This window comes from Stigmatopora argus, chromosome 14, assembly GCF_051989625.1.
Source record: "Stigmatopora argus isolate UIUO_Sarg chromosome 14, RoL_Sarg_1.0, whole genome shotgun sequence".
NCBI lineage: Eukaryota > Metazoa > Chordata > Actinopteri > Syngnathiformes > Syngnathidae > Stigmatopora > Stigmatopora argus.
Genome location: NC_135400.1, coordinates 14,858,393 through 14,911,079, shown reverse-complemented (window position 1 = coordinate 14,911,079; position 52,687 = coordinate 14,858,393). Strand labels below are relative to the sequence as shown.

Sequence of the window (52,687 nt, the reverse complement as noted above, 5' to 3'; positions counted from 1 at the left end):
TCACTTTACCTTGACGCATGCATGCAGACGCACCAGAGCAGTAGACAGAATGAAGAATTAAACCCCCCAAAAAGCGTTTTTTAAACATTTTTTAACAACTTTATTTTTTGTTATTACCCCCCTTCCCCCAATATTATCACTAGAAATTCCCAGCTCCCCCATTGAAGGACTTTTAAGCCGCATTTATTTCCCCAAATAGCATTTTTTTATTGTTAATTTTATATACATTTTTTTTTAAATTATATTAGTGGTGCTGTTTTACGATCGACTGTTGCGATTGGACGCCCAATGATGACTATGAGCTCCCTGGCCGAAACGTTGGTCTCCCCCGAGCCTTCCAAATCGGCTTTTTTGGAATTCGGCGGCGGCCGCAGTGGCGGTCACGGTTACCCGGGACACCAGCAGACCTCCTCGGGATTGGCCCATAGCCACTACCCGTTCCACGGCCTGCACGACGGTTCGTTCCAATCGTCGGCTCCCTCCTACGGGCGTCCGCTCGGGTACCCGTCCTATCACAGCCCGATCAGCGCGCAGCAACCCGGTTCTTATTTGGCCTACCCGCACGTGAGCCACAGCAGACCGCAAGAAAAAGGTGGGTCTACTATTCGCTCCTTTTGATGCATTAAAAATAATAAATAAATAAAATAATTTAAAAAAAACAAAAAAAGTTGCTTATAATTTGGTCCTTGCAGAAATCAGGATCGTCTAATATTGTAAATCAAATGAGATGGAGCACATGGAAAAAAACGTTGTCTTCATTTTCAGGGCTCTTATGATCATCTGTTATGGAAGTTTTCTTTCCAAAATGTTTGCAATATATTGTCATAGAAAAATAGTAAAACTGGAAATAAATTGAAATCAAGAAGAAATATCAAAATTTAAATAAGTCTGGCCAGTGTGTAGTTTGCTATGCAAATTTTTTTAAATCTCCTTTCATCATTTGATAGTTTGCCTGCCATTGACGGTGATAGGCGTCCAAAGTGGGAGGTGCTGCAAGCGATCGTTGTTTTCCCCAATATTTTTTATTATGTAGAATTGTATGTTATCTATAGTGCTATTTTCCCTCTTTTACTAACTACCACAACACACTCTGATAGTCATATTAAATTCATTTTGTCTTCTTTTAGTATTTGACTGGCTTTTGAATATTTTCCACAGACAAAAAAACAGTCAAACATAATCTGTGACTCATAATAAAATCCCACTGTTGTGACCACTTTACACTAAGTGGGTAAAATACTTGGTCAAATTTAATGCTTCACAACTCCTGCGTCAAAATGTCTCTGTCAATCAAGCATGAATTGTTACTCTGCTGTATTTAAAGTCATTTTTCCTCACCACTTCTTGGCTTTCTTCTTTCTCGGAGCAGAACAGGAGAAGCCCGCCACCATATTAGAAAATGGAGAGCTCCGACTCAACGGGAATGGCAAGAAGATCCGGAAGCCTCGGACCATTTACTCCAGTCATCAGCTGCAGGCCCTCAACCTGCGCTTCCAGGAAACCCAGTACTTGGCTCTTCCAGAGAGGGCCGACCTGGCTTCCAAACTGGGCTTGACGCAGACACAGGTAACACATGCACAGCAAAAGGACCAGACATCTATTTAACTTTAAGGTGCCTTGTCTATAATCCTTATAAAGCATGATTTATGGGTGTATGTTAAGATTCACTCGCTACGTTTGTCCAAACCGTGCAACGTAGAGAGTTGAATTTTTTTACGGTGGACAGAAACGGCTGTTGGATCCCAATAGACGAGGGGTTGAATTTCTCCACCTTCTCTAAGTGTGTAAACTCAACTTTTATTCGTTAAAGATGAAAGCAGAGTTGATGTATGAATCGTTGTTTTTACATGACTTGCCCTAAATGCATCGCGTGGCTGATTGGTCGTAACGTAGGACGCCTTTCCATGCTTAACACGCTTGATGGTCAATTTAACACACGTCCCTCACACACACAAACACACACACTCACACACACTCCACACTCTGTCTGCCTGTCTGAAATTCATGTAAAATGCTTTATTTAACCATATAAAATTGATTACCATATTTTTCTAACTATAAGTCGCACTTTTTTCATAGTTTGTATGAAAATTATACATATTAAAGTATATTATAGTCATATTTTCCTTCCCTGTCCTGAAAAAATAATTTAGAGTGAAAAGGTCATTATTAAAAACAGTTATTCTAAGAAACACATCTAGTTTTAAGGATGTTGTGTGGCTCCATTTTCATATTTGTCTTTTTTTTCATCTCCAGGTTAAAATATGGTTCCAAAACAAACGGTCAAAGTACAAAAAGATCATGAAGACAGGTCCTTGCGGATCGGACGGAGAACCGAGGTCCACCCCACTCCAGTCCCCCACCTCCCCCCGCTCCGTGTGGAACATGAGCATGCCTCCTAAAGGCACACCGGTCCAGCCCGGGGTCTATGTGAACAATTTTGCCCCCTGGTACCCAGGACACCCTCAGGAAGCCATGCCTAGGACTCAGTTGATGTGAACCAAAACGAATGAAAAAATGATTTTTGACAAAATGACTCCTTTTTTGGTCAAAATGACTCCTTTTTTGGTCAAAATGACTCCTTTTTTGGTCAAAATGACTCGTTTTTTTGGTCAAAATGACTCTTTTTTTTTGGTCAAGCAGCTGTAAAATATTCCGAGGTACAGACAGGTACTGTACATAAATTGCTTGGTGAATGGTGCATCTTTGAGTATACAACGTGCTTATGGATCCGTCATTATGAATCCAAACAATATTTATTTTGATGAAATGGTTTGTCTTATTGGGATCTTTTTTTTATACGCCGATAAACCAAAGTTGACATCATGGCTCAGATACAAGCTTAAGATATTGTTAGCCAAAGTATCAATAAATAACGTCATCAACATAGCATAATAATTTGCACTGACGTTAACCTCGTTAGCGTGTTATGAAGTATGCCAAAATGTGAGTTTTGTTCATAAAGAACTCAAATCGCCTTATTTCTATGGACCCAAAGGCTTTTTTTCTACTAAAATAGTGCAAGAAATACGTTGTAAAAACATACTGCATTTTACATGATGCGGGACACCTGAGGTTTTCTTTCTTTTTTATTTTCTTTTTAAAGAAAAAACTTTATAATATATTTTGAGTGGAATTATGTGGCACAAGCATTGGTGGAAAAGGGCTTCCTGCGAAGGGTTTTTTGTAATGTGAAATTCAGGTTTTGGTAAAGTGTGAAAAACAGATCGAGTTTAAAAACAAATTGATTTTTTTACCCACTTTAATTGCCATTGTAAAGTAATTATTTAATGAAGTGGTGTAGTATTGTGCATTGAATGGCAACATCTATGCTACAGTTCTTTACTGTAATTACCATCTTTAAAGTATTATGTTTCACCGAAGGTCGGTAATATTTAAAGAACAACACTTAAAATAAGAATGTCATTATTGACAAAAAAATTAAATATATTTTTTGGTTGGTTGTCCAGTATTTTGACATATTGGTGAAAACCGACGAGCACTTCATCATGTGGCAGGTTGGATTGTAAAAATAAATTTTCACTACTTTACAAGAATAAAGTTGCTGTTTTTTGCCATCAGAATACTTTCAACTTTCTTTTCTTTACCAATCAGAGCTCTTCATCCTTTCATTCATTTGAAATGCCTTTTGATTGGCTGCAGTCTTCCCGGCGGAACAAACCAATTAGCATAACAACACATCGTAAACATAACTTTTCATGCTCTCAAACTAAAACTATGCCGCAAATTACAATATACACGTAGATTTAGTGACAGCTAAATGTAACAACACATTATTATACATCATTCAATAACAATTGTATCTACTTAAATCAATTAAAACATCCCAATCGTTAATGCTAATTCTCTGTCATTAGCCTTCTCTATTGTCAAACTTTTTTCGTTGTTTTCAAGTTAAACTGCCATTAAAATGTTGCTCATCAATTACCCACTAACGTAACTCTTAACTTAACATCAGTTCGACGATTACGGTGACACGACGTTAACGAGAACGGAATACTAACTAATCACTCTAATTAGCCGAGGCTCAAAAGCTTGTCGCATATTATCGAAGACATTGTTGAGTCCAGCAAAATGACGGAGATTTCGGAGACGTTTATTCTCTTAAAAATATGGTATAATTTACATCTGATTCTCGATTAAGTGGCTCATTAGTCTTTAAAGTCGGCGGAAATAAACTCCAGTTAAAAGTTAAGTAAACTGTGAAAAGGAAGTAGACATTAGTAAACAATTTGTCACAGCCAAGAAAGGTGTTGTTGACCAACCGGACAAATTTAAATGAGTTTTTTTTTTAAAGGCACTTAATATACAGCATTAAAATTGACTCTCTGGGAAGCAGCTGAAAAATGTGTAGATATTATTTAAATGATTAGCCAACAATTTGCCAGTGAAATATATGTACTAATATATTGAAAAAAAATACTATTTTTTGTATCAGTGATTGGTAAAGAAAGATATGTTCTCAAATGAATCAAAATTTAGGATAAATTGCCAAAAAATAAAAACAAAAAAACCACCAAAACAGTAATTCTAGGCTGTTAACATTATTTGTGTGTGGCCATAATGCTGTGGCTGAAGATTTGGTACAATTTCAGTACAATTAAAAAAAAAAAGAAAAAAGATATATATCAACATGTGATTCCTATATATACATTTATGCTTAAATTTTGAACAATTGATAAAATATACTTTTATTTTACTGCTATTTTGTTGAATGATTGTTCTCACTTAATTATAATTCCATTAAAGACCAAAGAAGAAAAATAATGCTGCATCGCCTATTCCCATGCATAACTTAACCCTTTCCTGCATAAATTATGACTTTTTTTTAACCCTTACAGAGCTCTCATTTTATAATTTGCCTACCATTGACGTCAAATCCATTTTGAGTGGGAGGGTTGAACAAAAAAACAAAAATAATCTGCATGAAACGGTTAATGCACCCGCTTTAAAGGTCAACCTGTGGGTTTGGTTTGCTGAAACATGTCACACACAAGCCCATACCTGATCACACACCCAAGCACACCCACGCACACACACACACACACACACACACACACACCTCCCGTTTCCAAACGTGTACTACATGAAACAACACCGTTTCACTGGCGTGTTATTAGCATGCCAAGAATCCAGAGTGTCTGTTGTGCTGACACCTCCCAAAATCTGCGGTGTGAAAAGAGCACGAAACGTGAAAAAGTTGAATATTTTCTCAATTATTTCAACAAGAAAAGTTTCAAACCAAAAACCTTTCAACTGTTGTAGAAAATAGGACCCCAAATTTAAAGACAGTAACAATAAAATATCCATTCCATATCCTCACATGGGTTGAAGGGGGTGCTGGAGCCTTCCTCAGCCAACTCAGGGGACCCTGAATTGTTGGCCAGCCAATCGAAAGGCACGAAGAGACGGCCAACCAATCATAGCTAGGGGTAATTTTGAGTGTTTAACCAGTTAGCCTAGCATGTTTTGGGGATGTGGGAGAAAACCGGAGTACCCATAGAAAAGCCACTCAAGCCCATGTGTCACATACAGACTCAAACGTCGATCTCAGAACTGTGAGGCCGACATGCTAACCACTCAACCACTGTGTTACAATTAAATATCTTTGACATAATTGAATTGAATTGAATTGAATGCTTATATTGTCATTATACAAGTAGAGTGAGATTTAAACCTTCACCACAAAGTGCACAAATAAGAAATAAGGAATGAATCAATAATAAATAATAAATGAATAAATAATCAGTCAACATAATAAGTAGTCAACAACATAAATAAGTAGGGAAGTGTAAAAATAGCAACAGTAAACAGATGAACAGATAAATGAGATTAAAAACTTCACCACAAAGTGCACAAATAAGAAAAACAAACAAATAAATAATGAATCAATCAATAATAAATAATAAATGAATAAATAATCATTCAACATAATAAGTAGTCAACAACATAAATAAGTAGGGAAGTGTAAAAATAGCAACAGTAAACAAATGAACAGATAAATGAGATTAAAAACTTCACCACAAAGTGCACAAATGAGAAAAACAAACAAATAAATAATGAATCAATCAATAATAAATGAATAAATAATCAGTCAACATAATAAGTAGACAACAACATAAATAAGTCATAAATACATAACTAGTTTACATAAAAAAGTAGTCAACAACATAATTGAGTAGTCGTGAACAACATAAATAAGTAGTAGTCAACATAATAATAAGGAAGTAGTAAAATAAATAATGTAAATATAGACATTTGTCTGACTAGCATTTGCTTCGTCATGCTGGTGTTGTTGTTTTTTAGATGTTTTTAATCAGTTAGACACGAGGATTGTGCAATATTTTTTTTTATATAGTTTAAGGTTGCTTCAGAGATTTTAAAAGCATGAGCATCGAGCAGTCTGGAAGCTTTCAATAAGAAAATAAGCTATTGTGTGACTTTCATTTGAAAATGACCGCCACAAAACGAAGGATATTGTGAATGTTGTCATGGCAACTTGAAAAAAAACATTGCTAAACCATCTTTTCTCTGCAAAGTGGCATTGTGTTACCCCAAAAATTCTTGATGCTTTTCCACGAAAAGGCTTACATTCAAGTAGCATCGTTACATCGGCAATTGTGCAAGCAAATTTGAAATTGTGAGTAATAGACGACGGCGGAAAATCTAATACAATAGCACAGACGTTGGCAAAAACATGCCGCTGTGCTTAAAAGATAATTACAAAGTAAATGCATCCTCATACCTAAATGACAAAATAATTGCGCTGTGAATGACCCCGCCTACTGAAATCTTAATTGTTGGAAAAGTGAAACATTTTCAGAACTTTCTGTAAGCGCCTTGTTTGTGTTTAATGGGTGTTGACAGAGTGGTACACCCGACTTTTCGGTTTTCGACATATCTCCCAATCGGTTCCACTTTCAACGGGCGAAAAATGAATTAAATGAAAAGTGGATAGATGGCATGCCTGTCAAGTGCGCAATCACAGCTCACTGACTCATACTTTCTCACATTAATTAGTCTTAGCTTGATGAGTGCCTTGCATTCTGCGCCCATGTTGTGCTGGTATGATGACTTCGAGATGACTCAGAGTTCAACTACAAACAAAAGTAAAAAATAAAAAAATAACAGTCATCGTGATTCCTTTTACTTTGTTTCATTTTGCAAACTTTAAAGAAGAGGTGTCAAACTCAGTTGGGTTGGCGGGCCACATTAATGCCGACTAGATCTTTTAAATGGGCCGAACCGGTTTATTTTTGACCCAAAATGTTAACTTACAGTCTGCCATTGATGATTAGTTTTTTTTTCCACTTCCATTTTAGGGCACCAATAGGACACTAAATTCTGGATCATTTATACTTTTATTTTTGAGTGACTTTTCGGCATGCTTCTTCTTCGATTGTCAGTTCCTGCTGATCTTTGGGCAATTCACAGTTACTTCTTGTTAGTTTTGGGTCATTTCACGGTTCCTTATTAACAAACCTATGGGCCAGATCACAACCCTTATGGGGGCCACTTCCAGCCCATGGACCGCATGTTGACATCCACACTTTTTGGGACACTTATTGTTTTGGAAATATCTGCTTCAATCATTACTGCATTGATACCTTAAATAAATAAAGTAGGTTTGATCATGATTATCCATGCATAAATGTGCTCATTATATTTTCTGAGGCATATTAGGGTTAAATAGTACTATTATTAATACTATTGCTTCCCTATATCAAACCCACTGAAATATAAGGTATGGCTTAGAGCACAAAAACAATGAATATTAAATTCGTTTTGAGAAATTTGAGCTTGAACCTTAATGCTACTTGAACAAAATGGGGCTCAAAACCTGTGATGAAGACTGCATGCCCTCTACAGGCTAAAGTTAGCCCTACATCTAAATAGAAGGCTGTGATTTTATCAGTGCAATATAATCGCCTACGATGTTTGTATCCCAGAATGCAACTGGCAAATGTGAATTGTTTTCTCTTCTTCTCCAAATCTTGCTTAACAAGACCAAACTTACTGTACTTAGTATACAATATTTATGCCTATATTATATTTCATCTCATTTTCTGAACCGCTTTACCCTCACGGGGGTTGCGGGGGGTGCTGGAGCCCACCCCAGCTGACTTTGGGCCAGAGGCGGGGGGACATCCCTGCTAAAAAGAAATAGTTTTACTTTTGCTGCTGTTATAGTGAGGATGATGTGTTCCACCACACGTGAGTGTTCTGTCTGCTCATTGGTCACAACACAGGACGTTTGCTACTTATTCTTAAAAAGTATTAGTTCAGTCTACCAATCGGACAGCGTTTCCCAGTTTCATGGCTTTAAGAGCAATACAGGACGTGTATTTTTCTTCCCGAAAATGGGCCGATTGGCTTTTTTAAAGGGACAGTTGGCAACCCCAATGACAACCTTTTGTTGGCCCCATTTTGGCCTGTCGCCGCATTCATTCACTGGAAGGCCGTGGTCAGGCTGCCATACAAATTAGAAGTGAATGTAAAGTTTGCTTTATTCCACTTTCTTTACATTCAGTTCGCGGCGTCATGACATCGAGAGGAAGGACGATGTCATTTCAACTGAAGAAAAAACAGAAATGTGGCAGAAAACATTGCTGGTGTTGTAGAAATACACCAAATTTAAGGCATTTTTGTTTGTGTTCTTTCAGGAAATCTTGCCTGTCGTGGCGTGAGATATGCGTCCAATCCATTTGGGCCCTTTCAAATGGATTTCATGTGTATATTATATTGCACATGAAATGACTGTCCTTTACTACACATAGACGTGAGAAGTGGAGAAGGCTAAATTTAAGCTTCTTGTGCGGGCCATATTCAATGATATGCTCATACATTACTGCAGGCCAAATAAAACGCTGTACCAGAATGAGATTTAAATATAAAAATGAATCCGTAATGAGACATTTGCTTAACATTTTAGTCGCTTTGTCTCAAATTCTTCTTTGCTGAGGCCTTCCACCTGTCAAATCCCCCTTTTTTCCCTTTTGCACCCCCACCACCCACTGCACACACAGGCACACATGTGCGCACACACATGCACACACACGCACACACACACTGAAGTCAGCTGGGATGAAGGAGGCCCTTGTGTCCAAGTCGCATTGTTCCCTGCAGAGTTTGCCAGGATTGTGCAACTTGGTATTTCTCTTCGCTTCAAGCGTCAAGTGAACATGGCCAATGTGGCTTCTTTGCAGTGGATTGTGACCCTCTGCCTGTTTTGCTCAGGTAACATTTTCTTTCATTCCTTTGGTCCTCACCATAAACGTTTGCACATATTCAAAGGAGAGTGACTAATGAGCATTTTGCATATTCGCTGCCCTATATAGGCCCTTGTGGCGAGGCCATTGCTCGTAATATTGCAGCATGAATTGACTACATCGGGGGTGTTCAAACTACAGCTCGCAGGCCAACGGCAGACACGTGTTCAGCTTTTATTGGTCTGCAACAAATGATGCAAATTTTATTGAATATGGCCCGCACAAGAAGTTAAAGTTAACATGCATTCTGTTGTGCTTTTAGCTAGGCTTAGTAACTTAAATAGCGCTAACTAGATGCTAGCTCAAAGCCTGACAGGTTGAAAACATTGTAGAAAATAATGTAGGATTTTAGAATGTTGTTTTACATATATACTTTATATATATATTTGTAATTGTTTTTTGTGTATAAATATTTTTATGTATATATGTATATATATATATATATATATATATATATATATATATATATATATAATTTTATTTTTAATTTTTATATATAATATATATTTTTAAAATTTATTTTATTATTTTGTGCATTTTTTATTTTGTACTTTTTGCTGTCGCTGGCCATTTTCTCTGTTGTTTCAGTAGTGTAAATATAAATCCTGCAATATTTTTATACCTCACAATTATTTTGGGGATTTGTGGCCCTTAACTCATTCCCTGCCAATGACAGTTCTACACACTAAATCCATTTCAACTGGGAAGGCCGGCATCGAGTGATCATATTTCGCTTCAACTGATGCCAATAGACGTCCAATCCAATTTGACCGGGAGGTCTAAAAACCTGATCTTTTTTTGTTTACCCAATCCTGATTGGTTACGATTTTTGTTTCAGTGTCGGGCGACGGCTGCTCGCTCATCCTCAAGCCCGCCCGGGCGGTGGTGGGCTTCGGAGAGCCGGTGTCCGTCAGTTGCGAGGCGACCCGGCCGGTGCGCGTGCTGGGTTGGGAGTCGGCCATCAGCGCCTCGCACACCCAGCGAGGTCCCAGCGTCCAGTGGAAGGTGGACAGCCTCATCGACTGGATCGAGGAGCCCATCTGCTACGGGGTCTTCTTCACGGCGCCACGCCAATGCGAGGAGAAGCTCAATCTCGTCCTCTACAGTGAGATCGACGCCTTGCTTTTTCAGGGCCAATCGTGTGGCTCTTTTTATTCGTATGCTAATTTAATTGGGATTTTCACCAGGAGACTTCCAATCCATTTGTCCGTTTGCTGCCATCTCTCTCAGTTCAAATGGATTGGGATGTTTAAGATGTTTATGGCTGTCAATGGTGGCCAATGAGTGCACATCTATCATATCTAAGTAACCTTAGTGTTAAATATTGTCAGTATTGCAGTTGTTGCTTTTATTTATAGACATGTTTTACTCATCTCTTGAGTTATGATGAACTTTTAAAGAAGTTCATTTTGTTTTTGTTTTTTTAATTTTCATTATTTTATTACTTCATTGTTTTGACCATTTATTTAGGCAAATAAAATGTAACATCTTTTCTCTATATATATATATTTAGATATTCTCATTTGTTTACTATTTTTTTTTTAAATTATATTTCAGCTTTTTGCATATTATAATCTGTTTGCACTCTATTTTTCTACATTCAGGAATTTTAAATATATATATTTCTTGATCTTTTTAAAATTCTAATGGTTTGTACAATGTATTTATTCAATGAATTTGTCTTGTTTTGACGCTGAATTATTTATCATATTTTTAAATGATAAATTCCCAATTAAATTAGTGTATTTTTTTCGGTATTGATTTCAATCAGTTAATCCCTTTATTTGGGTGATTTTTTTTCTCTCGCTCTTCTGTGTCGTCTGTTTGTTTCCTATAGAACGGCCAGACAGCGTCACCATCAAGGTGGCGAACCACACCGGGCCAATGTTGGCAGGAAGGGAGTACCATCTGCTATGTGAGGTCCAGAACATAGCTCCCGTTCAGTACCTCAACTTGAGGTGGTACAGGGGACGCAGCGAGGTGTACAACCGCTCCTTCACCGACCTGACTTCTCCCTCCCCCGTCCAAATCTCGTCCATCCTCGTCATCACGCCATCCGGAGACGACGACGGCGCCCAGTACAGCTGCGTGGCTGAGCTGGAACTCGGACCGGAGGGGCCGCAGCCCTCCCCGACCGTGACCTCTGACCCATTGAAATCATCCGTTTATTGTGAGTCATTTCTCCATTCGATTTTTGTCACCTGATTTTAAAGTATTTAATAATTAATTACATTTGTCCATAACCATGTCCATTTTTTGTTGTTTTGTAATCAGTTGTACCGCTCATCATTTGCATATTTTACACATGGGAGGGTGTTTGTTGTCAAGTCAAAATTGATTGGACATCTAGCGCCATAAATGGCAGCCAATGAGTTCAAATTGAAAATAAACAAATATACATTTTTATAAATGGATCCTTTTTTTGCTCGATTCCGATCTTCCAAAAATGACGTGATCAGGACTGATTTTCCAATCACGTGATCAAATCGAGGCCATCACTGTATTCTGTGGTATGGAAAAACAAGATCCATTATATTTCTCCCATTGCAGATCCACCAATGTTCCAAAATCCCAATGTCGAAATCATGGAAGAAGGCGGCGAAACGGCGCTGAACTGCACCGCGGCGGGGAAGCCGACGCCCGTCTACAGCTGGCAACCGGAGATGGAGGAGGGCCACCAAGCCGTGCTCGCATCCTCCTCGCTGATACCCGGAACGTACACCTGCACGGCCTCTAACGTGATGGGGAAGAACAGCAAGCAATTCATTGTCAAATCCAAGAGCAAAGTTAGACAGTAGGTGTACAACAGGAACAGATTTTTACAACAGGTGCAGTATTTATGTCAAATTTGTCACAATTTTAACATTTATAGTGAATGGTAAGGTCATTTTGCAATAAGAATCTGTTTGGCAAAATGACCTCATCTTTCAAATGTGACCTAAAGAATTGAATAACGTCACTGGCAGACTATTTCTGTCAAAATAAACATTAAAATGCAATTCCATTTTCACTACATAAAGGACTCTCAACGCACCACTGTACATACTATCATTACAAAAATGTTTTAGAGCAGATAAAGGTCTCGCTACTAATCTTGATTTAGTCGAATGTGTGACAATTCTATGCGTATTTGCTTAAAATATTATTTTATTTCCAGTATGTGATGCTAAATCGTTTTGCATATGGATGATATCAATCTGTGACACATGATTTTAGATTTTGGCAAGATAGTAGTCACTGTAAATATCACTTATATTTTGTCAATTAACAACATGTTTGTCAATGTAATCCTTTTGTATGGATGAACACATGCTTATTTTATTAAAAATAGGGGGAGCCAAAAAAGAAAAATAAGAAGTGGATGTGTTTATTTGTAATTATTCATGTTATTTCATATCCTGCCATTTAGAAAAATATCCAGTTTACAATGAAACATTAAAACATACATACAATTATATAAAAATAGGTTAAATTTGATGTAAATCTTTAGATTTTTGTTTATGTACTTTGACTGCGATGAGTGTCAACCGAGGAAGAAATCCTATTGGCCCACTGTGCGTCACGTGACAACAACATTGCTGGTAAACCCGGAAGCAGCAGTCTCCAGTGACATTGAGTGTTTTCTAAGCGATGCCAGAGAAGGACCCTTGTCAAAAGCAGGCGTGTGCCATCCAAACGTGTTTGCAAGGTATATTTCCGTCGAGATGTATGTTAATAAACGCTGCAGAATGGTGCTAAACGACGTGTCAACATAACTAGCGTGGTTACCTTCTGGCAGCTAACAAGTACGTGGAGAGTATGTGCGAGGATGTGATCGAAGATATGCGGCGGTGTTGCCGGACGCATGGCGCAAACTCCATCTGCTGCTCTGGGTTTAAAGACCCCAAAGACACAAAACAGAAGCCCAAATCGTAGCCCGTTACGCGGCTTTGGCTGTGTAGTATTTATACGGGACAATGGCTGGAACAAAAGACAACATGCAGAGTACACCATTTTATGAAATAAAGTCAATATATTAACAAATTCGGTCACGTCTCATTCTTCTGATGAGTAATAATTTTAAAGTTATTAAGTTAAAACAGGGATAGCTGTTCCCTTAAGAGGAGGAGCATCAAACACTGTAACCAACGTTGCCAGATTGCATACAATATATTCACCTTCAGTCCCCCCACTCGCTCACATTTTTTTCTAGTTACATTCCGAAAATGAGAGGAAACTTATTAACTGGATTTTGGCGTACTTTGAGCCGTTTATTTTAATTGGAATATGCTGATTTTACGATATGTCTTTGGTCTTTCGACTTTTCCCAACTCGCCCAATCTGGCAACACTCTACACGACGTAAACGCACGACGTGCGCCGGAAATGGACAGCAGTACTTTCTAGAATTTCTCTGTAAGCTATCGCTAGCTTCTTCCTATTATTAATTGTTTCATAAGAAAACCAAAAACAAAACAACAGATTCAGAAGCAAACTTAAGAGTTTAGCTTCTATTTTCCTAATTTATGATCCTCAGCTCAACTTCCATTCTACTCTTTCGTTCTATCCCAGCTAGCCACCAGGCTAACTCTACCCGCCTTGTGAGTGTGCAATCATGTCCAAAATAGACTACAGCGTGTGGGACCACATTGAAGTGTCGGACGATGAAGATGACACCCACCCAAACATCGACACACCGAGTCTCTTCAGATGGAGACACCAGGTACACGGTTGATATTAAGATAAGACAAGAAAAGTGCCGACCTCGTTGCCTTTTAACGTTACAGTGATTTGTCTTAGATGTCACGAGCATTGTAGTCATCCATGATGTGTTGCCCTGGACTATTATGTTGATACACAATGTAAAAGAGATGCAAACAAGTAGTATACTCAGTCGAGTACACTAGCGACAAAAGTTTTAGGACCCTTTCTCATTCCACTGGATAGGGAAGTGTCTCAAAACCTTTGCCTTCGACTCTAGTGGTTCACATCTTTAACCCTTTCATGCAGGAATTATGATTTCCACCCCTTCTACGTTCACATAAGACAGCCCCGATTGATATTCTATTGTAGTATTAGTGTTGCCCATATGGGTAAAAAAAAATAGGCAGTGGCTCCTTAGCCGGTAACCGGTCAAATAGTCCCAGGGGCTATTTAGCCGGTAACCTATTATTTAACATTGAGTGAATAGGGGATTTTCTAAACCAGGGGTAGGGAACCTATGGCTCGGGAGCCACATATGGGTCTTTTGATGGGTGCATATGGCTCTCCACTAACCTGTGAGGTAAACTATGGAAACTGCTGGTGAGAGCTGATTTGCATGTGGTTTTTGCGTCTGGGAATTGAAAAAAAAATGTAAACATCCACATCCTGTCAAAAGCCATCATCATGTGTCAACTCTATCCAGGCCCGTGTGGACCGAATGGATGAATTCCATAAGAAAACACAAGACCTAAACAAGGGGGTCTCGGAATGCCGGCGCAAGGTGACGGAAGCGCAGAAGAAAATCCAGGAGATGAGTCTGTCGGGGACGGACGACAACAAGGCCGACCTGAGCAAAGCGCAGGCGGAGGAGAAGAAACTGAAGAAGGAGCAGCGCGACTGGGAGAGGAAGCTGGAAGATCACTGCCGGGACGAGAAGAAGATGCCGTGGAATGTGGACACGCTCAGCAAAGAAGGCTTCAGCAAGGTGAGCAAATTTTGACAAGACATTTTATACCGTCAGCACTTGATTAAAAAAAAAACCTTGTTTGCAGAGCGTCGTCAATGTCAAACCTGACATGGTAGAAGACTCCGAAGAGGACAAAGAGAAGAAGCATAAGACCTTTGTGGAGAAATATGAGAAGCAAATCAAACACTTTGGTGAATATCGCTGCCTGGGTCGGCGCTAGTGGCGTACTTTCTGCTGAGAGTTGTGCTTAATCCTTCCTTTAGGCATGCTGCGACGCTGGGAAGACAGCCAGAAGTACTTGTCTGACAACCCTCACTTGGTGTGCGAGGAGACCGCCAACTACCTGGTTATTATGTGCATCGACCTTGAAGTCGAGAAGGTATTCGCATTGGTACCTTGGTTTTAAAGGTTCAATGTGGTCACTTGTGATGTATTTCAGAATTTTGCTGCTGCTAGACGTTAAAGGTCAATCGATATGTCAATATACACCCCATTCAATAGAATATCTGTTATGTTATGCTCACAATTTGGGTGATTTTTCTTATAAAGGTTGACTATACATGGACTTTTTTCGAGATGGGCCAATAAGAGCCCATATGATAGGATAAGTTTTAGGTTCACTGATTTTGCACCCTCTAGTGGCCAGTATTATAAAAGACAAGACATAGAATAAGGTCCTTTCTAACTGGGCATTTATTTATACAATGTGTTTCTAATGCTTATCATAAACAACGTGCTTAAAAAAATACTCGCCTCAAATATTGGTTTGCATAATTGACATTCAGCGGAATTATTTATTTAGATTGATTTTTGAAAATCCGACATTGGTTGACCTCTAGTAGAGTCCTTACAAATACGAGGAAACTTTTATTAGATGCTAGCTATTATACAGGTATTTACTTTTCTGCCATAGAAACATGCGTTGATGGAACAAGTGGCTCATCAGACCATCGTCATGCAGTTTATTCTGGAGTTAGCAAAAAGCCTCAAGGTGGACCCCCGCGGATGTTTTCGTCAGTTTTTCGCCAAGATCAAGGTGCGTTTGAGTACTACCAAAAAAAAAAGTCGTTTGGCCACCCAAACAACGTTCGGTGTCCTCAACAGACATCAGATCAGCAATATCAGGACGCGTTCAACGACGAGCTGGAGTCCTTCAAGGAACGCGTGCGCGGGCGAGCTAAGATCCGCATTGAGAAAGCAATGAAGGAGTACGAGGAAGAGGAGCGACAGAAGCGCTTGGGACCGGGAGGACTCGATCCCGTCGACGTCTATGAGGGCCTACCATTGGTCGTTTTTTCACTTAACAAAAAAAACAATTTTTTGTCATCCAGTGACGTTTGTTTTTATTTTTTTCAATTGCAGGAGATGCAGAAGTGCTTTGACGAAAAGGACATCCAAATGTTACAAGACGTGATTAGCAAGATGGATCCGACGGTAAGGGAATACTCGTGTGTATTCTTTTGGATCAGATGACAGCAAGACAAACATTTGTCAACACATTTTTGAAAACTTGCGCTTCTGGAAAGGTTTAATTCATCTTGCTTGCTTTGTTTTTGTTGCATTTTGTGGGGTTATCCAGGTGGCTAAGGAACACATGAGGCGCTGTATCGAGTCCGGACTTTGGGTGCCTAACTCCAAATCGGGCGACGGGGACGATAAGGAGGAAGAGGCCATTTACGAGGAAGCTAAAAAGGAGCTGGAAGAAGCTAAAGAGGAGCTGGAAGAAGCTAAAGATGAGCTGGAAGAAGCTAAAGAGGACTGAGGAACAGGGAGACCATTTTCTGTGTGAATGTAATCGACCCACTGCAAACCCATGGCAACTCCATTAGGTGTGCGACTAGTTTGCCATGTCAGCAAAACCAAGAGCTAGACACGCTTACCAGTAAAGGAATGGCTAATTCCTCAGTTGTTGATAAGTTCTGCTTGGAGAAGTAACCACAGCTTTTATTTTGAAATGTTTTTTCTTTTGACCTAACTGTGGACACAAAAACATTGTTCTGTACACGCGAGTATTATTATTTACTCTTAATTCCTCATGAACACAGGTTCTTGTTTCCTTTTTTAAAAAAATGTAGGCTTTCCACGGTTACTGTAGTCTGTAATTTCCCTCAGATTTTCTATAAACTGTTCACCCAAGTTCTTCAGACTTTTTATTTTTGCATGTGGTACCTAGATGTATGTCTTCCAAGTCATTATGTATTGGAAATAAAAGCAATTAAGTGCATTTCTCTAAGTATATAGGGTTTTTTAAGGGAAAACTATGTTTCTTCAGCAGGTTGAATATTATGGGCATATTTCAGTCAGGAAGGAACATCGAAATATGTTGTTTGTTAGATATGGCAAGTCTGCTCAGAGTGTCTTATCGCTTTAATTCCTGAGAACAAATGTGATTTTCTCTCAGCAGTGCCAGGTACCCAAGACGAGAGGAGGGAGATCAGACGCCTCTATCTCTCAAAGGCCTTCATTAACTGGGGTTCAAGGCAAGGAGAACATTTACGGGGCTTATTATTCATATGAAACTGACAGACCAAAGGGGCACTATGTGTTGAAAAGTAACTACTCCTTGTATTAAAAGTATAAAAGAAATATACATGAATGCATGTTTGATTGGAGTGAAAATACCTAATCCATGCGAGTGGAAAATATGAATACATAATTTAAAAAAATCTAGACTACAGCCACAGACATAATAAACAATAGTAATTTTGCTCTGAAAGTGTTTCAACATGGCAACCCTTTAAATATGTGTTCTCCGGTAATGGTATGTTATTCAAATGAATACTACATTTTTTTTAAAATAATACAAATATGAAATATGACTGCTTGTTCTTGATCAGTTAGCATAGCAGCTAACATACACAATAGTGTTGCTGTAATTTATTAGTAAAGCAAAAATTCAATGGGTATTTGAGTAATATTTTATTATTTCATGTTTATTCAGTAAATAAATAAAAAGTATGTATATTTAAGTATTCCTTTTCGAGGTTGTGGAGACAACTTTTTTTAAAATTTTAAATACTCTAATTATATCTGGTAACAGCTCATGGTTATCCTGCATTACCTGTTGTGTATGCGTGGGAGGTGGTGGTTTGTGTACGTCACTTCCGGGCTGTTTGAGGAAGTGAACTTGAGCGAAAGAACGAGACGAACAATAATGTTGTATTTGTGACATACGTAGTTTTAATTTTAGATGGAAGTCTTGTCACAGTTTACAACATCCATACCGGGATAGCCCCTAAAACGCTCGGCGTTGAACGGTAAGCCACTAATTTGACTTTCGTCATTACGGCGTTACAACGTTTACGTCGAAAATGACGAGCCCTGATACTGTATTTTTTTTGTTGACACACAATATAGAAACCGTCATGCTATTTTGCTATTACGTTTGACTAGCCCCTCCTTGTCAAAGTTTGCGGATAATGCCACGAGGCCGTCTATTTTGGTATTTATTTTTGTAACCCTTTAGTGATGGTAGCATATGACTGAGTTCGTTTGTATTTTTATATGATTCCTGAATTCACCTTTGCACCGAAGCCATGGTACTTGTGATGTGAATATTTTCCCCCTTATTTTTTTTTCCATTTACAGTCTTGATAACATGGTGGCATTATAAAGGACATTTTGTAAACACAGATGTAAAGCTATCATTCCAAAAAATAGTATTGTGCAAGGAGTCCTCGGTTAACGAGCTTAGTTAGTTCCCTTCCGAAGAATGTGTATTTAAAAGTTGGAACGGGTAGTAAACACTTTCCACCAACCCACGCAAATGCTGGAAATAAATCATAACAGCAGTTATTTTGAAAAAAAATCTTTATCTAAACCAAAAATGTAAGATTAACAGATAGATCAAGTAATAATTGCGTCAACGACTATGGGCATAACATTTTAAGTTCTTTAGTACACATTTCTAAACATTAAATGATATTCGTGTATGTGGACGTCATGTCTTTTTCAGGTTGTTGTTTTTTCTAATTACTAAATGTAGTACTTAGCCAAATAACCCTAATCTATGTATCGACAAAGTTGAAGTGATCATTTGTGTCGGCCTGACTGTCATACAAATATAATGAGACGTTAACTGCAGTAAAAGTTTAAAAATACATGAGCCAAAATGGAGAGAAAATACAAATCCCCAACTTCACGACTGGGTGTCAGATAAGCTTTGCTAACCCTTCACTATCCTAGTCTAGATTTTCACACGTCACCAATGTATTTGCTCGTCAGGTGTCGATCGTGATGCCTGGCCGGATGTGGTCCAAACGTAACAAACAAAGATCCTTAGCGGAATCCTTGAATCCCCCTGAGGACGATGGCATCCACGTGTACCTCTTCTGGACCCCCAGCGGAGAACGCTACTTGTCCCACACGACTGCGAACGAGATCGCCGCAGAGCAGCTGTGCATTTCAGCCGCAGAAGCTGTCGGTGAGAACAACAACTTTGACCCATGTGGAAAGAAATGGCGTCATAAATTACCACATTTTCTCGCATATAAGCCATATTTGTAACAAAAAAAAATGATGACTGAATCATGGGTACGGCTTTTATGCTTTTAAGCTGTGCATTTCAGCCGCAGAAACTGTCGGTGAGAACAGCAACTTTGACCCATGTGGAAACAAATGGCGTCATAAATTACCGCATTTTCTCGCATATAAGCCATAATTGTAACAAAAAAATGATGACTGAATCAAAGGTACGGCTTATATGCGCACAAGACTTGCTATACTCTTTTTCACCAGTAGATGTTGACAAAGTAACATTTAGTATTTGTTGGTTATTTTCTGTTTTGCTGTAAGAAAACAACCATTACTGGATGAATTAATTCCTTATGATATTTGCTTTTGATTCATACAGTATCTCAGAAATACCACGTGATGATTTTTCTTAAATTTTTTCCCTTCAAAGTAACATATTTGTACTCCGTATTAAAACCATGAATATGGAGGTGAAAATTCTGAATCGGGGGGGGGCTTATACGCGAGAAATTGTAAAATTCAACGATTTCAAGGCAATTTTAAAGGTGCGGCTCATGAGGCTGGGGCGGCTTATATGCGAGTATATACGATTTGGTAGGTTATGTGACTTGTGTAACCCAATTGTTCGTTTCAACCAGGGATTACACCCCTATTCTCCACGTTGTTTGCTCTTTATGACCCCGCGTCATGCTGCTGGTCCAGTCCGCAAGATGTTTTTCACCCAGAGGACGGATCCCGGCTCATTCTTCACTACCGAATGAGGTAGGTAATGTCATTATGGCACACAACAGGCGCGGCCGTGTCACCTCGAATTCTTGTGTGCAGGTTCTACTTTCGCAATTGGCACGGCTTTAATGAAAAAGAGCCAGCTGTGACTCGTTTCGCTGTCAAAAGCGAGACAGACGGCAGCGCCGATGGCCTGCCGCTTCTGGAAATTAAATCAGTGGAGTATTTATTCGCTCAGGTAGGTGGCGGACATCTCGCGGAGTCTCGCCTCGCCAGTCCCATAATTGCGCCGACTGTTTCCGACAGGCTAAATACGAGTTTGTCAATGAACTCATTCCAATGGAGAACGTCAGCTCGGAGGAGGAGCTGAATCACTTCAAAAATGAAAGTTTGGGCCTGGCCATGCTACATCTCATGCACCTGGCGCTGCAGACGGGTAAAACCATGCAGCGTGTGGCAAAAAAGACAAGGTGAGTCCTGTGTTTGCCAAAAAACAATGATGTTTTTATTGCATTCACATAGACTGTAGAATGGTAGCAGTATATGTAAATGTAAGCATATTTACATATAAAATGGATTGATTCATTTATTGAAGGCCAAGTTTAAATGATTAAATTAAAGAAACCTCAAAAAAGCCATTAGTACTAGGAATAAGTCTTAATAAAATTCATGAAAAAAAAAAAATCACAAAAAAGACATTAAAAAAATTAAAAAGAGAGAAATTTAAATAAGTATAGTATTTTGCACTGGGGATTTTTTTTTAAATATCCTGTGATCTATTTGAGCTAAAAGGTAAAATTCACAAATGTGTATTAATAATAATAAGATATAAGTAAATTATTTCTGAATTTATTTACGGTAATGTAATATTTTGAAAAAAAAGAAACAATAAAACAAAAATCAGATAATTGGGTAAAAAAACAACTAATTTTTACCAAAAGAAAATGGTTGAGTAAAAATGACATTTTCACACCAACCAACAAAAACCTGTCTAGTACATTTTAATTGCTACCTTTCTTTATTTCAACCTTATAGTCATTTATTTTTTAACTTCCCTGTGTGACGTTCCAGTTTTGAAAAGTGCATCCCCAAGTCTTTCGCCAAACACATTTCCGAAGACAAAGTCCTCACAAAACTGAGGATCCGGTGGATGTTTGGGCGCTCCATGCGCACCTACCAGCACAAAATCGAAGCAAAGCGACCAGACACCAAGGAGCTCATGTGCAAATACCTCTGCGCTCTCGAGTACTTGGCGCCGCGTTTCGGCACAGAGACCTTCTCCGTGCGCCAACTGCGACTGAGCCAGGACGACCAAGACGGCAGTCTAGACGCCGCCAAAGGCGATGGGGGTACCGCAGCCGTAGCCACGCACGAGCTGATGGTATCTTCCATCCACGGTCTTCAGTGGAGGGAAACGACGTGCTGCGAGACGGTCTGTCACATATTCGCAGGAAATGCTGCTACTCCCTTCCTCATTTCCCGTTTTGTCTCGTGACTCAGGCCAGCAGCCTTCTGAACGGTGACTGCAAACGGAAAACGAACCAAGGACCAAGCCCCCCGAATGAAGCCTCTCCAATTCAGTGGACGCCATTTTGTGACTTCCCTGAAATCATTCACATAGCCATCAACGACGCTAATGTTTGCATTAGCACTGAGGACAATAAGTGCATGGTACTACATTTTTTTTCATTTATTCCAAATACCAAAGACTAAATGGTAGCGTGCTTCTATTGTTTTGTATTTAGAACCATGATGTCCAAACTACGCAGCAAATGATACAAATATTTCATAAGCTTAAATTCAGACTGTTGCACTTTTCAGCTTTAACACTAGATGGAGGTTTAAACAGTGTCTCTTCATTATCGGCAATAAGTGTAGGAAACTAGAATGTCACTACAGTAACCCCTTGAATATCGCGGTTAATTTAGACCAAACATGGCCGCGATAATTGAAAAATCGCGAAGTAGGGTCACCCCCTTATTAATTTTTTTTATTTTTTAAAATAATGATTATTCTTTTTTTCTTCAGTGCGGAGTCCTAGTAGCAAGAGTAGCTTCCGCTTATGAGTTTCAGCGGGAATTTTCACATTTTTATGAACTTTAAAAAATAATTAATAGCAGAAAAAAATCGCGAAGTACTGGATTTGCGATAACTGAAGTTGCGATAATCGAGGGATTACTGCATTTTATTTTGAAGGCTGGCATTGAGTGATCATGTCTCACTGCCATTGACGGTGATAGACGTAAACTCCCATTTGACTGGCAGCGATTAGCATTCTCAGGGAGAATTTTAATGTACAAGTAATTCATCTTTCACCCCTATGTCCACGTAGGAGGTTGAGATGATCTCCAACAAGGAGGCCCGCTCCTTCATCTCTCTGCTCGATGGATACTATCGACTGACCGCAGACGCCCACCACTATCTTTGCCGTGAGTTGGCGCCCCCCAAGGTGTTGCTGAGCGAGGCTAATGGACTACACGGACCACTGCAGTGAGTTGTTGTTCTCACCTACCCTTTGGGGCACTCTAGTAGCTCTCGGGGAACATGTTCTGTCATGAGCGTGCTGTTTTTCCAGCGATGACTTTGTGCTGCACAAGTTAAAAAAGGAGCAAGCGGAAGAAGAAGCTTGCCTCGTACGTTGGAGTGTTCTCGACTATAACAGACTTGTCCTGGCAGTGCCTACCAAAAGTCAGGTGAGTCATGAGTCATGCCCTCTTAAAGTCCCAGCATCCCAGTTGAGCTTAAAAAAAATATTTGCCACACCTATTTTTTTTTTACTTGGTCAAAGCAGTCTATAGTAAAGTATTTGGATCAAAGCAACAAAATAGGCTACTTCCTTCCATATGCAGATGCCACCTTAGTTTACAAAATCTTCCAAAACAAAGCTCCTCCTCCTCTGCAAGATTTTGTACAAAAAAATCCAAAACGTCAACAAGGGCTGGCTCTAGAGGTGACTGTGTACTTCCCTTCAAAAAGAGTATATTCAGCAAAAGCACCTTCTTTCTTCATACCTGGAACTCAATACCAATTAACAAATGTGAACTCATGTCTCTGAACCTCTTGGCCAATCATCTTAAAGCCTGGCTCTTAGACGAAGAAAATTGCAATCACAACGCTGTCTAAAAATGTGCTACGTGTGTATGTGTGTTTAGTATGTGTCATCTTACACAAGGGACTAAAGATGGAAATTAGACCTTGGCTACAATCTTACATATTTACATAAATATGTTCATTAATATGTGCTGTCCCTTATTAAATAAAATCAAACTCAACTTAAAGTCATATGCTCAAAACACTCAGCTCACTGCTTAGTTGGACGGGAAAAAAAGTCTTTAAACCTGGATCATTGCTTCGACATAGCAATATATTTTTATATATATATATTTTTAAATACTTGTCTTTTCTCTTCATTGGCCCACAGAATGGATCAATGCTGAGCCAGAAGCTCTTTTGCATCCAATATAAAGGTTCCGTCTTCACCCTGGATGGATGGCAACAGGAATTCTCCAGTGTGAATGAGCTCATAGACAACCTGAAAGACTATATACTCAAGTCTGACACTGAAAGCTACACCATTAAAAAATGCTGTCGGCCCCAACAAGGAGGTTCGTGGTCACTTCATTTCAGCTCAGTTTGTCTTATTGAATGCCAAAGATCAGGCGCACTCACACTTTTTTTCAAGATCTTCTTTTCAATTAGCCAACGAGACGCACATGACTGCAATCCACTAATTGCACTTGTCACATACCACATTTGTGGAAAGGTATCACACATGACTTACTGTAGGAGTGTTCAAACTTTATTGCTCCAAGATCTACTTTTCAAGGAGTTAATCTTCCACAATATTTTTTTACAGGCCACTGACAAAGCTCAGCAATTATGTAAAAATCATTATGTGAAAATCCACTCTCGAATCACGCTAAGGTTTGCCAAGTTCATAAGAGAATTGACACTGGGAAGGGATTAAAATATTATTGTAGTACGATCTACTAGTAGTTCTGTAAACCCCCGTTGGTACATTGCTGTTTTACTTACTACATGGGTAATTTCCTGTTGATTATGTACGCGTGCGCACCTGTTGAATTCAACTTACAACACTGAAATTAAGGAATAGATCATCAACTCATTGGCTGCCATCTATTTTAAGAACTTTGCTCACTGGGTGCCATTGACGGCATCGTTCACTGCATATCTGTTCTTGCTGCTAACCCTATTTTTTTCCTTCCGTAGAGCTGTCCAACCTCCTCGTGAAGAGGTACGGTACGCAAGACAAAGCAAACAGACGCCTGCTATCCCCTAACAAGTTAGATCTTTGCTTCCAGATCAAGTACAAAGACATCCTTCCGGTGAGAAGACTGCTCATTTTGCCCTCTAAGCTTTGCGAGCTTGTCCAAAGAACTTCAAAATACATTTTAAAGTGCTAAAAGTTACAGCTAAAGATTGAAAGGATTTTAAGTTGCAGAAATTTAGAATTTTTCAAAGCGGGCTAAGGTAGTGTGTTTACGGACAGGGCCAGCATTTGGGGTTTGGCACACGGACTCACGTCTACTCGGCGCATTTGCAAGTCGTCGCGGCGGCCGATGAGCAGGACGACGACTTCAACGGCGATAAACTACAGAAAGTTCGAGTGGTGCTCAAGGTTCTTGAGCAAAGCCATCAAGATATAACATTCGTAAGTGCACGTGACATGGCTGCGGGTCCAAGGAAGCCCTGGTGATTGAAATGTAAATAGTACTTTGATTTGTTTACTTTAGGCTTTCTTCGAGATGGCGAGCCTCATGAGCCAGTTGTCCCACCGCCACTTGGCGATTGTCCATGGTTTGACTGTCAACGGACATGAAAGTGAGAAAATGTGTTCAAGGTCCCTTTTAGCTACTTCCTCATCACACATACACACCAACAGCTCAAATTCTCTATTTTAGTGTGGGATTTAATTCGAGTGTTTGATAAAACCTGACCATTTTCCAAGCTTGGATTCACCATGTACTTAAATAATATCTTTAAAAAAATATATTAACAAATCAAGTACATCTCGGATGAATTAAGTACAGCAGCACCCTGATTTAGGAGTTGAAATAAATATTTCTGTGACCTAAATTGAACTCTATTTACAAATAAATTCAATAGAGCAAATGTTAAATATGATTAAAAGATTCCTAATGAACACTTTAAATAATTGACACCAAATTAAAATGTTTTAAACTCTGAGCCTTTCGTTGTGCCTCGGAACACAAAAATCCCAAATGTAATTATTCACAAATTTGTATCATAGTACAGTTTTTATTTGGGGAAAAATATCAAATTTGTCTAAATTCACGTTTCAAATAAGTTTGTCCATATAAGGTTAAAATGCATTGAATAACCACTCATTCATACCTGCCTCTCCAAAACACAAATGTCTTATAAAAATAGCCCTTTTTTTTCTTCACAGATATCATGGTAGAGGAGTTCATGGAATTCGGGCCTTTGGATGTTTTTCTTCGCAGAGAGAAATCCAAACTGACTTCTTGGTGGAAATTTCTTGTCGCCAAGCAACTTGCCAGCGCCCTGAATTACCTCGTAAGTTTCATTTATGTGGTCGAAATGTTAATACACCTACACCTAAAGTTTATGGTGCCTGCAATCTGTATTCTTGTAGGCCAATAAAGGTCTGGTTCATGGCAACGTCTGTGCCAGGAAGGTCCTTGTGGCGAGGCAAGGTCTGGGAGAAGGTGTGTCTCCTTTAGTCAAGCTGAGTGACCCAGGGATACCTGTCAATATGCTACTCGAAGAAGGTCAGCATCGCAAACAGCAACCATGTTTGTGTAAAAATGTTTGGACTCTGTTTGGGGTCAATCTCAAGTGGTTCTTTTTGAGTGCATGGCTTTTTACACTAAATCTGTCAGATTCACTTTAAAGTTTCCATCCAATGGATTTGAAAAATAGCTACCTACCCACTATCTATGCCAGTGGTTCCCAAACTATCTTACCTGACGCCCCCCTTCTTGCTTCCAATAGACCCGCACGCCCCCCCCTCCCACTTCCACCTTTGCTCATGTGAACTTATTTTATTTTATTGCATTTATTTCTTAGCATTGTTCAGGAAAACAGATCTCTGTTAATAGAAAATGGGTTGGACCGTTGGAGTGACTGCTATAATCATATTTTGCATGTATTTAATGGCAGATATTTGTTCTTTGATTTTATTATTCTTATAATCTATTTAAACATTTTTTTTAGCAGATGACTTCACGCCCCCCTTGAATTCTCTTTACGCCTCCCTAGGGGGGCACGCCCCCCAGTTTGGGAACCACTGATCTATGCTAACAGCGTCCAATCCATTTGAAATGGGACAATCTGACAGTCCAAATGGATTGAATGAGCACCGCCGTCAATGGCAGCGAATAGAGTTTCGAACCAATTCAATTAAATAGCCACGTTTTGCCGCATGCTAAACTTAGCCATCGCTTTGCCGTCTGGGTTGCAGAACGGCTGGAGCGTATTCCCACCATCGCTCCCGAGTGCCTGTACACCGAGGCGCCCATCGGCCAGGGGGCGGACCAGTGGAGTTACGGCGTCACACTTCTGGAAATCTGCAACGACGGTTGTCTCCCCCTGAGCGGCGCCTCATTGAGTCAGGTCCAGCTTTCGCTCTGTAGGACCGTCCCCTCTGACCTCTCGGACAGCAAAATCACTCCTGTCTGCCTTTCCTCCACAGAAGAAGGAGTTTTATCAGCAAGAGAGAAAGTTGTTGGACACGTCCTCATTGGGCTTGACCGCCCTCATCATCAGCTGCCTTTCCTACAAGCCCTTGGAGAGGCCTTCCTTTTGCTCTTTGCTCAGGGACCTCATCGATATCATGAACAAAAGTGGGTCTCCAGAGATATTTAAAAAAAATGCCGCTAGTCCTCCCTCAAACAGCCATGGAAGAAAATTTTTGACAGAGGATAAAGAATACTGTCTAGCTACATGTGTTCTTTCCCCATTTCTGTTAGACTATCCGTTCCTTTGTAGGTCATCAAACTGCGACCACGATGCCTATGCCAGCCTGCACATGGCTTTTTGAAATATTTGTTAGCATTTAGCTATCGACGCCTATGACGGGCAATTTATTTAATCCTCTGTCCAGATCCTGATATCTCTCCCAGCGAACCTGAGCATCAAAGTGAATCTACCGTGTACCTCAAGCGTTATCTGAAAAAGAAGCGCATATTAGGAAAGGTGAGTAGCGCTTCCTGCAGTTTTTTGGTTCCCTCGCGTCACTGAACACGTCACAGTCGCCTCATCTACTTTCAGGGTAATTTTGGAACCGTGACTCTGTACTTGTACGACCCTTCCAATGACGGCACGGGAGAGCTGGTGGCGGTCAAGTCGTTGAAACAAGAGAGCAGTCATTTGTCCAAACACTGGCTGGAGGAGATCGAGACCCTGAAGTCCCTGGATCATACCAATATTGTCAAGTACAAAGGTTGCTGCACTGAAATGGGTGAGCACAGCTTTTCCAGGAGCGCAAGCGTGGGCGTCGATATGAATTTTTAGCCACTTTCCCCATGCCTTGACAGGAGGGCAAGTGACGCAGCTTATAATGGAGTTCCTACCACTCGGCAGCCTAGAAAGGTACCTTCAAAAGCAGGCGCAGAGTACAACCCAGTGCCTGCTTTTTGCTCAGCAGATCTGCCAGGTGAGTCAATAGAATAAAGTTGAGCATATTTTAATAGAAACTTGTCAGATTTTGTAATTCCCGTTCAATCTTTCCAGGGGATGGAATACTTGCACTCAATGCGATACATTCACCGGGACCTCGCAGCACGTAATATTTTAGTGAAAAATGAAAGTTTGGTAAAAATTGCAGACTTTGGCCTGTCAAAATACATCCCAAAGGATGACAACTACTACCGCGTAAACGAATGTGGTGACAGTCCAGTCTTCTGGTAAGATATTGACACACAAGTGCGGCTCGTGGGAAATCATCAGAATATTCTTGAATATAAAACAGACGTAGCTCTGCCTTAAATTTCAGCTTTGCCATTTTCATTTTACAGGTATGCCCTTGAGTGCCTTCAAGAAAGTAAATTTTCATTTTGTTCTGACGTTTGGTCTTTTGGCGTGATGCTGTATGAGATCCTGACTCGCTGCGACCCGAGTCAAAGCCCTCCACGGGTACGCCGTGATTCAACAAAAACGCACATTTGGGTGCGGCTCAATTTTCATACACCACATCTTCGGTTTTTGTAGAAGTTTGCCGAGATGGCGGGGTTGCCTCCCAAAGATATGAACGTGACCACGCTCGTCAACTTGTTGCGACAGAATCGGCGCCTGCCTTGTCCCAGGGACTGTCATCCTGGGGTAAAGAATATGATTATTATTATTCTCTATTTTAGGACTTTATTATTTACTTAATACTAATACACAATGTTCCCTTGCGGACAGCTGAGGATCATAGTCGAGCAGTGTTGGCATCAAGATTCTGCAACAAGACCATCATTTCAATGCCTGTATGAGAAGCTCGAGGGTATCCCCACATAGAATAGACTTTTAGATCAGGAATTTAGTCGGTTTACTTTATATGAAATCCTTTAAAAAAAAGAAAGAAAATGGATTAAGACCAGCAGGCCGAAATTCTGTAAATTTGTAAGTACAGTGAATCCTGTGAATTCTCCAGATTTTTGACTGCACTGCTGCCCGTATGTGTGTGTGTGTGTGTGTGTTTGTGTGTATGTATGTGTATGTTGAGAGTAGGATTGCATTGCTTTAGTGTCAGTTACACTGCTCTTTTGTAACTTTATTAATACATTTGACATAAATATCTCTTGTCATTATTGAAGGCATTATAAGACTTGGTTTCCTGCGAGGCCACCCTAACATTCTGTGCGGTATTTGGTCAGAACAAGATGCACAGTGGTACACAAAATGAATATAAGAATCTTGCCTTATAAGGATTTATGGTATTTGATTATTTTCATATTATAAACTATGCCTAGATTAAAAAAGTATACTCTAGGCAGCTAATACACCAAAGCAGATGAATTGAGCAAAATAGGAATCCAGAATGTTTATAATAATCAAATAAATGATAACATTTTACTCGAAAATGTAATTGAGTCCCCAGTTCATGTCCATCACATTCATTGGTAACATTGAGTAATTTCCGGATTGGGCCAAACAATGTAGCCCCGCCTACTGACGCAATGCATCTTTCCCCCAATCAGAGACGCCGTTTGGTCCATGTGTGTATTGTTTAAACTGCTCAAATGCGGCTGGCTTTTCCGGAGCAACCAAAACTTCCACCAAGTCGACTGATGGCGTCCGCCGTGTCTGTGAGCGCTAACGCCAAAGAAAAAAGCACAGACACAGCGATAGGCTTCGTCTCTCGTCCGCTTCACGATAATTACGACCTCGCTACACCCGCCGACCATGAAAAGTGGAGGCCCGGAGACCGCTGGCAGTCGGAGCTCGACGCCGGTGAGGGGGTCGCGACTGGGGGACGCGAGGGTCAGCGGAGGGCCGGCGAAGACTTGACGCCTCTGAGCCCACAAGAGATTCGGACTCGCTTGGAAAGAACTCGGCGGGAGTTCTACAACCGTAGGAAGATTATCATTAAAAATCTGCCACCTGACGTCAGCAATCAGGTAAGCAGAAAAACATTTGGGTGATTGATTGACTGGCGTCATTTGGCCCATGTTAGCTTAGCAGCCAGTGCCGTGCCATGCTAGTCTAATTAGCATTTTGCCCATTTAACGCAATAGTTTAGTAGCGTTAATTATTACCTAATTTAACCATAACTACCCCGTTAAATAGGCTTACTTAGTTTTACAAGGTGTAAAGTAAGTAGTTAAATGTGCGCTTATGGTTGACTTTTACTAAATTCTAGCCGGCCAGTGATAACTGTCAAATATGGCCTCAGCCGTCAGTCAGGCCTCGCCGAAATCAATGCCAGCTTTAAATACTGTCAGTCACACTTGACGCATGTTTTTAATGGCTTCTACGATGGACCGGAGTGAACTTTGACCATATAATGTTGTCTAATTTATACTCTTAATTCCGTAATGCCTGCCTTTCCATCTCCCCCTACTTTGGAACGTGACTGACCCGTGGGGAGCGCTGGGGCCTTAGGGCGAGACCATTGTTCAAAAACAGGGGTGGTAGTAGTTGGTAGGGTTTCGAGATGCGAGTTTCGTTCTAACAAAAGGTGGAAGGTGCGTGGACAAAACGCTTCAGAAAGTGCTCGACAGCATCGCCGTTCGTATGTGAATGGACTAACGCAGCGTAGAACAACCCCCCCTCACAACAAAGAGCCAGTCATTGGCCTGGGTATACCCCCCACACCAAAACTCACACAGGTGCACTTTTCCAGCTTGTTACCCACTGATCATGAACCAATCGGCGACATTCGAACTAAGGACTCATTCGCACATTAGATTTATATAGTCATGATTATCTCTGTTATTGTACTTAAAATGTAATATTTGATTTTTTATTTCTATATTTGAGTGTACATTTTTTTCTTTTCTAGGAGGTCCATGAGATGCTGGGAAACTATGACCTGAAATACTGCTTCGTAGACAAATACAAGGGAACAGGTTAGTCATGTTACGTAGTGTATAAGGTTAAAGGTTAATGTAAAATTGTTTATATGAGTGCAATTTTCCAAAGTCAGCTGGGATGCAGTATTTTTGGCACCCATCTTAGTTTTAGTCTTTTGTACAAAACAGTTTTTGTTTTATTCACATTTTAGACAAATATTTCCTGTGGCAAAGTATAAATAATAAATTTTGATGCCATTTTATCATTAGTGATTTAGCTAGAGAAAAGCACATTGTGTCTCCAACATAGGGACGTTCCCTTCTGCGCATAAGCTTAGAGACTGTAATAGAACGGCAATGAACAAATATGTATATATAGATGATTCTGCGAAAATACATTCCTGTGCCGAGCAGTGGCAAAAAAGTACTTTTCAAAAAGTTTAGTTTTTAAGATTAGCTTCATTTATCACATGGATTATCACATGAATAAACACCCTGAATCAACTTAAGAAATGTAGTATATCGGACAATAAGCCCATCGCATTGATCAGGCAAATCAGTGGAGTGACAGTTTAAAAAAAATAAATGTCAGTGAGTTCAATGTTGGCACTGTTGACCAAGTAACAATTTGTCATCCTCTTGTCTCACAGCTTTTGTGACGTTGCTCAACGGCGAGCAGGCGCAGAGTGCTATCAAAGAGTTCCACCAGTACGTGCTGCGCGATCGGGACATCTCGGTGCAGCTGCAGCCCACCGACGCACTGCTGTGCATCGCCAACCTGCCGCGCTCCTTCACCCAGCAGCAGTTCGAGGAGCTCGTGCGCCCGTTCGGCAACCTGGAGCGCTGCTTCCTCGTGTACCGGGCGTCCAGCGGCCATTCCAAGGGCTACGGCTTTGTCGAGTACATGAAGAAAGACTCTGCGGCCCGGGCCAAGTCAGAGTTGCTCGGGAAGCAGCTGGGCTCGCGCATGCTCTACGTGCACTGGACTGAGGTGGGCTCGCTCACGTACCCCCTGCTGCACTCAAAGTGTATCTGTGTGGACCACCTGCATCAAAGTGTTGTGACCGCCCAAGACCTCTGCAACGCACTGGCTGATGACCCCCCGCCTGTCTTCTGTCAGGTTAGGCCCTCTTAACTATGAAAAATCACAATTTTCTTGTTGAATGACGCACTGATTGTGTTTTTAAATGTGACACAAACTTGCCATAACATTTGAAATGACAGGCTTGTAAAAATGGCTACTAAAATAGTTAACTCAAATCACAATAATCGTTCATAAAATGGAGGAACCAATCAGAATGGTAACAGTATTCACAGACATTCTGAATTGTCTGTGTAAAAAAATAAGTTGTAGTTGTATTAAAGTTTAATTAGCACTTCCACATTTAAAAAAAAAACATTTTTTGCATGAGCTTGGCACTGCCTCCAAGAGGCCAAGGTACGCAAAGCAGCAACAAGGGCAGCACATGCAGTGTGTTCATATAGTGCCAGTATTTTTAGGCTACTCTAAAAGTTAAATATTGAAAAAAATGCCTTCCATTAGCACAGCATTGTTGTCCATTTCTCCTGCTGTTGAGCCGTTTGGGGTAATAGCACCACTTACTGCTTTGGCATGCATTTAATTAGGCTGCTAAAATCCAGTTCATTTTAATGTGCACACATTTTTAACTATGTACGTTTGACCTGATGGATTAGAATGTTGTGGTTGTAGGGGGAATAAAAATCAATTCATCGGTCATCCCTCACTGCTATTCACCTTTAGCCCAGATTTGATGTGGCCGGCCACCCAGGGTATTGCTGGTTTCCACGGTGATGACCACCTGACCCACCCAGGTGGTCTGACTTAGCTGACAGTTCTGGAATGACAGAGCGTGTGCCTCTTTTGACCACATGCATGGTCGCAGGTTTTCTGGTTCCTTTTTTTCACGACGACCATACCGGTCGAACGAGGGTCAAAGGACTTGGACGCTTCCTCGCTTTAAGGGAGCCAGTATTGCAGTAGCTTATGAGAAAGCAGAGCAAAAGTGGAACTAATGTTTTGATTTTTTTTTCTTTTGAAGAGGAATTTCTTTATGGCTAACCCCCCCCTATTATTTATTACAGTTGGCTCAAGGACAAGATGGAAGTTTTCGGCGCTTCGCAGTGTTGGAGTTTGCCACGCCTGAGCTGACTGAAGAGGCCCAGCAATTGTTGGACGGTCGCTTGTTGGGTGGCACGCACATCAGGGCATCCTTTTGTGCGCCTGGTCCGCCTGGCCGGAGCATGCTCGCTGCACTCATTGCAGCCCAAACTATGGTAATTTTTATTTTTTATTTTTTTAATGGTATGATGTCTTAGAACAGGGGTGTCAAACTCGGGTTGGTTCGCAGGCCGCATTAACGTCAACTCCATTTTATGTGGGCCGGACCATTTTAGATCTAATATTTAGATATATATTTTTAAATTGGATTAAAAAATAAGCCCCAAATAGTCCGTTTTTATAGATCTAAAGCAATGTTTATTTGAGCTCTTTTTCTTCTTAGTAATGGAAAGTTTCTTTTAATCATGTTTTTCATTTCAAATGGAAACAAAATATATTTTTTAATTATGTTCAATATGAAAGTGAAAACTGGAAAATATCTATATTTATTTTTAGATCTTACAAAATGCGCTTTGAACTAAAAACACAAAAGAAATAAAATTGGATTGAAAATATTGCAATGATTGATTTTAAAAAGGGGAAAATCAGGAAATGTAATGTACATCTATAACCATTTGAATTTGATCCTAAAACAGAAAGTCAGCACTCATGATTTACTTTCTCCGGCCACACAAAATGACGCAGCGGGCCAGATTTGGCCCCTGGGCTGCCACTTTGACACCTGTGCCTTAGAAATTGATTCCTGTTAGTACTTGCTGTTAGTACTTGTGGATTATGCTTGACCTCCCACTTGTTTATCTTTCCATCATAAAACCAATGATCCATCATTCCCCAGTCTGTGAACAGGGGCAAGGGTCTCCTCCCGGACCCCACCGCCATGCAGATCCTGTCGGGCCTCAATAACCCGGCCGCTCTCAAGATGCTACTCAACCCACTGTCGCACGGCCACAAGCAAGGTCAGCAGCGCATCTGGCCAATTTTCCTTTCCGTCTGCTCGGCGGCCACTGATTTTTTTTTTTTTTTTTCCCGCTTCACAGGTCTCCTCGGAGCAGCCCCCGCCATGCCGCTCCTCGCCAACCCCGCCCTCCCGGCTGTGCTGCTACAGTTACTTCTTCAGAATCAGGCAAAAGCCCAGCAGGTACCACCTTCATTTCTCTCAAAAAATCTCTACTTATATGTACTTGGACCACTTTTTTTTTTTCTTCCTTCCTCTCGACTTAATTTGTCCATACTCATCCTTTCCTCTCATCCCCACTTTTTTTTTTGCCATCAGCAAGTATTTCTGGGAAATCCTCTTCTTTGGGCTCAGGTGCTGCACACTCACGAAGGCCCACTTGTGCCCTGTGTGAGTGCTAATAGTGTTTGTGGCTGACTGTGAAGTGCTTTTTTTCTGTTCACACCTGAAAACACCTTCCCACATGAAACTAGAACATGCACTAACCTGCCGCTTCATTAACCACAATCAATCCAAATAATGAGATCAAAAGGTGAACTGTAACAAACAAATCTCTTTTTAGAATGGTCTAGTTCTCTTATGGATTAAAATGTGCTTCATATGGCTCTTGCTGGGTAATTTACCTTAATTTAGTTTCATAATGAGAGCGCTATAATATTCAATCACCATAGTCATGGTGGTTCTTGAATATAAATTGCTCTTAATCAGAGGTGTCAAACTCAACTTTGTAGATGAAACTAGCTGGATGATTGGATTCTATTATTGTCAATGTCACTGAATGAGATGATATCAAATCTATATTTTTTTAAATTTTTGGGCGGAACAAAAAAGGGGAAAAACATTAAATATGTTCTTTCTTTAAATTAAGAACTAGAATAAAAAAACATGTTACTTTTAAATTTTCATTTAAACTGAATGAATGTAATTGATTTTTTTCATATTTTATTATTTTAATTTTTTTTACTAATGTCTTAAAAAGAAAATCAATCTTTCATTGAGGACTACAGACAGTTCACTTTTCCCAAAATGTTGTGGGCTACAACTGGCCTTGATATTTACACGTGTTATAAAGTGACGCATGTTTGACGTGTTTGCTGACATATAACTTATGACCACTTTACTACTGCTGCTTACCCACTGGAGTGACCTTCCAGCGCCATTTAACTTCTGCTTTTTAAAAAAAAAAATATTTATCCCCCTCCCCCACAGGCAGGACTCTTGGCGGAAAATCCTCTGGGCCCACTGCCCGTCCAGCAGGGAATCCATATGCTCGGCGAGCTGCCCCCAAGTATGAAACAACCAGAATGTTCCGCAGTCGATTGAATTCCTCATTTTAAAATGCCTTTTATGTGTTTTTAAATACAGCTGGCGCAGTCTCGGGTCTTGACCCATTACCCCCGTTGAAAGCGGCACCTCTGAACCGAGCGATGACGAGGGATCAGGAGTCTCCCGGCTTCCCGCTGACTCCCTCTCCCACTTTGGGTCTGTCTGTGCCCCTGCTGGGTGGCATGATGGGACCAGACGGCCTGGCGGCCCAGGCGGTAAGGCACCGCCGCACCGCACCCCACGAGCCGTCACGACTCATTTGGCTCTTAATCTACCGTTATTCCCTCATTTTCGGAGTACAACTACCCGACGCGGCTGTGAAATGGCCTCCATTTAACTCGAAGACTCTCAAGGATTTAAATGCAAATTGATTTCAATTCATTGCTAATACTGGGATTCTTCTTCTCCAGGTCTCTTTCCTAGGAGACCCAACCAAAGATGTGTCTCCTCCCCAAGGTTCCTTTCTCCCTGTCAACAATGTTTTTCCTTCAGGTTTGTATTCCCAGTCTGGCCCAGTGCTTGTTTAACCCATTATTGCAAGGGTGTCAAACTCAGGTTGGTTCGCGGGCCGCATTAACGTCAACTCCATTTTAGATATAATATTTAGATATTAATCGATGACTAGAAATGGATAAAAAGCCCTAGTCTGTTTTTTTTTTTTTAGATCTAAATGTTTATTTGAGCATTTTTTTGTTAGTAAGGGAAAACTCTTTTTAAAAAAATAATATTTCCAAAAGGAACCAAAATATTTTTTAAATTATGTTCAATATTAAAGTGGAAAACAGAAAATATTTTATAGATTTATCTTTAGATTTTACAAAATGCTTTTTGAACTAAAAAAGAGAAAAAAAATGGATTAAAATTGCAATTATTGATTTTAAAAAGTGGAAAATCAGGAAATATATACATCTATAATCTTTATGATCCTAAAACAGAAAGTCGGCACTCATGATTTACTTTCTCAGGCCGCACAAAATGATGTGGCGGGCCAGATTTGTCCCCCGGGCCACCACTTTGACACCTGTGCATCATTGGCTGCCAATTAGGGCGTTAGAAACTGAAAAATGGGAATTCACAGCCAGTCCACGCAGATTAAATGAACTGGGCGTCTATTGTCACTGGAGAAAATGAAAAAAACAACCTTATATTCGAACTGGGTGAGCTGGTAGTAAAGAAGCTATCATTCATTTGCTGCCAGGCCTCCCAGTTCAAATTAATTGGATGGCTATCCTCGTCAACACAAGTGAGTTAAATTGGCTTTATCCACACCGCCTCCAGAAACCACCTGCAGACCTCACCCGTATAGGAAGAGAGCTACGCTAACTAATGTGTCCAACCAGCATCCCAGCATGCACCCCAGCTGCAACCTGCGCTATCAGGACTCCTACAGTGCCGACTATCCTCATCTGCAGCAGGTAAACCCACTTTCAGTTTTGACATCTTCCTCATCGGTGGCTGTCCTTCTACATGTTTCGTTTGTTGTCAGGATCAGATGCTGCACATGTACGAAGAGCAGGAAAACCACCACATGGGGGACTTGACAGCTTTCGGACAGCAGGTATTCCCGCACTCTAATTATCCGAATGAGATGAAATGGATGGCGCCTTGGCGGTGTGATGGTGCAATTGTTTTTAATTGTTTTGTTTTTTTCGCCCTCCCTTTTTTTTCTGGTTCCCACAGCTCGCTCGCCCATCAGACTTGAGCCAGCACCATTTCACTTTTCCCCCTAGCCTGCCCCCGTCCTCATATTTCAGCTTGGACGGCTCCGCTAATGGCTGCTTGCCTCCAAGCCAGCTCAACAGGGTGAGTCTGAAGCTGGTGTCACTTTTTTTCTTCTTCTTCCAAGCCTGTATCCCAGCGCTATCGATTTTTTTTTTAAATATATGTTGTCAGTACAAGAGAAAAAAGAAACCTTGTTCAATGGCTAGTGCAGATGTTTATCTACTAAAGTGCTTACCATGAGAAAACTGCTTTGTCCTCAGGCCGTAGGGATGCCTCCAGTGAGTCACACTCCTGCCCATCCTCCAAGTCTCGTCAACATGAAGGTAACTTATTTTTATATAATGTTACAAGAGGAAACACCTCTGCCTAAGCCCTAAGGGTTTAAAAAAATTGCTTAAATAGTTTTTGATGGTGAAAATGACAAAACACCCAGTCACTAGGGATTGCAATCAAGTGTCCTGGCAAATTTAAAGGGCTGTGTCAGGAAGTAAATCATGTTGAAACAAAAAGGTGGAGTTCATTTCTAAGAAAGAAAATCCAATATTTAATTCATTAAAAAGAGGCCTTTAAACAAATGTAATTGTAAAGTATGCAAAATTAGTTTTTAAGGCTGTGTTTCTCCATTGTATTGTTTTTGGTCTGCCGCTACTCGTACGACAAATCACTGATTATAAATTCACACTGCATAACTTTCAATCCAATGTGTATCAATACAGTTGCGTTTATTACAAATATTTTAATTTATATAGATATATAGATATATATAGATATAAAATGAAGAGTATAGATGTATATTAAATTTCCTATTTCCATGCCTGTCAACCTCTGCCGATAACTGCCCTTATAAATGATTATGATTCCCCTTACGAACCCCCAAAAAACCTTACAAACACCGTACGAGTCGTACGGTGTTTGTAAGTTTTTTTTGGCGTTTGTAAGGGGAATCATAATCATTTATAAGGGCAGTTATCGGCAGAGGTTGACAGGTATGTATTTCCCCCCCCCCCTTTTTAAATGAATAAATGTAATTTTTTTAATCCATTTTTTCTGTGTTTTTAGTACAAAAATCATTTTACAAAATCTAAAAATATATTTAAAAAAGCTAAAATAAACATTGTTTTAGATAATAATAATAATAATCAGACATAGGCTTCTATAAAAAACTGAATATTCAGGGCTTTTAATCTAGTTCTTTTAATCCATTTAAAAAAAAAAATCTAAATATATCTAAAATGGTCCGGCCCACGTGAAATCAAGTTGACGTTAAAGCCGCCCGCGAACCAACCCAAGTCTGACACCGCTGCTCTACGTTGACACTATTTCAAACTTATGGTGATAGTGGCACTGAGAAAGTCAAGTATTTCTCTAAACTGTATTTTTACAGCCACAACTTTAGATGTCTGAAACAAAAGTGTACATTTAAGAATGTTCACTTTTTGCCGCTTAAGCAAAACCTGGAGATGGAAAGAGATTGCCAGCACGGCATTCCGCATTGCCAGTGATTAGAATTGGCCAGCATATAGGGGGAACCCCCGCTCCCTACCCCCAATTTTCTTTTTGGTTCCACCGGGTGTCAACGCCTACCTTCCTAACCCCACTTTAGACCCCTATTGGGAGCCACAAGCGTGTTTTCTCACGCCTCATCCCGTCTCCGGAGCCCAGCCCCGAGGGTGGCTACGTCGGCCAGCACTCGCAGGGCCTGGGCGGCCATTACGCCGACTCCTACCTGAAGCGCAAGCGCATCTTCTAAAAGGGAAAAAGAAAAGCACGCAAAACGGAATCTCTTCCTGCAGGGAATGGCGCTCCTTCAATTTGTCTCCTACGGGATTTCTTGATGGTTGCCTCCCTGTTTTTTTTCTTTTCTGTAAGTGTATATAATTTTAGTGTGTTTATACTTAATTTTTTTGTTTGTTTTTAAATAGCCCTTTGAAAATCTTGTTGGTTGTAGTTGAACATGTTCACCAGCAGGGATTTTACCAAGTTAAGCTAATCAGGTCATTTCTTTTTATTTTTTTCCCCTTTTTTATTTTATTTTTTTTCCTTCTCCGTGTGGTGTTTAAACAAATAGTTTGGCCAGTGTTGTGTATCATATTAATTGTCACTGAAGTGACGTCTTTCGCACCATTCAGACAAAGGGATGCCTTTCATTGTCAACATCGACCACCTCATTCGCGTCTTGTCATTTGAAGACCGGTCACCTGTTTTACTTGTGGTGGCTTTTTCCTCTCACTCCACCAACACAGCTAAAAATCACATGTAAACCCCCCCCAAAAAATCCACATCTTGTCTTTTGATTCGCACTATGGAATAGTCTCTAAACACTACCTTCTGCTTCCACTGTTTGAGTGCATTTGAAGCACAATGATCTCAACGCTAGTGCTTTTTCTGTCTTTACATGTTCAAACCTGCTTCCACTGATGGTCCGAACAATGCAATGTATTTCAATCTTTTTTGTGTTTTTTTTTAAAGCTTCTTTTAGTTTAAGTGAAAAGTTTGAGTATGAAGAAACCAATACCTCCTTGCAAGAAGACGACTGACTAGCCTGAGCCTTGATGCCGTTCCCGCCCAGCGTTGGCCGTTCTGTCTTTTTATTTGCCGTGTAAATAGTTTGAGCCCTTTTTTTTCTCCTCTCTTTTCCTGACATGTCTGTGTCCTTCGACCAGAAAGTCTCTGGTCCTTTTTGTGATGAATGAATTTGCAGGTCCTCGTTTATAGAGCGAGAGATGGCGGCCAAAAAAAAGCTCTTGGTCAATCAGTTCCGTTGACTTGATTGTAACTGCCGACTCTTCTACGATCACTGCTGTTTGAAAAAGGATGGAGAGAAAGTAAATGTTATTTAAAGTCATTCAGCTGTCATTTCATTTTCTTTGTGTTCGTGTTTCTCACACAGGGCAATTCAGAACATGCTTTTGGGCAGGAATGCCTTTGATTGACAAGTGAAGGTTGAGTGGGATGTACTACTCTAGTTTTCATTTTAATTTGGCAGGCTTGTTAGTGCAGTTCTCTGGTGTGTTGAATTAAGACATTCTGTTTTTTTTTTTCACTTAAAAGCAGTGTTAAGCTTGTTTTTACCCACACAATTATATCTCAGCAAAAAACACGATTAATACTAAGGACCAGTAATGCACTGTTTTTGGATTGACCATGTGCTAACTTTGGTATGTTAACACACACTCAAAAACAGTTTTAGTGCCAAAGTGATTTGATGGACAACATTAACTCTTTCAAACTGCCTTAAAAAACATAAGTAAAAATCGATTGGGTGTTTAGCTTTATTAGTGGACGAGGACTTCAAACCAAATTTGCAGGTTTTCATTTCATTTGAACTGGGAAAACTGGCAGTTAATGCTCATTTTTCAGTGCCATCGAGCTCAATCAAGCAGGGCCTTTTTAAAGATTTAAATTGTCACATAGTTTAGATGAAACATTTGAACAGTAAACAACTGCTGCTCCTGTTTAAGTCGAACATCTGCTTAAGGTGCCCTTGCCCTCGTTTGCGCGCCAGGCTTACCACCCTGTTATCAGGCGGGGGCCCGGGGCCACCTTTAATAGGGCCATTAGCCGTGTGCGTTCAGGGGGGAGCTGATATGAACATTTAGCAGCTTGTTGCAAGGAAAGAAAATTGCCTACGATGCCGATAACGAGCAGCGTGAGCCTTCAAAATGGGAATCTCGGAGCGAATTAAGGGTTTAAAAAAAAATGTATTAGTGTTGGATGTCTAAAACCACGAACGTTAAGTTTTTAGCCAGAAACGAACGGTGTGTTGACATGTGTGACATGAGGAAGAAGCCCAAGAGCGCCATGGCCCGTCGCCCCCCTTTCAAGGAGGTGTTGATGGGAAAGCGAGTTGTTCTTCCCTGCGGATGAACGATTTTGATTAAGTTCTTCTGCAGGCTAGCCTCGCTCGCACTCGTCAGTTTTTTTATTTTCCTTTTTGGCAAATACCGTGGAAACGAGACAGGTTGGTTTATTTCCAACCTCGCTGTCATTAGCTTCTCGGCGTTTCCCCCCTCGAGCTTTATATCTGTAGTATTTGTCAGCTGGCGCACTTTCATACCTGCCGCGGCGGCTCGGAAAGACGCAAGTCAGACGCATTGAAATTTCTTTCACGGTGGCGCCCACGCTGAATGCTACTCAAGGTCAGGGTTCTCCCGATGCTTGGCTTTTTCAGAAGGTAGCAAAAGTGAGTTATTCACGCCAGGCCTTATTTTTCACAGGGTATGATGACGATGAAAACCTCCGAAAACGCTGGAAATGGAAACAAAGCGGCGTATGTGGAGCGCGCGGTGGCTGTTTATAGCAACATTAGTCAGAGGGAAGCAGCCCACTTGCCCTCAGTGACAAACACTCCATTAAGCAGCACAGCGTGGAAGGTAGCTACCGTACGCTCTTTCGCATCGTCGGACTCCATTTGGACTACTTTTAATGATGTTACATCTAATTGTATGCCAGAGGGCTCATAGCATTCTGCTCGGATGACAATGCATCAAAGCGATACAAACTAAGGGGTGGAAAAGCATCCATTGGAATTGTTTTCATGAAAGGCTACTAAAAGGGGATAGTCTATTTTTTGACACAATTGACACCCGCCGTCCACTTGGCTTTCGATCCAGTGGCTTGTGACGTCACTGTAGGAGAATTAATGGATGTGAAAATACGCGCCCCAAGCCGCATTTCCAGCTCATGTAAAGTGGCAGTCCGGATGTTGTCAGAGATTGAAGTGGGAATGCGTAGAGATGTGCATATTAATTTTGGTGACTTTTGGGGTTTTTTGGACTGGGTTTGACGTTAATACGACACTGAACTGGATGTGAACCCCACGTGATCGTTGGAACGCAACCGGATTGAACTGCAAACGTTCTATTCCCATTCTTGGGCTGACAACGTATAGGATTGAACCATTAGCATTAAAATGCAAGTCAAGAGCCTTACCTTTTAACGCTGACATAATTTATTACCCACATGCTTTGAACATCTAGGGTCCCATTAAGTCATTGACAGCGCTGGTAATGGTGATCGATGAACCAGAGTTGCTGTAAAAACAAAACCACACTGTTATTACATTGACCGCACGCTAACTCTGGTATGTTTACACACACACTCACCAACAGTCAAACTCAAGAAACATGTCAACAACATCCCTCATGGAGTAGCTGCTAAAAACCACACTGTTTTTACATTGACCATGCGCTAACTTTGGTATGTTAACGCACACTCACCAACAGTCAAACCCAAGAAACATGTCAACAACATCCTTCATGCAGTAGCTGCTAAAAACCACACTGTTTTTACATTGACCATGCGCTAACTTTGGTATGTTAACGCACACTCACCAACAGTCAAACCCAAGAAACATGTCAACAACATCCCTAAAGCAGGTAGCTGCTATTTTGCTACAATGCTATCCATTTCTGAGCAATTAAATTTGCTGTCTATCTAATTTGAATACTTCATGGAAAACATTGTAGTCCGCATTCTAATTTGAATACTTCATGGAAAACATTGTAGTCCGCATTCTGTATTTTCAATGAAATATATATTATATAGGCGCCATATGTAACAGTCGCACATTTCCATGCGAAGCTGTCTTGTTTTCTAGAAAAACATTGATGCAATACAGTCAAATGCTGCGAAACACACCGACGCAAACGCTTCTTGAATCTAAATGTATTTCCCGACCCATTTTTGTTATCTTTTCCAAGCACTTGAAGCTCAAGAGTAGACGCCCAAAGATTCTCCTTAAAGTACCTCTCATTGTCATTTCTCAGCCTGCTCGATAACAGTCTCCACTTTCCTTATTTTCTTCTTCTTCTTCTTCTTCTTCTTTTCCTCCACTCATCTGGCAGCTGATCAGCATCCAATTACCAGATATTGTCAAAGCACTGGGCGTGCTTTGCTATTTTTGGTAGGCAGCCTTGTTTTGATTCTACATACGTAGGAACTCGGCTATGAAAAACGGAGGCACGTCACTTTGTCCAAATACTTTTAAAGTGCCTGGAAAATACGTGACGTCCCGTGGCATTTTTGCGGGAATCCTCCTGTTTTCTTTCAACTCTATTGCTGTCATAGATTTTTTTTCCCAATCTGCTCTTGTGGAATTGAGTTTCCTGGTGTCCTGTGACCGTTAATCGTTTGCAGAGCCTGCGGGGGAAACGACCATGTGGTCACTCAGACATTTGGCCTCCCTTCTCGGGTTACCGCTCTTTCAGTTGGCCGGCGCCATTATCGGCCACTTTCTGGGGAAACTCTGGAAAACAGTCGGGTGCCATCAGAGGTCCGATGTTCTTTCCTCCCTGGGCGGGCCTCCAGGGGAATAGTGGAACCTCTCCAGTCCGGGTTTTAGGAAACGGAAATTTCTGTCACTACCTTCAAGGGAATAACGTTATATAATAAAACCTCTCATGCATGGAGTCAGTTCACGGACACCAAGTTCCAGATGGAATTGGAGTTTTTTAGTAAAATAACAGTTTTAAGACGTGTTCACAACAGGATAGTCCACAGTTTGCTTTCTTTGGTCTGGACCCTTTTCACATTGCAATTCTCACCCATGTGCAAACATCGTTCAATCATTGGAAACGGTAAACTATGGACGTAAACAAACATGTGCTCATCATTTTATTTTTTTTCCAGTAAACTTTTTCATGTTGCCGCCTGCCCCAATCTCAAGTACACATTCCGTCTCTTCGTTGCTGTATCCCGACGTATGTTAGCGCAATGCTGCTTAACATAGACCGTGATGCCAACCACGCATCATTTCCCATAATGCCTCTAGCTATGGGCCAAAATGTGTGGTGAAATGACACACTTTTTGGCCCGGAGCCAGAGGCATTGTGGGAGATGATGTTCACACATAGCGAACCGAGGCCACCTTGCGTGCATACACTTTTAATGTGCCACATGGGAGTTTGGTGTCGCAGCTGGACAAAAGATGGTTTTTGGCAGGACATTTGTTGTCAAAATGGAGTGAAATTTTAAGTGCCATCAGTGAGTTAAATAAGAGAAATAATTTATGTAACAAGTCGAAGGTTGACACATGTGGGGCAGCATGAATTTTTAATGAGTTGAGATCCATTCCTGGAATTCTCAGCATTCGACGATAAAAGTACAAACCAGAATTGACCGGCTCCGAACGAAGCCGAACTACATTTTCTAGTGGAAGCTCGTTTCAAAATCACCCCCCTCACCCCAAAAAAAAAAAAAAATCAAAATAAATCTGACATGTGAATGCATTATTCATAGGCTTGCAAGCAAGGTTGACTAGAGGGCAGCTGAACTTGCAGGTCCACTTAAAACCTCCGTCAAGACCCCTCCTCTCGGCGTCCCCCCGGCCACGCCGTGACTCACTTGATTGAGTTGAATCGGCGAAGATATTACTCATAACGGAGTGGACGGGGCGACTTCACAAATACGAAGGCCGCTTGACATTTCAATTATTGCTGGCCCACACGAGCAGGAGACATTTTGGGTTCGTCGTAAAGAAAAGGGGCGCTTAGGAAGTGAATTCAGTGACTAATATTTCACTTCTATGTCACACTCGGAGACGGGGTAACCTCAACTCTGGGGAATTTTCCTATCGACGCTCCAAATTGTTTAACTTACATGTAGCTGAGTAATTCTGATTAGAAATGGAAAGCATGTTTTTTTTTTCCAGTCACATACCTGTCAACCTCTGCCGATAACTGCCCTTATAAATGATTATTGATTCCCCTTACAAACCCCCAAAAAACCTTACAAACACCGTACGGTGTTTGTAAGGTTTTTTGGGGGTTTGTAAGGGGAATCAATAATCATTTATAAGGGCAGTTATCGGTAGAGGTTGACAGGTATGCACTCATCTCCCATGAAATGAATTGTAAAAAGACCAATACATGAAACAGGGATATTTTTAATGATAAAAAGTGTTCAAAGAATATGAATGATTTGTTCAAAAATATTTTTTGATGATACAAGTAAGTATAATCAGTTATAAATGGTTAAAGGAATTGATACTTTATGGAGAAAAAAAATGTTATTACGTGCGGAGCGTGTAGAAAATAAACAGAATTCGAATGCAAGGCTTCAATAAATTCAATCGTGTCCAACTATATTAATAATGCCGTTATATAAACACATTTTTTTATACACACACATTCGATAAAAAAATGCACAATATATGTGGGATGAATAAATGCAAGGCCAGTCAAGAAATGTTTTTAAATATCCCAATGTATTATTCAATGAATTGCACTGTTTAATTCATTTATTGACAGTTTTTTTATGACTGGGGTGTACGTTTGTATTCTGTATATTACACAAATATTTTTCTTCCCTGCCCAAATGATGTTTTTTTTCTCCCACTGTCGGCCAAAGTAGAGAACGCAACGACTTGGTCGTGTGGAATCGACGCCTTGGCTGGCATGAGGAAAATAGAAATAGAAATAATGATTTAATTTGTGGAGTGGGGGTGGCAAATGACAGGAATGGAAGGGGAACAATCCCTCAGAGTGTCGTTTGTTAGCTAAGGACATTAATTACAGTGTGTATACATGTTTTGCATTCTATTTACAGTGTTTTTTTTCACGGAGCCACAATCCTTTTTGTTGTTGTGAAATAGACCAAAAAAAACAATTTATTCTCATTTTGCTGTTGGCCATGAAGTTAATTACTGAAAGTCATGTATAGGCTTTTTTGATCCGTTTAGTTTCATTGTTTTTTATTATTGTTGTTGTTGTTGTTGTTTTTTTCAGAGAAATTCAACCATATTACCAGAAACATGGTTCAAACGTTAAAATGCTTCTACACGAACACTGCTGACATAAGCCTCTTTTTTTCTACCATCCACCCAAAGCGGTGAGCAAAGTGGATTTAGCGCATAAAAGGACGTGGGCCAGCCGGTAAGTCCAATTTTCTGTTTTGGCTAAAAAAAGTTGTTAGTTTTTCATGACAGTCAAGTGCGCAAATATAAGATTTTTACCATTCAGTAGATCCGATGTAGTTTGAAAATCTCCCCAGAATCCTGTTTTATGGGTCTTACTTTCGATTCTGACCCACTTTCAATTTCAACTTGTCGCCCTTTAAAAACCACAAGTCTCAACTACTCTTTTCCATTGAGTCATACATCCTTATAATCAAACATAGTTATTATTGTACAATTTCAATATTCATGGCTCTGTGTGAGTCTTGATCATTGAATTTTAATAGTTTTTAACAAGATTATTCCAATTTAATCAGGGCGTAAAAACCCATGAAGGTGTGTGGGACTTTGTTAATTGCTGTCAGTGACGCTGAATGAGTTAATGGCATTTGTAGTCTTTTCAATGGGAAATATGCTTGAAAAAATATTTTTCACGTCTCAAATATTACTGCTTTTCTGCTCTATGATATTTTTCACTGAAATTTATGATTTACGTGACTTCCACTAAAGAGAAAGATCAAGCGTGCCCAAACTTTCAAATGTCAGCGAATGCGTGTGTTGAGCTTTTCGCAAAGTTTTGGAAATGGTTGCATTTTGGGATGAGGAGTACATTTTTTCGCGTATATTTCTCCAGCAAACGCTCATCTTTTCATTGTCGTCCGCTACGTGAATAATTCATGACGTTATGGACAACTAAGAATTTCACAAATGTCCATTCGCGACTATTTATAGTCCATTTGAACTGGGAGATGGATTGGACTTCTATCCCCGACCATGGCAGCCATTGAATCCAAACGCAAATGGACGAAAAACATCACGGGGAGGAAAATCACTGCCAGAAGTGATTTCCTGCCATGTGCTTTAGATGTCACGGAGCGCGCCTGCAGCCGCTCGCGCCGACGTCATTTGAGCAAATTTTGCAGTGCGAGGAGGAGGACGGAAAAAAAAAAAGAAAAAATAATACAACCGGAATGGATAAGCACACAAAAGCTCGAGCTGACAAATCATGGACGAGAACAAGCAGGCAACCAACCAACACCAAGGCCAACAGACAGACAGACGGCGAGAGGGAGGGAGAGATAGAGAGAGAGGGGGAGTCTGAGAGAGAGAGAGAGAGAGAGAGAGAGAGTGAAGAGGAAGGCGATCCTCCAGGAGAACTCCAGCAGTGAGGATGAGGACGACCAAGTGATGGGACCGCACTGAACAAGAACCTCCTTTTTTTTTTTCTTGTCGGGGGTTGGATGTGAAGAAAAGGGGAGCCGCATGGTGTGGAATAAGAGGAAGGTGGCGCTTGCGGGTGGGATGGAAGTGCGTTCATCTCCACCTTCGTCCAGCCAGGAATATCGGGAGCTTCCCCCGCGCCTCCGGGGCGCATCCGGCAGCTCCGCGTCCTAGCCAAGTGGGGATTTGTCGGCTTCTCCTCTCTTCTTTTCCCCGCCGAGAACTAAGTGGCTCCTGGCGAAAAAAGCAATCCGTCCTTTGGCTTTTTACAAGCCCCCCGTCCATCCCACCCGCCGGTGCGCCATGAAACAAGCGGAGGCGTCAAAGTTGAGAGGAAGCGGCTCCCCCTCACCCCAATGAGACCAAAAGACACCTAAGACGACTGGGATGATTTTCCGAGCGCCGGGGCGCCACGCCAGCATTGCCATTTACGATTTAGCGGACTTTGCGCTCCGGTGCGGCGACATGAGGCATCGGAAAGAAGCGGCCGTCGCATAGCGCGCGTTGACTTCCCCCCCCTCCGCACCCCCGCGATCGAATTATCTTCGCTCCTTTCCGCCGGCCACGATGATGGAAGCGCCCACGCCGTGCTCCAAGAAGAGCCTGTCCCTCTCGCTGCCGGTGCCCCGCGAGGGCCAGGCCACCCTGAAGCCCCCGCAGCACCTCTGGAGGCAGCCGCGGACCCCCATCAAGATCAAGCACCGCGGCTACTCGGACACCGACCGCCACCACCACCAGCGGCACATGGAGCGCTCGGACGCCGTGGACACCAGCGACCGTCCCGGGCTGAAGAAGACACGCATGTCCTGGCCTTCTTCCTTCCACGGCACCACGCACACGTCCATCGGAAACTGTGGCGGCAATAGACGGTGAGCCCCAGTAGGGTTCCGATGCGTAAAGGGGGTCGGCGGGGGTGGGTGGGTGTATTATGTGTGTTTAATTTTCAATGTAAATAACGCAGTGTGGGCCTGCAGGGTTAGCAGACGTGAGGGATTTTTGTCCCCCAAGGAAGAGGGGGCGCGTGGGTTTAGTTCATTTTTTTTTATCATGCGTAATAGTGTGTGTGTGTGTGTGTGTTTTGTGTTTGGCTGGCAGGTGAAATCCGCCAACTCACATCTTTTTCTGTTCCAAGCTTTTCACCTTGATTTTTTTCTTTTTTCTTTTTGGACTATGCGGAGAAATTGTATTCGAAAGAAAAATTGTAGTTTAGCATCTTGTTTAACAAAGTGAACAGAAATAAAAATGGGTCTTCGTGGAGAAAATGTTTAAACTCACTCGAAAAACACGTTGAAATGGAATTAGGCTTCGCGTTAATCGTCTCGATCGGGAGAACGCCGTTTCGTCAAGTGGGAGTCACGGAACGATGCACTTTTTGATACGATTACGCGACCGGAGCTCCATTTCAAACAGGAGCTGCTTTTTTAGTTGGACACTTTCTCAACTTGCCAGTGTACGTTATTGCACATAAAGGCCTGGATATTATTGGGGCACGGGGTGTCCCAACTATGGGCTGGCACTCGGCTCGCTGCCCAGTTTCTTTTGCCCGCAGCAAATATAAATTGACTATGGCCCGCACAAGAAGCTTCCATGGAGCCTACATTGTCTTGCACTTGCCATCTTTAGCACTAGATGGAGCTAATCACGTAAACAGCAGCTGTGAGGTTAGTTCAGGGGTCAAAACCAGGCAACAAGTGAAAATCAATTTTCAGTGTTTTCTTTTACATAAACCATTCTCCGTTCTTCCGTCTCTGCTTTGCAAATATTATTTCTGTCGTAAATATTACAATATTTTGTTACTTCTAGTCCTAAAATCGTTCAGTGATAGACATCCAATTGAGTTCAACTGGGAAGGCCTGTATTGAATGATCATGTTTCATTGATGTCCAATCCAATTTCAATGGCGATTTTTTTTAATTACCCGAATCCGATCAATTAATACAATGAAAGTAGAAATATTTCAAGTTGGCCCTTGCATAATTTGATATTTGTGAAAGAGGCCCTCAGAGGAAAAATGTTTGGAAACTTTAGCTTTTTTTCTGCTTTTGGACTGTCACATTTAAGTCCAATAATTACTGGTTTACAGGCAAAATATAATCTTGTTACCCTTGTAGTGTGTTCAGTGTGTATTGAGTAGTCCGCAGATAGTGTTTGTCACTTTTACTGGAGTTAAGCCTACTGGCAACATTTAAAGGAGTGTGACTTTTCGTATTATCTGCAGTGGTGTGCAAATCTGGACCAAGTGAGGAAACATTTTTGATCGTGTGTTAGCAATTTAGCTCACATGAATGCTTTGCCCCACTCCAACAACCAATTCCATTCGCTGCCTATCAAAGCCAGCCCTCTCGCCCCCTTTAAATCGACACATTTGCAGCAATCCATGTGCGACTCAAGCAATATCACTGCCTTAGGCAACAGCAAATGCTCTCTCAATAAAAGAACTCTCAATAATGAGATTGAAATGCCTAAAACTAACATTTTGGCGCATTTTTGTATGCTGTCTGACTACGTGTCTCGATCGCCAAATGCTTTTTTACTTTGATTTGAGCATGTAAAAAGGAGATACTAAACAAAATAAGGCACATTTTCCTGGAAAACAGCTGTAAAAATAGCCTCCAGAAAGTAGATACTAGCTGTAAAAATAGCAGTGGCCTTGGTTTACATCCCTCCCGCTTACTCCCGCCTCTAAATCACGGTGATTATTAACCCGATAACAAATCTACGAGAGCTAGGGGGGGGTCTCTCCGACGGGTGGGTCGAAGCAGGAGGCCTATTCGCCGTGGGGGGTGGTCGGAGCCCGCCTCTCTCCTCGTGTGGGTGGAGATCATTTGATTCCTACAAGCGTACCAAACTGAGTTTGTGGGTGTTTGCGCTGTAGGAATGGAGGACGGCGCTTGAATGTTGCAGCGCTAAGAGCCAGGGTGTGCGAACGCGTTGACGAGTGGGCCGCTGGCGGGCCGGCGTCTGACCCTCAGCCCGCCTGGACCGACCGCCAAGCGCCTCGTGTTGTTCGTCTTATCTCTGGAAGGCCGCGGGGATTTTTGCGTCGTGTTTACGCGCCATTTATTCGTCTCCCGCGTTTTACAATAAGCGTCTACGCCGCCTCCTCGTTCACATCCGTCCAACGCCGGGAGCCGGACGCTTCATCTTCTTGACTCGTTATCGGGAGCGGTCGTCGGGCCGACGGCTTCGGGGCGCGTCGCTCCGGGCGGGGCGGATTCGTGCGAATCTGCTGGCACTTACGCTTCGATGGTCGTCGGCTCGCGGGGGGGTTGGGGGAGGGATCAGGGCGTCGTGTCGGAGGCGAGGCGGCGGACGCTCGGAAGGGGAAGGGGGGGGACGACGGACTGTTGTGCCTCAGCGACAAGGTTCATTGGGCGACAACGAGTCCGTGAAGAGGCGTTTTGATGTGAAAAAAATCACTTAGATAACAACAATGTAGAGTAGCAAGGAAACGGACAAAAATTATTTTGTCTATGAGGGCGGCACAGCGGATGAGTGGTTAGCGCGTCGGCCTCACAGTGGGGGACCTGGGTTCAAATCCAGGTCGTTTCAACTGTGTGGAGTTTGCATGTTCTCTGCGTGGGTTTTTTCCGGGTCCTCCTGTTTCCTCCAACATTCCAAAGACATACATGGTAAGATGATTGGACACTCTAAATTGCCCCAAGTTATGATTAGTTGTCCGTCCGTCTCCTTGCGATTGGCTGGCCACCAATTCAGGGTTTCCCCCGCCCGCCTCTGGCCCGAAGTCAGCTGGGATAGGCTCCAGCACCCCCCGGGACACATGCGATTATAAGCGATAATTGAAAATGAGATCTGTGAGATGAAATGTAGTATTCCTACAAATTGTGTCGATGTTTCTCGGACGCACGTGGCTACTCTTATTGTCTATTTCACGGGCGTCTGGCCTGTAAAGATTAGTGTGAGTCTCCGGGGTGCGACCTACGTTGTTTTCCCCTTTACGACGCTTCCTCCGCCCGTAAATCGCCTCAATTGTTATTACGAGGGGAGTATTGTATTTCAACTATTTTGCTTTTCTTCTTTTACATTACGGCCCCAAAAACAAAAGCTTCAGTCACCCCAAAAACATCACCATGGAAACGAAGGTCAACATTATAACAATAATGGAGAATCGGGTTGTGTGGCCGTAATACTGCGCTTAACGCACAGCTCAATGCTAGTTGAAAAATAGATTTTGGTTTTTAATCCACTCAGGTGAATCCACATGCTAACTCTGAGGCCATGTTAGCATTTGGTCTCCAAACTTTTGTTGTATTGCAGGGGTGTCAGACTCGGGTTGGTTCGAGGGCCGTGTTAACGTCAACTCTATTTCATGTGGGCCGGACCATTTTAGATATAATATTTAGATTCTTTTTTATAAATGGATTAAATGAACTGGATTAAAGGGCCTGAATATTCCGTTTTTTATAGATCTAAAACAATGTTTATTTTAGCTTTTTAAAATATATTTTTAGATTTTACAAAATGATTTTTGAACTAAAAACACAGAGAAAATGGATTAAAAAATTACAATTATTGATTTAAAAGAGGGAAAATCAGGAACTTTAATATACATCTATACTCTTCATTTTAATTAGATCCTAAAACAGAAAGTCGTCACTCATGATTTACTTTCCCGGGCCACACAAAATGATGCGGCGGGCCAGATTTGGCCCCCGGGCCGCCACTTTGACACGTGTTGTATTTTTTGTCATTCCAAATGACAGAAATGGACAAAAGCCATATGTAAACCTGGAACTGGAACTTTGATGAAATTGCTCAGTCCATCAAAGATTGAAAAACGACTGCTATCGCATTCCAACTCTGGATTGCTACTCGTTCCAAGTATGAACATCTTTTCTTTGCCTCTCACAACGAGCAATTCGAAACACTCCCAGTCCAACGCGTGCGTCGACGCATTGTTCTCGTATTAACTCAAGAGTGCGCAAGATGGAGTGAGCACTTGGCCAGAGGAAAGTAATTGCTCTTGAATCGCTCCACTGCCGATCGACCCCCCCGGACGACCTCGCTCCGGCCAGAAAGGAGGTCTGTTCCATCGCTGGCTCCGCCCGCTTCGGTCCGGACCTCATCTGAAGCTCGCCGGCATCAAACCGGGGAGGAAGGGAATAGTTTGGGACCACGCCGAGGCTAAAAACCCACTAAACGTTGGATTGCGAGATTTGTTTTGGGCGTTAAAGGACTAATCATCTTTGACAAAATGGCATCCCCCTTCTCCACTTCCCCACTTCCCTCTTTGTAGCACGTCTTCCTCCGCTTCCCCCTCGGGCATCTTTTGTTCAACACTTGGCGGAATATGCAAATACCAGCGCATCACTCACCGCGTCCCGTGGCCGCCGCGCCGCAGGAACTTTCAAAGGCGGGCGTCGATGTACGATGGCAAAACACGAGTCCCAGCCCCCCCCCGCCATTCTGTTGCCATGGTTACATCGATTTTTTTCCACACTTACAATACGTAAGATCTCGTTGAGGTACCCCCCCAAATAAAGCTCGGTGGGATCATTTGTCAAGTTTGTGAATCATAAAAAAATGGTGTAGGTCTTGAAAAACATGGACCAAGATTTATAGTGTAGGCTTGCCTTGAGATTTGATTATTAGAAGATAGATGCTTATGTTTATAGTTTTTGTAGAGGATAAAGAATATATTTGCTGCGTATTTTTCTTTAATGTTTGTTTTTTTCTTCATTTTTGTGCTGCCTCTAGACATTTTTTCTTCGCTTTGCAATGTTTATTTCAGGAGTGTACCTATAAACTTTTATGTATATATACCGTATA

General features: G+C 41.3%; 7 protein-coding genes and 1 long non-coding RNA gene across 11 annotated transcripts in view; 7 read left to right on the top strand and 1 right to left on the bottom strand.

Annotated features, from left to right (window-relative positions):
- Nucleotides 1–288: 288 nt before the first annotated feature.
- LOC144088828 (homeobox protein Dlx4b-like) lies at nt 289–2,499 on the top strand. Its single transcript, XM_077619512.1, has 3 exons — nt 289–592; nt 1,370–1,566; nt 2,257–2,499. The coding sequence occupies exons 1-3, from the start codon at nt 289–291 to the stop codon at nt 2,497–2,499; spliced, it is 744 nt and encodes a 247-aa protein (XP_077475638.1).
- Nucleotides 2,500–9,106: 6,607 nt separating this feature from the next.
- Nucleotides 9,107–12,622, top strand: LOC144088833 (vascular cell adhesion protein 1). The gene is made up of 4 exons (XM_077619519.1): nt 9,107–9,258; nt 10,129–10,395; nt 11,128–11,460; nt 11,841–12,622. Exons 1-4 carry the CDS (start codon nt 9,204–9,206, stop codon nt 12,086–12,088), a joined length of 903 nt encoding a protein of 300 aa, XP_077475645.1. The 5' UTR covers nt 9,107–9,203; the 3' UTR covers nt 12,089–12,622.
- Nucleotides 11,841–13,406, bottom strand: LOC144088835 (uncharacterized). The gene is made up of 2 exons (XR_013304948.1): nt 13,059–13,406; nt 11,841–12,023 (listed from the first exon to the last, which is right to left on the bottom strand). It is a non-coding gene; the product is annotated as an uncharacterized LOC144088835 (long non-coding RNA).
- On the top strand, nt 12,844–17,163 carry cdc37 (cell division cycle 37 homolog (S. cerevisiae)). Of its 3 annotated transcripts, none has more exons than XM_077619516.1 (9): nt 12,844–12,978; nt 13,841–13,991; nt 14,676–14,957; nt 15,025–15,130; nt 15,203–15,318; nt 15,853–15,975; nt 16,044–16,226; nt 16,302–16,373; nt 16,519–17,163. In XM_077619516.1, exons 2-9 carry the CDS (start codon nt 13,884–13,886, stop codon nt 16,699–16,701), a joined length of 1,173 nt encoding a protein of 390 aa, XP_077475642.1. In that variant the 5' UTR covers nt 12,844–12,978; nt 13,841–13,883; the 3' UTR covers nt 16,702–17,163. The 3 variants fall into 3 exon arrangements, with proteins under 3 accessions (XP_077475642.1, XP_077475643.1, XP_077475641.1); XM_077619517.1 differs by lacking the exon at nt 12,844–12,978 and adding an exon at nt 13,550–13,684; XM_077619515.1 differs by lacking the exon at nt 12,844–12,978 and having other exon boundaries at nt 13,649–13,991.
- cmc4 (C-x(9)-C motif containing 4 homolog (S. cerevisiae)) lies at nt 12,921–13,313 on the top strand. The gene is made up of 2 exons (XM_077619520.1): nt 12,921–12,978; nt 13,069–13,313. Exons 1-2 carry the CDS (start codon nt 12,921–12,923, stop codon nt 13,203–13,205), a joined length of 195 nt encoding a protein of 64 aa, XP_077475646.1. The 3' UTR covers nt 13,206–13,313.
- Nucleotides 17,164–18,031: 868 nt separating the features above from the next.
- tyk2 (tyrosine kinase 2) lies at nt 18,032–29,214 on the top strand. Its single transcript, XM_077619189.1, has 24 exons — nt 18,032–18,196; nt 19,164–19,362; nt 20,051–20,174; nt 20,238–20,376; nt 20,445–20,608; nt 21,210–21,570; nt 21,639–21,809; nt 22,471–22,628; nt 22,714–22,831; nt 23,560–23,743; nt 24,369–24,484; nt 24,649–24,810; nt 24,893–24,980; nt 25,570–25,697; nt 25,777–25,912; nt 26,605–26,756; nt 26,836–26,986; nt 27,247–27,338; nt 27,414–27,603; nt 27,680–27,798; nt 27,876–28,048; nt 28,160–28,277; nt 28,353–28,463; nt 28,548–29,214. The coding sequence occupies exons 2-24, from the start codon at nt 19,176–19,178 to the stop codon at nt 28,641–28,643; spliced, it is 3,438 nt and encodes a 1,145-aa protein (XP_077475315.1). The 5' UTR covers nt 18,032–18,196; nt 19,164–19,175; the 3' UTR covers nt 28,644–29,214.
- A 145-nt stretch (nt 29,215–29,359) lies between these two features.
- On the top strand, nt 29,360–39,628 carry raver1 (ribonucleoprotein, PTB-binding 1). Of its 2 annotated transcripts, none has more exons than XM_077619807.1 (14): nt 29,360–29,746; nt 30,631–30,697; nt 31,291–31,760; nt 32,744–32,935; nt 33,616–33,736; nt 33,818–33,918; nt 34,945–35,023; nt 35,101–35,276; nt 35,472–35,553; nt 36,340–36,476; nt 36,548–36,619; nt 36,742–36,864; nt 37,044–37,106; nt 39,253–39,628. In XM_077619807.1, exons 1-14 carry the CDS (start codon nt 29,369–29,371, stop codon nt 39,265–39,267), a joined length of 2,076 nt encoding a protein of 691 aa, XP_077475933.1. In that variant the 5' UTR covers nt 29,360–29,368; the 3' UTR covers nt 39,268–39,628. The 2 variants fall into 2 exon arrangements, with proteins under 2 accessions (XP_077475933.1, XP_077475932.1); XM_077619806.1 differs by having other exon boundaries at nt 38,387–39,628.
- Nucleotides 39,629–46,830: 7,202 nt separating this feature from the next.
- Nucleotides 46,831–52,687, top strand: part of LOC144088314 (3',5'-cyclic-AMP phosphodiesterase 4A-like) — a 56,011-nt gene continuing 50,154 nt past the window's right edge. Inside the window, exon 1 of the mRNA XM_077618647.1 lies at nt 46,831–47,766. Coding sequence (XP_077474773.1) covers nt 47,465–47,766 — 302 coding nt within the window. The 5' untranslated portion in view covers nt 46,831–47,464. The remainder of the gene's footprint in view (nt 47,767–52,687) is intronic.

Bases quoted from the DNA above. Each gene is read 5' to 3' on its own strand.
- LOC144088828 (XM_077619512.1), top strand. From the start codon at position 289: ATGATGACTATGAGCTCCCTGGCCGAAACGTTGGTCTCCCCCGAGCCT. The intron at 593-1,369 runs GTGGGTCTACTA...TTCTCGGAGCAG, and splicing joins CAGCAGACCGCAAGAAAAAG to AACAGGAGAAGCCCGCCACC. The intron at 1,567-2,256 runs GTAACACATGCA...TTTCATCTCCAG, and splicing joins TGGGCTTGACGCAGACACAG to GTTAAAATATGGTTCCAAAA.
- LOC144088833 (XM_077619519.1), top strand. From the start codon at position 9,204: ATGGCCAATGTGGCTTCTTTGCAGTGGATTGTGACCCTCTGCCTGTTT. The intron at 9,259-10,128 runs GTAACATTTTCT...TTTTTGTTTCAG, and splicing joins CCTCTGCCTGTTTTGCTCAG to TGTCGGGCGACGGCTGCTCG. The intron at 11,461-11,840 runs GTGAGTCATTTC...CTCCCATTGCAG, and splicing joins ATTGAAATCATCCGTTTATT to ATCCACCAATGTTCCAAAAT.
- cmc4 (XM_077619520.1), top strand. From the start codon at position 12,921: ATGCCAGAGAAGGACCCTTGTCAAAAGCAGGCGTGTGCCATCCAAACG. The intron at 12,979-13,068 runs GTATATTTCCGT...ACCTTCTGGCAG, and splicing joins CATCCAAACGTGTTTGCAAG to CTAACAAGTACGTGGAGAGT.
- cdc37 (XM_077619516.1), top strand. From the start codon at position 13,884: ATGTCCAAAATAGACTACAGCGTGTGGGACCACATTGAAGTGTCGGAC. The intron at 15,131-15,202 runs GTGAATATCGCT...TCCTTCCTTTAG, and splicing joins GAAGCAAATCAAACACTTTG to GCATGCTGCGACGCTGGGAA. The intron at 16,374-16,518 runs GTAAGGGAATAC...GGGGTTATCCAG, and splicing joins TTAGCAAGATGGATCCGACG to GTGGCTAAGGAACACATGAG.
- tyk2 (XM_077619189.1), top strand. From the start codon at position 19,176: ATGCCTGGCCGGATGTGGTCCAAACGTAACAAACAAAGATCCTTAGCG. The intron at 26,757-26,835 runs GTCCAGCTTTCG...TTTCCTCCACAG, and splicing joins GCGGCGCCTCATTGAGTCAG to AAGAAGGAGTTTTATCAGCA. The intron at 28,278-28,352 runs GTACGCCGTGAT...CGGTTTTTGTAG, and splicing joins CGAGTCAAAGCCCTCCACGG to AAGTTTGCCGAGATGGCGGG.
- raver1 (XM_077619806.1), top strand. From the start codon at position 29,369: ATGCGGCTGGCTTTTCCGGAGCAACCAAAACTTCCACCAAGTCGACTG. The intron at 33,737-33,817 runs GTCAGCAGCGCA...CCCGCTTCACAG, and splicing joins GTCGCACGGCCACAAGCAAG to GTCTCCTCGGAGCAGCCCCC. The intron at 35,277-35,471 runs GTAAGGCACCGC...CTTCTTCTCCAG, and splicing joins ACGGCCTGGCGGCCCAGGCG to GTCTCTTTCCTAGGAGACCC.